Source organism: Sprattus sprattus (genome assembly GCF_963457725.1).
Source record: "Sprattus sprattus genome assembly, chromosome: 10".
NCBI classification, from domain to species: Eukaryota; Metazoa; Chordata; class Actinopteri; order Clupeiformes; family Clupeidae; genus Sprattus; species Sprattus sprattus.
Window position 1 is genome coordinate 28,311,337 of NC_137908.1, and position 72,089 is coordinate 28,383,425.

General features: G+C 43.6%; 1 protein-coding gene across 1 annotated transcript; it reads left to right on the top strand.

Moving 5' to 3' along the window:
• The first annotated feature begins 35,671 nt into the window (after positions 1 to 35,671).
• Positions 35,672 to 43,748, top strand: kbtbd8 (kelch repeat and BTB (POZ) domain containing 8). The gene is made up of 4 exons (XM_080845860.1): positions 35,672 to 35,689; positions 41,027 to 41,234; positions 41,432 to 42,549; positions 42,875 to 43,748. Exons 1-4 carry the CDS (start codon positions 35,674 to 35,676, stop codon positions 43,336 to 43,338), a joined length of 1,806 nt encoding a protein of 601 aa, XP_080701986.1. The 5' UTR covers positions 35,672 to 35,673; the 3' UTR covers positions 43,339 to 43,748.
• Positions 43,749 to 72,089: the final 28,341 nt, after the last annotated feature.

Sequence of the window (72,089 nt, forward strand, 5' to 3'; positions counted from 1 at the left end):
TAGCTTGATCAAGTAGGGGAGAACAACCAATATGATTGTAATACTTTTCTCTGTTCTGATAGGGATGAAAGCTGAGAAAGTTTGAGTTCAATGAAAAGCAAAGTATCTTACAACTTTAAAAAAGTGAATTTACTCATGTCTCATATTTCAGTTCAAAACTCAAATAAACACAATATGTATGGATATCTAATTACCACCAAATTCACATTGGATGATCATTAAAGCTAATTAATTTCAAGGAACAAGCAAGTTATGCTAGCCCACGGTGTGCTCAAACATAGGAGACTGTAACATGGTTTGATATCTAACAGCAAACTATGCCTCTGCGGTTATTTGGCTTATGTCAAAGCCATGTCTTCAGGCTATTATGATATGGATTGCTAAAATGAACTATTCTACTTCTATTCCAGTACTTGACAGTTTAAACTGCACATTCCACCAAGCGACACTTTGGCATGATATTCCTATTTTTAACTTATTTTATGTAGGTCGTAGGTCGCCTGAAGGTCGCCTGTAGGTCACCTGGCTTCCAGACGTTATTGCATGATACCTGAACCTGGACTGCCCACTCACTTGTGAAATGGGCAGGAACGATAACGTAAAAAAAATGCAGTATGTAATGGGCGGGCAATATTGCGGGGTTTCGCCGTTCGATAACAGAAACCTTGAATGGTTTTCTGTTCTTGCATCTTAAGGCTCCAGGTCATTAGCCCGGGGTGGCCTGAAGATAGCCCTCGCACTGGCCTGATAGTAGAAACACGGCTACAGACTGGCATGATGTGTTCACAAACAACTTTAAAAGCAGTAGCTTTGCTCCCACCTGACACCAACCGCCAGAACAGACACCAGAGCCTCTGAATCCTGCCTACTGTCCACACAACCTTGTTACATCATCTTCAGGGTGCTCTGGGAGTTAGACACTGTGCCCAAGGTTGGCACACAAAGCATATCCAGTTTCTGTTTTGTAACCAGAGAACCTCTTATGCTCCAGTAATTAGGTGGTGAGCAATTGAGAGAGAGAGAGAGAGAGAGAGAGAGAGAGAGAGAGAGAGAGAGAGAGAGAGAGAGAGAGAGAGAGAGAGCTCTGTCTGTCTGTCCTGGGAGGAAAACCTCAAATCAAGACATTTAAATACGCTTGTCCTCTTTAACAATTCATGGTGTCTCAATGTATTTGAATGAAAATATTGACCTGCTGGGTAAGTCCACTGCGAGGAGAAGGGTGCTTTGCCATTTTGGAAGGAGCACGTGAGTGCTCTTTGTAGCCAGTTCAGACGGGGCATGTCTTGCGTCAGGCTGTTTGTGTAGGTCTCTGCCCTGCTAAAGGGTAGAGTTGAAAAGCACTAATCTCCCAGTTCCATGCTCTACCCTTCCCCTTCTGCCTAACCTTACTGTGTTTGCTTTGGCAGTTGCAGGGGCATCCGTCATGCGACCTGCCACTGCAGGGTGCGTTCATGCCCTCGCCGCCTCACAGAGGACAAGCGTGTGTCCCCCCCTGCCACACACACACGTCCTCTCACCTAAATGGGTGACAATGCTGCTGTCCGTCCTCGTCAAAATTCAAATCTGTCACTCCTGGGTGGGTGGGCTGTGAGAGAGAGAGAGACAGGTGTTTGTTTTTAATAGTGCCATGTGGGGAGTGCATACCCCCCAAGTCCTGATCAACCTGCCAGGAGTCCCTCTGAGGAAGAGAATCACTGATGTTTGTCTTTCCAAAGGGCCCTTTGGAAATAGATGAAAGAAACAATCACTGAAGCTATTTCAGTAGCACCTTTTTGTACAGTACAATTATTAAGTTAGTAGGTAGATATTTAGTATTATTAGAACTTACATTATTACAGTAAGTGTATAATGACTGGGGTACTTATTAAGAAGTTCAAATAAATATGTGGTTATTATTTATTGACTATTTTGCATAAAAAGTACAGTAAGTATGTAGTAATTATTGGTTGTTTCATGTACTTACCCATCATTTGTAATTTTTAGATATTGGCTGGGATACATACAGTGGCTTCTTAGGTATATATTGGTCCGGTAACTATTTAGTAGTTAACAGCTAATAGTTAGAAATGCCAATTCTTCATGCAGAACTTTCATCAGTAATTTCCTTCCTCACCCTATTTTAATGAAATGGGAACAGCCAAATTGTTCTGTATAATAATGTCTTAGTTGACTATGCAATCTCCTGTAATACAGCATGTCCAGCACCTTCACATAAAGTCACTAAATCATTCACGTATTAACTTGATAGCTGAAGTGAGGACACAGTCAGTGCGGGCACATGATGGCAGCACTCCGATCCCATCCAATTCTCTCCACACTGAAAAAAAGGGAGAAGAGGGGTTGTTGAATTTGTATGTTTCTATTAAGTATATAAAACATGACAGATTTATGTTCCGTCACTAAACGTGTAAAAATCATGTTAAACTAATGTAATCTTGGGGGATGTACAGTCTTTGAGATTAAGTCATGTTTAGAAGACATGAAATAGTTATGTTTGGTTTGAATCTCCGATTCTCCGCCCATTTTTAAACTGCCAACTGCCATCTTTCCGTTTGCCTCTGGTGCTGGATTGAAGAGTTGATGTGCTCAAGGTGAGGATTTGAAGACTTGTTTAAAAGGTAGGTAAAATGGTTAAATTTCCTGAAATTGCACAGAGTTAGAGGGAATCAATTTAGATCGGTTGCTTCAGTAGCTAATATCGATAATAGGTTAAGCTCGTGGTAATAGGCAGGCCAGCTAAAGTTCACCAATGTTACCTTTGCTAACTAATGATAACGTTGGCATCATTGCCAAAGAGCATATCATGTTATGTGTCTTATGAAATAAATGCACTTCACTTCATTTGTCTAAATTATATGTGCTTGTATGTATCGTGTCAATTTACTGAAAACACGCTTGGAGAGTTGTACTCTGAAGTTAGCTCATGTTAATTAGCCTTTTTGCAAGAAGGTAGTGCTGGCTTGTTTTGCTAAGTCAAGTTCGTTGCCGTTATTCACTGTGGCTAGCCTAATGCAGGTGAATTGCCAGTTAAAATTCATGTCGGACAGATAGGTAAGGTATTGAGATGTGTGCATTCAACATGTGTTTTACACCATGAAAATCTAGCGCACATTTCGACTGTTTAAAGTTTAAGTCCAGTGAAAATTGAACCCAGGGTCTGTTCCATTGCTTGTCTGATACATACATCCTGTATCGCTTTTTCTTGTTTCAGTCCTTCATGAATATTCTATCTCAGTTTAGGATCAGGGAGAAGATGGATACCCCTCTTCCTGCATTGGCCTGCTCCAGTTTCAGCTCTGCATCATAGGCAAACAGAGGAACACAAAAGATGCTGGGCCAAATGGACCTTGAACCAGATGCGGGAGCAAGTCATGAATGTCGGCCCGGACTCAGGAGGGGGGGGGCATTTCCACTAGTTACTGATTTTTTTTTTTTAAATTATGTTTTTTTACATATATTTTTAAGAGATAATAATAAAAAAACATTATTGAACTCTGACACCCTTGCATTCTTTCTCAAAATGTAAATCTAGTTGATGCTTTGGTAAGTATCAATTGGAAATGCCTACTCACATAAATATATAATATAATGATGGAATTATAAGTAAATCAATCAAAAAAACTATAAATAAATCATGTTGGTTAATCATAAAGTAATTATATATACAAAACATAAAATAAATACGGTAGATTAACATGAAAGAATCATGTTTGTATTGCAGAGCAGAATCATGTTTGTCTGACATGAAAAAAATATTTTTGAAAAACATGATATTAACTTGTGCAACCGATGTACAAGTTTTTTTCATGTAAATCTGAAAGAGTTTTTTTTTCAGTGCATGGGGTCTCCATGGGGGGTTAACTGCTCTATCTCAAAGCACATGGCAGTGACCAATCTAGATCTTGGCCGCGTCAGTTCAAATCAAATGCGGAATGTTTACATCTGCTACCGTTGATTATACAGTAAATACGTTGTGAAATGAAACAAAAACACACCACAGTTAAAGTTGTATTAGTATTGATTGATTCACATCGATATGAATGGATTACATGACTAACAACTGGTGGAAAGTAATATGAAAATATTTGTTCACTGAATTAGCGTTCTGTCCCAAACAGTTGCGTTCCAGTTTCAAAGTTTCAGTTTCGCTTTGAGTATTTCAACGTGAATGAGAGGGAGCACAAGAACTGAGCGTCTAGCAGCGTTTATCATATCATATACATTATATATGATGCATTTATATGTCTGTGGGCACGATCTCAAGCACGTGCAAAAGTTGTTGTTGTCCAATTTGAATCAGATACGAGAGACACATGCGCGCCCAGTCCAATTACCAGCGGAATCGAATCGTGTGTCCAGGGGTTTACATCGGAGTCCAGTGGGACTCAAGTCGGACACAATGAATCTAGTTCTGGGGAGACACATGTGTCCAATATCCAATTTAAATCGGACTGAAATCGGAAATTGGACACGTGTCCACACTGTGTGACAACACTAATCTGTACGTTTACAACTTCAACAAACCTATTTTTGTAAGCACCTAAATAACTGTATACTAGTATGTTAATTAACTAATTGATTAGTTACCCTTCTAGTATTAGTAAGTTAGTATAAGTATTAATAAGTAAGTCCTCTATAATCAATCAAACGTTACAGTAAAATGAAGCATTGTCATGCATGGTAATTCAATCACTTACTCTTTTGACCTGAAATAGGAAATGCAACAAGTAATACTTGCGAGTTACCCATTTTCTGGGAAAAGTAGGCTGTTACAGAGTTCTCTCAGGGTGGTGTCTGCACATGGTGCAGCTTCAGCTCTTAAATGAATACATTAGTGACTCACAAACTTTACTTTAAGGTTACAGTCTTCTACTCTAATGTAGAGGACTTATTAGTTCACTAAGCTAGTATTATACAAAATTATTTGACGGTTTCTTGGAAACTGATTGACTCACAAACTGATAAAAGTTGTGCATGAGGAATAACCAATAATTACATACCTATTAACTACTAAATAATTACCAGACTCTTGACACGGCACATACCTAACAAGTAACTACATTTGTTTAGCTAGAAATGAAAGTTATGCATGAGTAATTCCCCCAAAATTGTATTTGACTAATGAAAGACTAGGCCTACTTTATGATTACCATTCTCTATAGCTAATCTGTGTAGTAGAACACATTCACATTAAAAAAGGCTGGATTAGTACAAGAAATTTGCATTAATGAATGTGTACTTACGCTCCAGCCATTGTGCATACCTAGTAAGTAACCATATATTTAGTATACGTAAAATGAATGGTATTCATTTACAAGTACTAACATTTACTATATATTTACCCACTAAGTATTAAATAATTACGCTACGGTAAAAAAAAGTGCTACTTTATTTTGGTCTGCAGGTGTTGGGGCTAAAAGTAGGGCACGGGTGAACGGGGCCAGAGGGGCTGGTTCTCCTGGTGGGGGCAGGTGGCATTCACTGTGTGGCTCCATTCAGTGCCAGTGGCATCCTCTCACACCTGCACCAAAGGCCCTTTGTGCCGCTGCCCGCATGTGTGGTGAGGTAAGCAGCGCTGCATTGTCCGCTGAGAGCACAAGTAGGCCAGAGAGTAAGGGAGAGAACCTGCCTTTGTCCTGCTGGGGTTTTGTGTAATGGGCTGATAACATCTCGTGCGCCCACCTCCTCCTCCTGCCCTCTTAGCGGGGTCCGGTCTCGCTAACAATAATGGCCGCCATAAACACCAAACTCTTCATGCGCAGACGGACAGGCCGGGGAAGAGGTTAGGACTCTGCCCTCTGATCAAGAGACGGCGGGGCCAAAGCACAGCGGATGTATCTGTTCAGCAAGACCCCATCACAGACCTCTACCTGGTGAGCTATGAGGGGGGCGGACAGGTGGGGGGCTTTTTTTCGGGAGGAGAGAACGCTCCAGTGTCGGACCTCCCAGGGGGGTCATCAGGTCTCCAGGCTGCCCGAACAACAGACATCATCCCCTGATCCTTTCACCATGTGAGAAGATCCCTGTCGCTGCATGTCGAATGAAAGGGACTCTTTCTTCTCTCCCCCTCCTCCCCGGTCCCGCGGCCATCTGAAAATCCAATCTGGTCGGTCTGTGGTAACTGGACACGGCCGCAACTCCGGTTCCTCTGATAGAGAATTTGGCTCATTTCTCCCCCCCCTTCTCTCACTCTCTCTCCCTCTCAGTCTATCTTTCTTTTCCTCTCACCATCGTGGCTCACCAAGTCCTCCCACCCTGCTCCAACCCCCTCCCACAGTCTTTTCTGTCCAAATCCACAGGGTGCTGATCACTTGCAGTGCAGGTGTCTGATTTTCATTAAAATTGCAAATTGAAGTGGATGCCTCATCTGATAAGCAGAGGCGGTCGGAGCCAGTGTTTTCTCTCTTTCTCTTTCTCTCTCTCTTTCTCAGCCTGGTGAGGACGAGCAGAGGTACAATGCCATGCCACTCAGATCTCACAGTGGAAAAACAGATGGACTCTCCATGTTTATACGAGAGGCATTCTGGGTAGAGTAAAGTTTGCCCAGGAAAGAAAGTAAACAAGTTCATCATGCCATCTGAGTGAATCGGTTAAATTACCTTCATGACCGAATTAGGATGGCTAAGCCATGAAACTAAATAATGTCTTGGGTGAAGTTTGTTCACATTATCTCATAGGAATATACACCATGCATGGTCCTGGCTCTAGTGTACTGCTCACATTGTATCCCCACAAAAAAAAAGGTCACCCAGTTCGTTCAACTTGCAAAATGTTATTCTCATAAAGAATTAATGACATGGAGTCAAAGGCATTCTGCAGCTTGTTGAGAGAACGGGCAGACAAACAGAGGAGGATAAAGAGAAAGGCTCACTGGAATCCTGGAGCTGGACAGAACAGCTGTGGTTCCAGTTCTCAACTCTCAGTGAAATGTCACACTGCATTTTGGCTCCAAAAAATACCTAAATTAACAAAGAGGATTCTCTCAGCATGGAAAGAGCGTTTGTGAACGGACCAGCAGTCTGCGATTCAGCTGGAGCAGCTGGGATGCATCTCTCCCAGCCGTGTCAGTGCACCACCTCTCTGTTTAGAAAAAAGTGAAAGGCCCGTTTCTGTGAGTTCTCTTCTTCTTCCCTCAACTGTCCCCTCTGGCTCTTCTTTGCACCCCCCAAGGACACACTTTCCCTTCCCTCTTGTGTCGACGCCACACGCTCCTCCAGGGAAGACGTGTTGAAAATAATCGATCTTGTGGGCCAAGTTCCATGGACGGGGCTTGCAGGAACATGGTTTGTTGGCTGCTAGTCCCCCAACGTGCACCTGGGCATGTTTGTAGTAGGACAGGACAGGCCGGAACGAAGGAACAGCTATGTCAATACCGCCAAAATGGGAAAAACAAACATTTTGAGGGTGAGGTGACGCTCTGGTCGTTTTCTTACCCCTCCACTTGCAGGTTTTCATGAGTTCCTCTGCAAGATTTCAAGATGCACTTTCATGGAAAACATTTTTGCCATGTGTCTTCATAAAAGCAGCTGCACTTTCCCTTTTTCTCTGTGTTCTCCTGAAAACCAAATTATGGAAAAAAAGAACGATGGGACTGTCAAGTGTACGAATGCAAAGCACACGCTATGACAAATGCTTTGCATGTGACATTTGTGTAAAAAGAAATAAAACAAATGTGGGAAAAGAAAGGTGATCCTTCACAAGAGGCTACTTGATTGACACCCCCTCTCATCTGTAGGCATCTGGGGAAGCAGAGGAGGGGACCTGGTTAGGCTTCCGGTTCTGGTTGGTTTAACATGCGGATCCTACGCAGCTGGACACAGCTGCGGGGTGCACCTGGCCTGCTTGCCCGTTCCTGGCCGGTTCCGTGTTCTCATGACACCATTCAGTTCCACAGCACCTGTCTGTCACTCCGTGGACTAACAGGCGTTCCACTTAGATACCCCTGCAACACTTGACTATTGATTCAAGAAAATCCTTGTCAGAATGCATAACGAACAGTTGTTAAATACCAGAGACATTTTTTAGTTACTGTACCTCCACTGTTGCAGTAAAGTTTGCTCGTGAAAATCAATACTGACACAAACAGGCTCAGACAAGCCCGCAAATGTGAATGAAGACACAGGATAGATACTGATACTGAATTAAACCACAGACAATTGCTTTCTAACTTCTTGCAATATTCTTTATGCAGTACATGTTTTGATCAGGTAATTTGTTCACGTTATTGCTCAACAGGAGAACGATGATGAAACAAGATGTGGTGAGTGGTTTCCACCTGAGTGAAAGAGTGAGAAGGAGGAGGACTGTATGTTACATCCTTATCTACACTCAATAAAAGAGAGATCAGATAAAAACAGACTTAGGAAAACTGTAGTGTCCTTTCACTGTTTCAGACTTTACATTTACAAGTGCTCCACTGTTTACTTTACAAAGTACAGCACAACTCACATATATCAAAGCCTGCATTTTCAGCCAAGGAGTAACTCCTTGGAGGGTATGCTTCATTCATTCTGAAAGGGGAAAAGGGTTAATAAGATTAGCATTATTACAAATTTCAAATGACATGGGTTTTAGTTTTTTGGAGAAAAGTGTATAAATTTGTTTTTGCTGAGACTGCATTAAAACAGAACGTGACAATACCTCCAATTATAGTAATAGCAAGCTCATGCAAGCTGGGCCACAATGTATAAAGGACCATAGTTATTTCTTTGTTCTCTTTCTTCTCACTATTTCTTTTCAAACACTCAGTGGCTTTCAATGGACCAGCTAAAGAAGCATTTGTCATACAGCCTCTTAACGAAAAAAAACCCTATTTGGGTCCAGACTGGCAGAGCTCAGGGGGTCTGGTGCACAACCCTGACCCTTTCCTTGTCACTGCGGGCTTTCCCAGTGTGAAAGAGCCATGAGTTGGGTCAAAATAGAGATGGGGTGCGTTGCGGGGACAGAGGCCCGTGTCAGCTACACACAAGGCAAGCAGGGCCCATCTGTTTGGCGTCAGGCAGTGGTTTGGAGCAGTTCTCCACAGGCACACACTCTCACACACACATACACACACACACACACACACACACACACACACAAACACACACAGGGGACACACACAACGCACAAAAGCAGCCAATTATGAGCATAAACGCTGAGGGGGTGAGAGGGCCCGCGGCGGGACAATGGACGTTTGTCCGTTTGAGATGTGAAGTGGAGGGCTTCCTTTCCTCTCCCCCCCCCACCCTAACTACCCCTACCCCAGACAAGTATGTGTTAATTGGGAGACCCACAGCAAACAGAGGGCAAGGTATTCAGTGGTGTCTTTCTTCTTCTTCCTTTTTTGTCACCACCTGGTGTAAATGTTTTTGGAGCAGTGAAAGCCGAACTATGAAATGAATTACTCACTAATTTAAAGATGGTTAAGTTAGGAAATTCACCAGCTGCAGAAGTAGCACTGCTCCACTTCCTTGTGGCTATTCAAATGACTGTAGCTGAACTATACAGTCACACACAACTCTAATACTATTAGTCAATGAACCCTTCAAATCTTATCAGTTATTATTCCGCGTTTGTTTGCGTACAGTAGGTCAGTTCCGACTGTCAGTTATGTGGAGGGTGTTTGTTGGAGGTGACTGGTTGTGTCGATTTCCTCTCTCTTTGTCTCCTTGGGCTGTGTTGTGCTAGGCTAGGCTTGTGAGTAATCTCTCGTATTGAGTCTGTGGCGTCAGCAGACCTTCGCCTTTCCCCTCTAAACTCTCTCAGGACTGATAACTGTGCGCGGTGATAATTCTGCGATGCTGATAAATCTCTTTCTCCTTTCATCTACCACACTTGAAAGACTCTTAGATGTTGTGCCAGCAAACTTTTTTTTCCTTTTCTTTCCTCTAGCACATTTGGTGTTATCCTTGCCACCTCACAGTTTACAGTTGAACTTATCGCAACTGATTGTATTTATGAGTAACATGATACATTGTCTTGTCTCTTATTCACACACACACACACACACACACACACACACACACACACATATACACACACACAGACACATAGACAAACACACACACATACAATCTTGACACTGTCTGGTACGATAATTATGATAAACGAAATGTCCCAGGTTATAGTAAACAAACCTGTTAATGCAATCTGCATTGGCCAGGTAGATTTAGTACTCGCCCGATAACAGGAGTTGCATGGAAAGTTTGAACTCGGTTTGCCAGTCATCTTCCTCCTCAAATGAGACAGAGTGAGAGGCGTGTAATGGATGGATTCCATGACTTCATGGCTCTGCCAGAGCTTTCCAATGTGTTTCTGTACACACACACACACACACACACACACACACACACACACACAATGTGTTTCTGCAATCTACCAAGTATTTACACAGACATTTGGGAATTGTATATAGGGAAATATGTGAAAACACTTCACACATTCCAAATACAACAGCGGGGAGAAATCTGGAATACAAACTTCAGCTGCATCTCTTTTTCCCCATGCAACAATGCAGAATTAGAAGGCGCCACACAAATCTGCACAGAGTGTTGCCAAATTCTGTTGTGTGACTTGCTTGGAGTCTATTGGGGCTCTCTCTCTCTCTCTCTCCCTCTCTCTGTATGCGTGTGTGCGACTGTGTGCACATGCCAATGCATGTGCTGTTGATTTGCCTAATATTTAATGGTGGTATGCTATCTGTCTGCATGTGTGCAAGTGAATATCCCTGTTATGAATCCGCCAGTGTGTGCGTGCGCGAATGTATGGATATGTGCATGTGTTTGCATGATATGCGTGGTGTCTGCATGTGTCAACATGTGCGTATGTATGTGTGTGTGTGTGTGTCCTGTCAGTGACATTGGAGCAGTGAAGCTTAAGCAGCTGGTGAACTCCTCTCACACACCAGGTGCGACCTGTAGCCCTTAGCGCTGTGTCAGCACATAGCCCAGCAACATGACACCGTTTAACACAAGGAGCACACGCTACACACACACACACGCACACACACAAACTCACACTTAAATGTTTTCTCTAATAGCTTGGTCCCTGAAGCAACAGGTCAACTCAAAGAGGCAATGTACCAGCTGACCCCTACATAAATGCACAAGGTGAACATAAAGGGTGACAGTCAACAACATCAGTGTTCAAAACAGACCGGCTTCAGTATATTAACATGTTTCTTACAATTCCTTGTTGGCCAAAACTGTGTCACTAGACCAGCTAAAGTCTTGGTGCTGCTATGAGCTTCGGCTGTAGCGAAAGGGACACACTTCTGGCAAAGGGCACTAAATCACAGTTGGCCCCCATCTGGTTCAGTGGTCTGAATGTGTGCAGTTTTGCAATCTGGACCAGATATCAGTCAGTCAGATGAGATGCTGAGGTTTCCCCTCAAGATCCTCAGCTCCAGACAAGCACCATTTAAAAATGAGCGGATACCAAGGCCAGTATATATTTATGGTTGCAAAATGGTCTCTGCGGTCGAGCCACCACCACTCATATGACATTCTCATTTACGTCAAGATGGTCTTGACATAATGACATAGTGGGCTAACCCCAAAATTGTTCAAACTAAGAAAAGAAAAACAGAGAAAAGGAAGGGAAAGAATTTAAAGATTTTTCATCATGAATGCACCACTGTAGGGCTACATTATACTGTTCCTATGCATTCACTTGGTCATATATGACTACATACATATAGGATGAAAACCTCTAGACAGTATTGTGCAGAGGGCCCAGTTTCTCGTGCTATCCCCTGATCTAGTGCACACGCCACATCCGCATGTTTGGATAGGGCATCCATTGTATCAATTATTAGTTAACAGTGAGCAGGCCTACTTTATCGAACCATGAAAATCTGCTATTTTAATTTGTTTTCTCATAATGAAAACACAGCTGTTTCGAACAAGCGTTGACAGAAGCGTTTAAACACTCGGGAGCCCACAGGGTCGCCTAGCGTAACCGAATTCTTATAATCCTACTATCCTGATTTTAACTTTACTGACACAGTAAAGCTGAGTACCGTACTGATGAATGATCGCAAATATTTGTAAATAAACTGTTCAGTGTACAAATGTTGTAGAAACACCCTTCTTTCATTCCATCACCAGCAGGAAAGGTAAAATAATAATCTGTGTTAACAAATGTAGGCTATTGCGTTTCTTGCTAAATTGGTTTTTACATTTAGCCTTCCCTGTAGGCCTACCACGAAGATTTACGACCTTCCAAAAGGTTCAGTTGACACAGTTCCCAAAGTGAAAGACAGCGGAGGTTTGAGAAACCAATTGTGAAACAGGTTAGACGTTTGTGCTCTTGAAGGTCATGGGGAACACCTGTTTGCCGTCTCATCCCCAAAGTCAAGTTGACAATGTGCCTCGGCCCGTTATTGGACTAGTCTCGTTTCGGTTCAGTTGTTCGTAAAGGCAAACAAGAAAGAACTCTGAAACCGGTCAATTTAATTAATATAAACCATGTTATACATAGTTAATGTTGACATTTCAGATAAAAAACCTGCACAATTATGAAATCGTTGAATTTCATGGACTTCTTCTGAATGAACATATTATTATCATATCCCGTTCATGTAGCTTTGAGGATTTTTTGGTTTCTTGTACGGAGTTAAAAAAGGTCAAAGGTTTGAGTTTATTTAAAAACCCTCAGGGGTTCAGTCCGTCGTAAAAGGGGAGAATCTGCCCCCATGTGGTTAAAATCAACATCATGTTTCAAACTGCAGAATAGTTCTCGCAGGCATATTGCTGTCACTTTTAAAACAAAGCTTTTTCATCTGCTTTTTCTATATACTGCATAACACATTTCAAATAGATTAGAATATATGTATTATACTATATAACCAAAATCATATAAATGTTATTGAAGATAATCATTCCGTATCTAGATTTTTCTGTCCCTATCATACAAACCTCATTCGATCGTTGAAATCATTATTTTGTGCACTGGCTCTGCAAGTTTGCGTTCGATTAACCCCCCGATTGGCCCCTTTATAGCCTCTGTTCCGCGTTTGAGCTCTCTTCTACTGAGGCGTGAAACCGTAGCAGGCTGGCCTTGGCTTGAGGTAACCTACAATAAACCCCCTCCCTCCTCATCAGCGTGCGGAAACACCTATGCACTTGAGGCACTCACAGTAGGCTCCTACTGATAATAGTTGGACTACCTCTACATACCAACATACTCTGGAGGTTTTATTAAGACCACGATCACCGATCATTTAAGGACGTTGTGACTAAACAAGGCTAGTAGTATTATGTTATGCCTTTCAATTTAATTAGCTGATAGGATAGACTTAGAATACAATAGGTTACACAGGAACAGGGAATGTTAACATCATTCCTTTAGAAAAATTGTTATAGGTATTGAAACATTTTTATTTTGAAAAAAATAAACTTCATACTACACCTTTGGCGTGTTTTTAAACCTACTTATCAGTTAACGTAATTCAGGAGTCATCATGAAGCTCCCGTTATCAGATACACATTTGCGACAGTGAGTCTGTTTTTATTTTAATTTGGCTGCAAGTTATTGAGAATATGACAGCACCACCTTGTGGACATGAATTCAGTTGAACCCTCTGAGCCATGAACTAATAATGGAGGCACATGAAGTATTTCTACAGAAGTCATGAGTCAGGGTCATGTTTAAACTGTGATCTGTCGGTCTGATATGTGACTTGTTGTGAGACCAGGTTGAAATGGAAACATTTCCTAGTACTTTCCAACTACTTAATGCTGCCAAGTGGCTCAAATTACACATTACTGAACAAAGGATGGGTTTTGTCCTCAGTCCTCTTGGTGGCACAGACCCACATACTAAGCTTCTTACACCCCCTTAAACTCTGCTCTCTCCTGATTGTGTGCAGAAAGCCGCTAACTACACAGGCTTCTCTGTTGCTCATGTTGTGCAATGTGTTCAACCAGGCATATGTATAGATTCATGGCACGTATGTGGCAAATTCATATATTTCCCATACTTATTTGATCCATATGTGAAGGGAGCTTTAATTTACAGATTTATATAAGGAAATACATGTTTGTACGTACAGTATGTGTGAAATACATGCATGTAAATGAACATGTGTGTACATTGCAATGTATTTCATCCTTGTATGTATGAAATGTGTGTCCTTGGTACTGAGAGTAGATCTTTCCAGCCATTCCCCACTCTCTGCACTCTGTCAGATTTCAGTCATCCAACACTGCTCCAGGCAGCGATGTGTCACAGCGTCACGCCACTTTTTCTCCTCCCGTCTATCCCCAGCCTTCCGCAATGAGGTCATTCTTGTGTGGAGGCCAGGTGTTGTCACCGTGGGAACGTGCTGCCATGAAGGGGGTGACAGCTGTTTGGGCAGATCTGAGTCTCTTAGCCAAGCTGGCAATACTGCACCCACCCACCCATCCCCAACCCCAGCCCCCTGTCCATATGGAGCCGGGGATTAGGTGACAATCAAACTTTATACCCCTGGAATAACACTTTATTTACAATCAGTGATGCCAAACCACAGTCCCCCACATGCCTGAGGAGTGCTTAGCTGTGCAGTCGTAGGGGTATTGCTTTACAAGTAGACTGCATTACATGAGTACCGCCACTGTGACTGGAACATGTGCTTTCCTCCTCAAATTCCTTCAGAGATTTGTACAGGTTTGTTCCACCTCTCCTGTCTGCAGTCTGTGTATGTGCAGTAGTATTGTGTGCCGTAACACTAATTGGACTTTGACAGCAGGAACGAGGGAGAGTTTTTACTATATCCTCCCCAAACTCAAGGACACAGTGGTGTGATTTTCTTCTCCAGGAGACTGCTGAGGAAGTTGCTTGCAGGGCTTTGGAGGCTCCCTTCAAAAGAGAAAGGTTTCTTGCCTGATTCCGAATCGCCGCAGAATCGATTGAGCCGTGGAGAAAGGGCTCATTTGTCTGGCACTCTGGAGGGTGTCTGATGGTCGGACGTGGATTATTGCAGACCGAGCTCTTTCCCCAGCCACCGGCAGCCCTTCTCTTCTGACAGACAACATATTAATCAACTCTGCCACCCCCCCCCCCTTCCCTCCCTCCATCCACCATCACAAAAATGGACTTCTGTATATGATCCTGGCAATGAGCCTTGAAAGTGTCATTCATTATTCTAATGGTGAGATAATTATTGCGACCAAAAATATTGATCAAGGCGAAAGACATGGTCTTAAAAATAGACCAGCCTGCCTTGCATTGTTTTAACTCACACTCATATCTGGATATGCTGTCTGAAGTAATGTCTTCTGAAACAGACAGGAAATGTCTGCTTTTCCTTTTATAACGTTGTAATATTGGAGAGGGGTTTCAGTGCGGTGCTAACGGCTCCCAAAGGTAGTTAGAAGGAAAAGTGGGGAACATTCAATATTGAAATACATGTGAAAATGTAACTAAAGAATAGAAATAAAGAAAGAAATAAAATACCGCCATATTCGGGTCAATTGCCGCTTGTAACATTTAAAGAGGCCAAGAAATGTCCTCAACACATCCTATCAAAGGGAGGAATTTAGGAAATAAAAGCTGATTTTGAAGTTAAATTCAAAGCCGCCCATTTCCTTGGCAGTCTACATCATAATAAAAAAAAGTATATCATTGACTTCTTACAATCTCTGCTCTAAGGGTTTATGACCATGGCGAACTAGTATATCAGCACACACACACACACACACACACACACACACACACACACACGTGTGCATTTGAAGTGGTGTAGCTGTGACAGGTGCCTCGCCCACACTCTTCAGATGAGGTGACAGGTGGCTGTGTCAGTGAAAGAGATAGCCATTCCCATGATGCATCAGCCAGATGGTGAGTGAGTGGCCTGTGTGATAAACTCACTATCAGCAGGGAAATGAAAGGCCTGACACCCTCGCTGACGGCCACTGGGATCGCTCCACTCTACAGCCTGTCTCTCCTCCCCACCCCCTGCTTTAGGTATTGATAGCCTGGATTAGCTCAGTGATGTAGTGTCAGACACACATACCCTCTCTTTCGCTCTCTCTCTCTCTCTCTCTCTCTAACTCTCTCTCTCTCTCTCTCTCTCCATCTTTCTGGACAAACATATAGATGTTTGCGCTCTCTCCTCTCCTCTCAACCTATATACACACACACACACACACACACACACTATTTTATTGTTACCCACAGTGAAGCTGTGTTATGCAACTTCTCATCTCACTCTCTATACACATTTTTTTTTTCAATTGGTTTCTAATATGTCATTTCACAGTGTTGTGGAGGTGCATACTGACCCTAGAGGATAGAGTTCTAGCAGCTGTGCCACTGGCCGTTCGCACCTTACTTTGCAATAACACATCATTGGCAGCTAATGATACTGTAGAAGTTTGCTGTTGTGAGGCTGCGGTGCAGATTAGTCAGGGAGTGCTGGCATGACCTTGTCCTGGGCTGGCCTGCCACCTTTGCTGCGCTGTGGCGTTTGCTGCCGCTGCATTCTGCATTTGAGTGATGAAAAGCGTTCTCAGGCTGGACGTGATCGATCAGATAAAATGAGTAAACTAAATAAAATCAACAGCAGTTACACGCTCCCGCTTAAACTTGGGGGAAAAAACAAAACAATCCAGTCACAGGAGAGCTTTTTCTCCTAGAGAGTGATGTCACTGCCATATACTTAAAGGCAGTGGTGTGGTGGTCCCTGGAGAAGTGGGTATACTCTTCATTTTGCAATTTTTTTAAGCAGCCCATTCATCACAGGATGAACGCCCTGTTTCGAGAAGTGGGTATACGCAATGTTGACTGAAAAATATGTGGGCCTGCGTATACCCTGGACTACACCACTGCTTAAAGGTACAGTGCGTATGATTTAGCAGGATCTATTAGCACAAATATGATATAGTATTCATAATAGAGTTTTACGTGTATAATCCTGGATAGCCCTTCATATCTACATAGAGAGTGGGTTGTCTTCCATGGAACATTCCATGTTTCTACAATCCCCCAGAATGGACAACGCTCACTCGATAGAGGGCCTTTCACATTTGTATGTTGAGGCGGCAGCTTGAATTTGTTGGTGCCAGTTGGAAGATGAAAAAGACAGAGGAGGAATCAGTGGTTGCTGGCTAACCATTTTGTGTTGTGAAAAGTTTGAGAACCTACTTTTTGACAAATGGAGGATCATACTTCTTATTTAGCACAAGAAAATGCAAGGGAGCATGAATCCTAATTGTCAAGTGAAAACATGAAGCAAAATTAAATTGAGACAGGCGACGGCAGAAGTTCCCTGTTTTCTGCTAGACAGGTAATCTAGCCTGCCAATCAAAATGCAATTTGTTGTTTGATAGATTTAGCTAGAACATAGCCATGGGCATAAGTAACCTTGGCAACCTGATGTCAATGTTGAAAAATATCAAATTTTTACCAGGATTATCATTTTTACATTTATAGACAACTAGAAATGTAGCTTTGTTGTTTGTTATACACTTTGGAGCTCGTGTCAGTCAACAACATAGCCAAACTTCGCAATTTACAGTCTATGGAAGCTATGGCGTATATTTAAATAAATCAAAACTGTTTCTAAATGTCTATCTAACGTACCCACATCACTTGACATATAATGGCTTCTTGGTCCGATCATACATGATGACGTCATTTTGGAAGTAGCTACTGGCACCTGATGGACATAATACGTTTTCTACACTTGGAAAGAAAGGAGTGAGGGATGGGTTTTAAGTTGGTTGCAGTCTGCAACCTCACCACTAGATGCCACTAAATTCTACACATTGTACCTCTAAATGTATCAACAAATTGTGTGTGTTAAATGGCTGTTAATATGGCATTGCTTTCCATTGGCATGAGGTTCCACAAAAACTGGAATTTTATGATTGGAAAAGTAACCTTCGGTTGACAGGCGTGATCAGGAACACTGAGGTGATCGTATAAAGTAAAAATGCATGTACTCTGTATCTCCAGCCAGAACCCGATCAAAGCCATTAAGCTGTATGCACTTTTCTCAGAAAGCTATTGCGGACTGATCTGAAGTTTGAAAAATGTCATTCTAGCATAAAACGTCAAACACACACTCTCTTTTGTGTTAGAGCATGCATCAATCAGGTCACCATATATATATACTGTATATATGTATAAGACTTATAGGGATAGGTCAGACGCATAGGTCAGTGTATCAGGTGACATGAGTGACAGCTCATCACTATTTGTCCTTCACATTGTGAAAATTAATGAAAACATCATGACTGCATTTTACTATTGCATATATATATATTGTAAAGCACATCACAAAAGAAAAGAAAACGCATTTCTTACAACCTTCTTGAACATTCCCCTGCTCGCACTCCTTTGAGGTTGATCATTGCTGTCTTTCATCCAAATGAGATTGCAGTGGAGAGTTTCACTGGTTCTATCACTGTGGAGATGCTGGTAATTAGTTAAAGAGCATGTGTTTTTGTCTGATTTCACTTCAAACAAGATGCTGATCCTACCGATGCCGTGGGATGAAAGTGACTGTTATTTCCTAAAAAGGATCCTGACCTCTCCGCATCTCTGGCAGGGGCAGAGTCATTAGCCCCGTGCAGTGCTGTCCTCGTCAGGGGCTGCCCAGATGCAAATTTCCATGTCAAAACATCAAACGCCCGTTTGATCAAAGGTCATCACTCCTTTGTGTAGGTGTTTGATATAGAAATTTCTATTTCATCTCCAACTGTCACTGCCTGTTAGGGAAAAAGAGAAAGTCATGTGTAAAAAGGGGGAAGACTTTGCTCGACTCGCTCTCTGAGCTCAGGGAGCTGTGTGAGAAATACAAAAAAAAAGTTTTTTTTGTTCCTCTATTTGAAAGTGTTCTTGTTTTTGTCTTTAAACAGAGCGGTTATGCCGGGCACGTGCACACAGAGCCCCTGCGCCGCCTGCCTCTTAATGGAAAGCCAATTTGCTTTGTGAAAATTCCTTGAGTTTTTAATTTCCCCTTTATCAAAAGCCCTCGCCACTACTGTATGTGAATGTGCATTAATGAGTGTTATACTCTGGAAACATGCACGTTCGTACACACAGCCCCACACACAGACAGGCACTCCAGACTCCCACACACAAACACAAATCAACTCATGCAATATGCAGGCAAGCACACAAGTTTGTGTGCGTGTGTGTGCCTGTGTGTCTGTATATTGAATGCATGTGTATACAGTATGCATGAGTATGCTTTTGTGTCAGTGAATGGGTGGTGGAGGTGTTGGCTGACACCTGGCCAAACTGAGTTATGGGAGGACATACACGGCAGCCTATGTCTGACACATGTTTAATTATCTACAGCATGCGTACGCTTTACCCTACCAGCATAATACTTCACTGCTGCTGCCTGTGCGCTACAAGCAAGAAGTTCCGCCATATTAGACCCAGACAAATCAAACAAGATGCATCCCTCGCTCCTCTGGGAGGTGGGTCCCTCGTTGATGTGGGTTACCATAATTATTATTATTTTTGTTTTATGGCCACCACTGCCGCATCACATGCAAATATGTTCCTGGGCAAATGGCTCCACAATGTGGGCCAGCTGAATACATTTCACACCTCATGCATGATGCCAAGGCCTGGCTGGTCTAAGAGCGTACATGCTAAGTGGCAGAGTGTGTCAGGCTGGGGGGTGGTGGTGTTTAGTGGATGAGAGGTGAGGGGAGGGAAGGGAGGAAGGTTGGATGGTGTTCCAGATATCGCATCTGTGAAGTAATCAAAAGCTGCCATCCGTATTTTATGGTTTAAATGACTCATCACAGAGACACACACACACAACTGAGTTAGGTTTCCCCAGCACTTACATGAATCTCGACAGGTCCTGTTTGTTTATGCTCTTAAATGCAGCTCATTGAGGGTTTCAACGACCTGGCAGCAATGTGGGCATTTATTATTTATGAAAATTGAGGGAGGTGGATTTTACTTTTAAAATGTAGTCATGAAATTAATAGAAAGGTGTACAGTCTGATGATGTCAGTGCTTGTCATTCCACCTCAGAGTGTTAGATGGCAATGTTGCTCTTCCAAAGAGTTCCACTCAAGTTTGTGCGGGGGACGCCGCAGCCAGCGTTGGCAAATTCACCTTGGTGTCCGGGGGATGATAGAGATTCAACTAAAAAATGTAAACTACACTCCAAACAATACATGCATGCAGCGAGCTCATAGAAGACATTGGAAACACTTTTTTCCCCCATAATTTGATTGGCCAAAATGATTAAGGATTTTGATTAAAACACTCTGGCATTTAACTGAAACTAAGAACTAAATTATCTGTTCAATTTTCAATTCTCTTTGAATGCAAGCTGTAAAAAAAAAAATGACTTGAACCGTAAACATAATTTAATGACAGTCGTGTTCGCTGGATGCCAATCATCAACAGTGGCCTAAATAGCTCCCACGAACATGCATTATGTAAGAGAAACGCAGTGTTCAAATGACTGATTGATTAAATCCGGACAGATCGCCTCTGTTGCCGGAATTAGAGGAATCATCTGCATCCCTCACTGGGACCCACAACGAGCTGCTTCCATGCATTATGCAGAGAAGAGGAGTAATGGGAGTCTTTCTAAGACAGATTTCTGTATCATACATGGGAAGACTCGGGCGGGAGCGGGTTCATTCAGGTGGTAAAATGTACTCTGTTTGGTCCCGACTCAAATGAAGACTGGGGCTTTATCTCTGAGGTGATTAGTGGAGTTTGGTTCATGCATCCCATCCATCGCTCTGTTACTCAAACTGGCTGTGATGCCCCATCCATCGCTCTGTTACTCAAACTGGCTGTGATGTTCCTCCATCCATCACTCTGTTACTCAAACTGGCTGTGATGTTCCTCCATCCATCACTCTGTTACTCACACTGGCTGTGATGCCCCATCCATCACTCTGTTACTCAAACTGGCTGTGATGTTCCTCCATCCATCACTCTGTTACTCAAACTGGCTGTGATGCCCATCCATCGCTCTGTTACTCAAACTGGCTGTGATGCCCATCCATCGCTCTGTTACTCAAACTGGCTGTGATGCCCCTCCATCGTTCTGTTATTCATGCTGGCTGCTGATGACTCTGCTGAGTGCAGGCTCACAAAGACATACTCTCCTTCTCAGTCAGAGAGAAGAAAAATATTGCAAACTACAGTCTCAACGACCCGTAGTATCACATGTGAGTGCAGGACAAATACAGACCGAGAGAGAGAGAGAGAGAGAGAGAGAGAGAGAGAGAGAAAATAAAAAGAAATATCTAAAGAAAGAGTATGCAATGCAAAGCTCTGTCATCCTGAATGCAGCACAAATCCAGTTACTTGTTTTCAGGGCAGAAGCTGCAGCCACAGTCCCTGGTGCGGAGACGGCTTCAGAGGCTGAACGCTTAATTACCTCCCAGCCACAGTCCTCTGGCATGGCCGGGAGATGTCAGGCAGACAAGGGCCACGTCTCTAGTCTTTGATTCAGAGTTACTTGAGATTGACAGGGTAGATGCTACCCTTTCCCTTTTCTCCAAAATGCTTTATGTGTGCACAGGTAGGATTTGCGCCCAGACCATTTGCACATTAATGATGTGTTCCTAATGAAGACTCTTAGGTGACTGAAGGATGAAAGTGATAAGGCGTATTGTATTGTGTGTATCGCCGCACAGCTGACAGTTGCACACTGCGTTGCACAGGCTCCTGGGTGCTTTATCCTTTGCACCTCAGGTCAGTGACTTTGACACACAAAGCTCCCTTATTAGTATTCCTGCCGGCTCCACAGCATGCAAAAAGTCTAAGCTCAGAAGTGGCATGGGCGTCTGCTCCGGTAATACCTACTCCTTGGGAGCTTTAGCTGTGATTATTTTTAATTATATTATTCAGATGGACAGTAGAGGGACTTTAGGCAGTATAAACAGCAGGATACTATGTTAGTCACTAATTAGGGATTGTATTGATGGCTTTCAAATACTTTACACAGAAAAGTAATGTTAAGCTAAATGTTGGTGGTGTTGAAAATATGTTAGTTATTTTTTACTTAGTCATTTTGATCCACCTTCGCATATTTATTACCGCCTGAATGTTCTGGTCCGGTCCAGTGAATGTTCTGGTCCACGAGATGGTGTTGAGGACAAATGGTGTCCCCAGTGCATATACGTATGTGTAGATGAGAGGAGGGGTGAACTAAACACAGATATGAATCTTAGCTTTAAAATATATTTCCTTGTAACAGGTTGCTTTAAGGCCAGTTAGTGTATACACACACTGGCCTTAAAGCAACCTGTTACAAGGAAATATATTTTAAAGCTAAGGTTAACACTCTTCTAATGTTGCTTGTAACCAACATTTATCAAAATAAATCATGACAATTTCTTTATAACCTGGAATTTAGATTGACTTCAGGTAGACAGACAAAGAAGAATACTTAAATCAACATGGAATCAAGACATAAAATATAATATATTATATTATTAATATATCTTTTCATTTAATTAGAATTACCACTAAATTCTAAAATACAGTCTCCACCTTAACCATATATCAATGGATTGATTAAGTAAGACTAAGTAAAAAACAATTAACATATTTTCAACACCACCATTTAGTTTAACATTACTTTTCTGCGTAAAGTATTTGAAGGCCATCAATACAATCCCTAATCACTTTTAACCCATTCAATACTCCTACATGTCCACTGATTCCTTTTGACAGAGACAGGTTAAGGGTAGTGAGACAGAGATGAGAGGGCCAAACCATGACATGAGTCATAATGCACACACTAAGAGCACCTGAGGTTTGCAGCCAATATTTCACAGCTTTTCTGCTGCCACTGGCAAGGCATCTTGAAGATGAGCCCTTTGATGTCGAGAGTTTGTGTATCGACACTGGTGCGTTTCAGTCATGCCCCGTCTGCCCTCTTTCTCCCTAGGTCCAAGAGCGGGGTCCGGCATCACACAGGTCACAGGCTTTTCCTCTTGACTTCAGTGTCAAGCACAGCTGGACCACCACTCGAGACCTTCAGAGACCCATCAGATCCCACACTGGAGCCACTGACTGGTTTCTGGAGACTTACTCTGACTTAAGTCAGAGCTACTTTGCACTACGCAGCAGTGACTGTGGCAGGCAATAATCAATACATTCCAAGTACACAAGGGTTGTCTATAGTTGTCTATAAATATAAAAATAAATATGTATATTATAAACAAATATAAATAAATATGCTATACTGGAGGCAAGTAGGCAACATTGTTTTTTACAGTAAAAAATATGAGAAACATTAAATAGATCTTAAATTCATGTTTTAAATTAACTTTTTTTTAAACTTGTGTCATTGTGGAATTATTGTCTTTTGGAATCTTAAGTGATTGAAAAGAAACTTTGTTATTTGCTACTTTAACAAACTACTATTTTCGTCTGAGAAGTCAGCTAAATTGGGAGCCGTGCTTTGGCATTAGCATAAAGCAGGGAAGGGCTGCTGGATCTAATCCCAGTGACTGTCAACACTGGGGAGACTGGACCAGAACATTCAGGCGGTAATAAATATGCGAAGGTGGATCAAATTATATCTGCGCCTGCATGTGCCAAAAAGAAAACAACTACAAGTCACAATCAGGAAGCACTGATTGTGTGTGATTGTGCTGGATAAAGAATAGCGTGATGTAAGAACAACCAGCACTGATTAATCTGCTTTTTTGCAATGCAGAGGAGTGATTTTTAGTGGCGCTTATCTCCAAACAACTAATCCCTCAGCCTCTCTGTACTGTCTGGAATAAATACAAATCTTCCCATGCAAGTCAACAAACATTATGTCCTCCATTAGTCATTTGTTTCCGATAAATGATACACATAATTGTGCTGTTGCAACCGACGACATTCAAGGTCGCTCCCTGGCTAAAAGTGCTTTGTCCTTGCTGAAGTGGTTGGTCGAGTTAGCCCTCGGCTGCAGCAGTCACATCCACATGCACGCGCTGCTGATCTTGGACCGGAACATTCTCATCTGACTCGGCGCTGTGTCAGCCCCTTGGGCTGGCAGTTCGGTTAATCAATCACATGATAATACCCGCCCATGCCTCCTGTCAGCACTTTAGGGGAAAACACATGCACCCCCCGTGCCATTTCTCAAACACTGTACGAGTGGACATAAACAGGTTGCTGTTTTAAGGGCCTGTGAATAGCTACAACTGAAAATTCTGTGAGGGGAAATTTTAATTTCAGACAACCTATTTAGGCATAAACTAATGTGACATAAACAGATGTGACCATGTTTAGTTGCGATGAAAAAATTGTGGAAAACTAGACTGTCAAAAGGGCTGGGAGAAATCCTGGACACATCCAAAATGTCAAAGGTATGGCATCCCCCTAGGGGGAAAGATGTGATGAAGAATTTTGCAACATATTGGGGAGGAAGAGATCATATTGACTGGTGCACACTTGCTGCATGGCAGAGATGATTCTCCGCTAAGCAGTCAGTGCATGGCTCGGGGGCTGTATGATTGCCTCTGTGTGGTACATTACGTTGACATGATGGAGAATACTTGCCCGGGGAACAGTATAATGCAAAAAGAGAGAGAAAGAGTGTAAGAGAGAGAGAGACCTCCCACACCATCTTCGTTTCTGCTGGGACCTCACTATTCTCAGTGTGCAATCGGATTTGCTGATGGATCTCCCCGTGCTGCCGCCTCAATATTGATGACAGCCAGAGCTTTCACACATGGGTGCATGGTGCACGCTGGGAGTTCTCTAATCCGATTCCGCTATTAGAGACCTGGACCTCCCAGCTGGGCGTCCACTGCACCACCCCCCCCCCCCCCCCCCCCCCCCCCCCCCCCCCGAATCAAATGAGCTAAACCATCGTGTGGGACACATGGCCTGTGAAGAAGACGAGAATGACAGAGATGGAGAAAGGGAGAGAGAGAGATGGAGAGAGAGAGGTCGTTAAAGTACTGCATGGATGTGTGCTTTTCTCTTTTTTCCCACCCCTCCGCAATTAGTAGCTGGCTAAATAAAGCCGGATTTTATAAAACTGAATCCATCAGCCGGACAAGTGGAACAAATGGCTCGACCTCACAGCAGGCCACTTTGCCTTATTTGTTTGCTTTAACAACCTGAAGGACAGCTGAGGCACGGTCACCCGGCTTAATGAAGTGTTTTAAAAGTTAGAGCGCTGAAAGAATGCAAGCGAGCGCTAGCCACTGCTGAGACTCACCACACGCTTGCTGGCTTTCTTTCTGGCCAATCAGGCAATCACGTCCGTCCATTATTGTGCATGTCTGTTTTCGCTATCTGGCTGCGCTCACTGGTTCAAATGAGTGGAAGTTGACAGAGACACCTTGGATGGACATCTGTGGCTAGTTTTATTTTGGGGATGTAATAGATTACTTCTTATCAAGAGGGAACAGATGTGCTCAGCATGTAACAGAAATGTGGCTTATTGGCGTTCTTTCATATTATCCAATTACGCTTTTGCTCACTGGGTAGTCAGTGAAGATGATGATGTCTTAAGGAAGTTGAGAGTTAGAATGCAGTTTTCTGAGTTACTCTAAATCTAATCTGCCTGTTAATGGCGAAAGACAACCAGCACAAACATAAATAAATAGGCTATTTGTATATAACAAAAACATTGAATTAACCTTCATTGTATGAGCTCTACTTTAATTTGATTAATGACCAATGAAAAAAGAAACAGCTTTATCAACAGGTACAGAGGGAGAGGCCTTTTCATCTTGGGGATTGCACTGTGAATGATGGCAGAGCCTAGAGCCTAGAGCCCAGAGCAGATGTTCCCGTATTCATATGCCTGTTCAGATAGGGGGTAGAGAGGCACTTTTTAAACATGAAGCGGGAACTCTGGGTTGGTATTTACAGCAGTCTCCCATTGTGCTTCTATTTGTCTCATCCTGGGTGGCATGGCAGCCATGGGGTGACTGGTAGGCTCTTCAGAGCATCCACAGGCGTTCTCTTCAAGGTCCCTGGAGGCATATAATAACCTATTCCCCCCGCCTCTGACAAAAACACACATTTAAACTACAATTACACCCCCTGCCACCTGTCCCACTTGTATTCCATCTCATTCCCTCGTCTTTTCCGCAATTCAGTGGCTCGTGCCCAGGGCTTTGCCGCTTATCCCCTTCTCTCAACCATGCAGGAGGTTCTGGAAGATTGTCTCTCACCCCAAGAGAAGAGCTTTTCAAGTCAAGATTGGAAAGATTCGTCGTCAAAGTACAATTTCTCCTCTCAAGACTCACTCACGTGTGTGCAAACACTGGGTATAGTTTTTGGAATGTGTTATGCACATCCGTGATTAAAGTCTGAGGGGAACCTCAAAGGGAAAAAAGAAGGTTATGTATTTTTTTTGTCTTCATAAAAACATACATAATGCATAATCCAAGTCGGGGGGGAAATACCTTTTCTTATTGTGTCACAGCCTTCTCTGGTAGCCTACTGAGAAAAACATGATTTATCTTGGTCAGAATCAAGAATCAAGATCAAGAGCATCTGATCATATATGAATACATACTATATATGAGATTTCATATGAGAACAAAGCTTCATATGAGTGACCAATGCTTTTATGGTTTAAAAGCACAGCTGCAAACCAACCAAACCAGACCCAAAGCAACCTTACCTTTTGTATCTTATTTCTTTTGTATCTTAAGTGTGGAGTCTTTCAAAACCAAGAAAAATCAGCACAATCATTATTCCCACTATTATTCCCCAAAGCAAAGCTGTGTTTTACAAAAAAAAAAAAGTTTTTTTATCTGTCTATAGATTGTAATGAACATTATGGCAAACTATGCAGCTTTTACTGAAATTTGTATTTTTGACACAAGGCAAGGTATTACTCCAGTGGTGGGATGTCAAGGTAAAATGCATCGACCCATACAGCCACATTTTCTTTTTTGGTCTGCACTGGCTCATGCATTGAGGAATATGGCATAAACTGAACCTTTAGATTTCAAAACAGCCTGGCGGATTCTGAAAGCACTTTATATTAATAAACACACTGTTGGTGGCGACATACAATGATAAAGTGCACCTATATAATAACATCAGATTCTACCTATCAAGAAAAGGAGAGCCTTTAGAGGTAAATCTAAGCAAAAGGTGTCATTAAAGAACAGAACCCCAGGGAGGCCCTTTTTCTCTTCATTTTTGAGCAGTCGGGGCCAATTTCACAGCGTACACTAAAGCTGAGCAAGGAGATATTGGGCAGGAAAATGTGAAATCGATTGTGCGGATTGCCGTTCTTTTATATTTGACTCTTTTTCTATCATTTTACAGTGCTGGATGGCTGGTACAGGTGTTTGAGTGGATTTACTCTCTGTGCAATGTTGATAATCATTAGAAGAGAGAGAGAGAGAGAGAGAGAGAGAGAGAGAGAGAGAGAGAGAAGAAGGCTTCCTGATGCTGGGCAAATAACAGATGCCCTGACCTGGAAAGTGTTGAAGGAAAGAAAAAACAGCATGGAACTAGTGGTGCTGTTGGTGATGGGGAAACATCATTTCAGGAGAGAAGCCTCCACTCCTCTGCACTGTTAGCGAGCAGAGCCCTGCCTACTCCACTTCAAGGTGCTACACAGAGAGTACTCTACGTGTAGTGCATGCAATCTCCATGTGCCAATTAGTGACCTGCCTGTCAAAGCACGGCAACCTTATTTGTTTGAATTGTCTCAATTAAACATGATTTATTCAAGTATGGAATGAAGCAATCCATCTTATGTTGCCAACAATTCATAAATTCCAATTCATTTAGGCCAGGCAAGGCAAGTATATTTATGTAGCACATTTCATACACAGGCAATTCAGTGTGCTTTACATAAATCAAAGCAAAAGGAACATCTACTGGAAAAATTTAAAAAGTGAAAAATATATAATTAAAAACGATAAAATATGATTTATTAAAAAGAGAGTACAAAGTACATAAGTAGTTATTACAAGAGAGTAATATAATTGAAAGATAAGTGATATAGTTACAAGTAAGGTGCAGTAGGAAAATTAAGTTAAGAGCTCAATTATAGGCATACATGTTTTCAGCCTGGATTTTAAAATGGCCATATTTGGGGCACATCTAAGACCTTCTTGTAGGTTGTTCCATTTGTATGCAGCATAACATGGCTCTGGGCTCTACTAACTATATATAAAATGGGCTATATTGAATATACTTAAAGGTAAATTCACCTTTGAAATGCTCCGTCGCACATATCTTTGGATACCATACAATTGCCTCTTGAATTGCTAGCCTCCACACCAATGCAGACAACTAGTAAGCTGGAACAGCGAGACTCATCAGACCAATCTAAATCTGTATCGCCATGGACACCCTGCACCCTCCCAAAACTAGTATGACAAGATACTAATGTAATGTTTTTAAAGGGGGAGAGACATTTCCAGAGCATTGGAGAAAGTTCATGTTTGACAGGCCAAGATGGGCCCTTAGAGCAGCCATGCGGAAGAGTGACTTGCACATCAAGAACTGACTGATTAACAAAAAGGTGAGAAGCAGTGGGGGTTTTGACAGCTTCTACGCACATACAATTTTTAACCAACCTTTGCAAGCTTATTGTGAGGATATGTTGGTCTAGAAATATGCTCCACTGCAAACACTGTTACATTACATTCAGTGCCTGGAAATATTGTAGAGAATTCTGCATGGTATAGCTATGCGCACCAATCAAAATGGTTTGGTCAGCTTGTTGTTTACATAAAGAACTCTAAGACCCTGTGGTGTGTTAGGAATCACACACACGAAAGTATGTCCGTTTTAGCCAACTATGACTATGTCGTCAGACATGTTGTATGCACCTGGGCAGTCTTTGATAACTTGGAATTTTTCAGATGCCATGTTCACTCTGAACAAGAGCCTTTTGTATCTGTAGAGTCCTGCTGGTGCAGCGAATGTTGTGATTTCTCTGGAGTCAGGATGGAGCCCTACTTGGTAATACGCCATGTTGAGGTCAATTTTGGAAAAGTATTTTCCTCCGGCCATTTCCTGGATGGTCTCGTCGAAGGTAGGCACTGGATGACGCTCACGGACGATGGCCACATTGGCTCTTCGCATGTCAATGCATATTCGCACATCTCCATGTTTGCGGTCATTTTCTGGCCTTTTCTCCACAGTGACTAGATTTTCCCAGTGAGCTGGTTCTGACACTCGCTCAATGATGTCTAGGTCCACTAGCTCTTGTAGTTTTTCGATGACGCGCTGTCGTCGGTTGAATGGAATCCTCCGCACAGGCTGAATGACTGGAGTGACGTCTGGATCAATTTTCAGTCTGAGCTGGTAGTTCTTGAGTTTCCCCAGCCCAGTGAAGACTTGAGGGTACTTTGTGCGTAGACTTGACCATACGTCGGCTCCAGAACAGCTCAGGATGTTTTTCGTCGTTGCCCACTCTCAACAGTCCTAGGTCTTTGCTGGTTCTGCTGCTTAAGAGTGATGCTTGTGCTTGTGGCACCACGAAGAACGAAGCAGTGGCACGCCGTGTTGTGTTTGGGACTTCAACTTCAAGTGTGAACTTGCCTAAGAGCGTGAGGGCTTGTTAGCTGGCATAAGAAAACAGTTTGGTGGAGGCAGGCTGCAGACTGACTTCGGGCCTAGCCTTCTATAATCTTTTGAAATCATGCACGGACAGCGTGTTGTGGTGAGCACCAGAGTCTATCACCATGGGTAAGGTGAAAGCGTTCAGGCGCAGGTCTAAGGTGTCCTCTGCTTTAGATATTCTGAATGGGTAGAGATCTTCAGAATCACTCTGTGAGTCATTACTTTCTCCTTCTTCTACCCTATGTTGGCCTTTTTTGTTTCGACATTTGCTTTGCTTTGGATCATCCTTGCTGCGACCTGAGGCTCTGCTACGACCCTGTGAGCTCGGCATGTCATCTGGGTTTGACTTGCATTTGTCTTTGTGGAAACAGAGATCATCAAAGTGACCCTTTTTGCCACAGTGGCTGCACTTGTGGTTCTTGGATCGGATGCATTCGCGACCTATGTGTCCTTGTGCACCACATTTGTAGCACCCTGACTGTGATGCTGACTTGGGCTTTGGTTTGGGCCTTGCTCTGCTGGAGACATGGTTTGTGTTGGATGGAGGACTGAGAATTAGCGCCTCCTTGTGGTGGTATGAGCCAATTACTTGGATAAGGCGATCCAGTGTGAGATTATCTTCTCTGTATAATTTGGCTTTTAACTCGGAATTTTTAATGTGCAGTAGTACTTTATCTCTTACATGGTTAGCAGCTTCAGCATTGAAGTTGCATGTTTTCACTAGTACTTTGAGGCGAGTGATGAAATTATTTATTGTTTCACCAGCATTGGGCTCAGTTTCCCAGAATTTTGTACTGGATTTTGGTATATTCTCCCTTAATGCAAAAGTGTTATCGAAGATTCCGATGGCTAGTTGATACACATCTCGTGCAGCTTGCTGATCATTAGCAGGTTGGTGGGCTTTCTGCTCGTCAGTGAAATTTTTCCATATCTCACGCAGTCCCTCTCCCCCTGTTAGCAATAACACAGCTCGCTTTTGTGCAGCATTTACAACTCCTGATGCTATGATGTATATTTCAAGTTCATTCTTCCACATTTTCCATCGTTGATGTAAAGTTTCAGGCTCGCCAACAGTGTCTAATGGTTTCGGTGGCGCGAGACCACCAAGGGCAACATGAGCCATCTTTGGCCAGCCAGCTGAGAGGGCTGAGAGGGCTTTTAATTCCGTCCTTCTATGCTGTCGGGCACATCCTCGTCGCCAGTTGTGGTGTGTTAGGAATCACACACACGAAAGTATGTCCGTTTTATGGAGCTTTAATAAAACACATTCACCTCGCATGGACACAACAAGGTTGCCTCTCTAACCTTCTAGTCTTATTATAATCTCGCGATAGTATACTTTTATTATAAGAACGCTACAGACCCCATTTACATGAAGCCTAGATTCACTAAATCTTCTAATTTTTCACACGAATCCAAACTTTTAATTTCGTAAGGATGCCTGGTAACAAGACATTTGCGTAAGGACGAACCCAGCCGATTGGGATGAACCGGCTGTAGTACATCCCCCACGCCTGGTGGCACTCTAACGGTGGTACAGACTGTGGTACAAACTGAAAAAATGCAGAAGAAGGCAGGAGGACACGGGTACAAAAGCCAGCAGACAAGCTACAATTAGCAACGTTTAGCCTAACCGCATAGCCTACATTTAATCTGCACAGTAATACATTATGGTGGTTAATAAAATCAGTGGTCAGAGCAGACTATAGGTTATGCGAAAATGAATTCTATTTTCTATTGATAATAAAGACTGTGGAACAGTGCAACATGACATGTCTGCGAGTTGTTTAAATACCTTTGCTTTGTTGAGAGGCTGAGCTTGAGCAGGGGACACCACAATGCAAGTAGTGTGGATCCTGGATGTTTCATTGTTTTTCTATTGCTTCCAATATCATGTTTTTATTACTAACAACAAATGTAGGCTATTGTTGAGGGCTTTGTCCTTCACGTACTGTACCTCTGAAGTAACGCTAACGCTAGCTAGTAGGCTACACAAACAGCTATCGTTGTCTGACGGGACTAGAAATAACTAAGCACAGTAGAAAAGGTAAGTCACGAAAAAGGAGCCACGTCATACATTTAAATTGTTGTTGCTGTTATGAGGGGAAGTAATGGGGTGAATAGGGGTCCAGCCTGAGATCGAGCTAAGTTCCTCTAAGTGATGAAATGCGCCTCGAGCGCACCTCATCGCCCAGGCGAGACGCTGCAGATTGCGTACTAGTTCTTACCTGTGAGGACAATGACATCATCAGGTTGTGTGAATCCGTGAACACGAACACCAGCCCCCGTACCGATTCAAATCTACTCACCTTCTACCCGTGTGCGGATAGAGAGTGTTCGTCTTAATGATAGGGCTATCTGTATTAGTTTCATTTCGGAGGCAGACAAACTCGGCTCCGTGTAAATGGCACTTAAGCTCTTGGCAGCAAAGGGCTTACTGGATCCAAATGATCCAGGAACTATTCAGACTCCACCTCCTTGTTTTTTTCTTTTTTTGTCATCAGATAAAAACAATTCCTGCAGATCTTTGTTAAGCGGGTATAGAGGTCTGTCCTAACAAGCTGCGCCCTATTGATTATTTAAAAACTGTAATTATGTCGTAAAGGACAAATATGTAATACTTTTACTCAGGGGCGGAATGGTCATCGGGAGCACCGGGATTTTTCCCGGTCGGCCGGTCGGCCAATAATCTCTCGAGAACCAGCCTGCAGACCGGCCTTCGCAGCCGTTGAGTTAAAATCACGAGAGGCCCATCGAATTTGTATGTACGTCAAATCATGGTCCCGTCAAAATCTCTAAGTTCTCCGAGAGCTACAGGTGAAGCAGTCCAACCACTATTTAAACCACTATTTGTCTCTGTACATCACACCTATGGTGTGTGCCAAACTCACTCCCATTAATCCAACCTTCTGATTTTTGTTTAGCCTCCTATATTGATGTAATTATTTTTATTCAGACGCCCCATTCCTTTCATGATCACAATATAAATTGGCCAGCGATTTAATTCGTTTTTTTGTTGAATGTAGAATGGTCGGAGCAAAGCATCATGGGAAATGCGTATCGTTCTGCCTTTATCAAGTGAACCTAGGGAGATAAATTAGCGGCTATCAGGGAGAGAGAGCAGGTGAAGCGGACCTGATGGAGGGACAAAAGAGAAAGGAGAAAGGAGGGGGCAAAAAGGCCAGACTGAAAAAGAGGCGGATGCTGGAGGAAAGTGCATCAAAATGTACAAGAATTACGGATTTATTCAACCAGCCGTCAACTAGATGCGAGTGAGTTGACAGGACACATTGTTGCGAATTAGCATAACATTTGAGCCAATACGGGACGCGTTTTGTTCCGTATTTCCATAAATGTACATATACAAATACACTGTCACTGTCACTGTCATGTCTGTTACCCACACATCAACTCTAAATCTAACAATAATGATCAAAAGCCGCCCGTTTGTTTCTGTAGTTGATAAATGGGAGGTGGAGGGGATGCAGGTTGGGCCAGTTGTGGGCACGTTGTGGGCCGGTGGTGGGCCGGTGCAGTCAGAATTGTCCCGGGGGATTTTTGTGTCCCACTCCGCCCCTGCTTTTACTGTACTAAATCATAAAATGAACATACAGTATGTCATTAGATATTAAGGAAATTATGCTCAACTGAAATACTGGTGTCTTCGACAACAAAGCTACAGCCAGTACATTTCTGTTCCTGAGTGGAACATCTGTTTGTGTTCTGGCCTGGGTGATTCCACCCACTGCCCATCGCTCCAGTGCCATTTTGGCCCACCGGGTTGCCAGGTAAGAATGTGAACACAGTGTGTGACCAACCTCACAAAGTAAACAAACGAGGTAACAACAAACTGGACCAACAGAGATAATGTTTAATTTTACCCGACTTAAAAAGTCTCTGCATCTTTCTAAAAAGCTTCATTATCAGAGACGTAGTAAATTTGGGTAAATATCAGTGATGCATTTGAAAGATGGAGACTATATAAAAGAAGAAGACAGTTGCCAAGTTGGCTCATTTTCTCCTGAATATGAAAGCATTGAGTTTCAGCTAAGGTTAACTTGCCATTACTTATTTATCACTGCTACTAGTAGGGATGGGAATTTTCAGAAGTTTAAACATTCCAGTACTCATTTATACTCTGTGGTATGTGTGCTGCTGGGTTATCAAGGCAGTGAGCATTTGAAACACATAGCTGGTGAAGTGATCCCAAGTAGAGCTGGCTAACACTGTCATGCTAACACACACCAATGTACTGCTATCAGTCATACCGGAAGAGCAATGGGCATTACTACCTCGGCAACAACCAGCTTGACAGAAATATACGACAGAAACTGGACTCTAAATGGACTCAATTGCGAACACAATTACTCTATATGCTGAATGAATACTGACATACAAACAGAGCAAAGTTACTCATGCCAATCCCTAGCTACTAGCTTTGTATCTACCTTATCAAAAAGTAATCATATACCTGTTTTAGAAGAGTTGTGACAATTAATGGTTTTCGCCAGTCTTAGACACTCTCTCCTTTCTCTGTTGTTCTTTCTCTGGCTCTTCCTCTGAACTCTGTGTCTTGGACCAGGACTATACCTGTCAAGTCTTGTTTTATCTGTAAGACTCACAGATTCTATCACCTGTTCGGCAGAGGAATCAGGCGTCCAGGTTGCTCTCACTCTGAAGGGCAAACCGTGCCAGTCCTTACAGATCTTCAGACGGTAGAGTGGCCCAGCTGGCTAGCCATCAACCAGGCACTACAGCAGGTCTTCGAAGATGACACCCGGGAGAAGCCAATGCTAAAGCTCCCCAGTGACCGAGGCAGGGAGCATGAGGAGTGGCAGAGCAATCTAAAGGGTGCTGCAGAGAACCAGCAAGCCATTACCTAGCACCAGCACTCCAGCCACTGATAAGCACATAGCAGAGGTTCAGCCGGCTTGGTCGAGCATGTGCACTTTGTGTTGACTGTGACCTGGAAGGCACCTCCTACCGGGATCTGGTGGACACGTAGTCCACCATCTCCATGGTCCGTCCCGGAATGCTGCCCAGAACACGTGAGCCAAAACCACAGGTCTGGAATACAACCGCGATCTGTGTAGCCACGGTCATAAGAGAGTGAGCAAAGATGCAAGGGAAGAACTCACTGCAGGAACCACCACCCGTTCTGGCTGCCCAACATCTAGGACATGCATCATTGGGCTGGATCTGTTTACCAGGTGGGGGGCCTGGCCAACGCCGCCCGCTCCAGAGATGCCTCCACGTCACTCTCCATCAATGTTACTCGGCCCGGTGACGCCTTTGGGACACCAATGCAGATGACCTGGAGGACAGGTGGCGGCTTTGTCAGCGCAGCACCGACCGGGATGCGGCAACTCCAGTGGTGAAAGCTTTGTGGCTCTCAACCCCAGCAGTGGCAGGCAGTGAACCTGGGCCATCATCTCAGCACTGTATCCTGACCAAGGCTCTCTATTCGCAGTGGCCCTGCCTCACCAACTATGATGGGCTCCTGTATTGATGATGGCAGACTCCCGGAGGTCATAGCAACATCCTGCAGTTACTGGTGCTCCACCCGTCACCGGTCTAATGCTGTGTAAAGTGTCTGGCTTTAGGATATTGCTGTGTCTCCTTTTCCTGATAATGTTAGCTTGCATTACGGTTATCATTTTAGTCTGTTGTAAATGCCAGTGCTAGCCTGTGTTAGTTATGCATCAGTACACCGTCAGTAACTTATTTATGTCTGACATTCTGTTCTGTGTGTCATCAATAATAAACTCGAAGCCAAAAAATTGATATTGCAATTCGTTCCGTTCGACGTTACAATATTATTTTAACCAATGTCATCAGAGGGGCTCCGTAAATGCTTTTTTATGATAATCTTAGTGTGAAGTAAGCCTGTGTTACACCTTTTAAAAGCGTGTATTTAAACTTGAAAATGCTACCTTGACTGTGAAGCTTTACAAAAGTTACGTTGCATTGATCAAGATGGTAAGCTACCTGTCAAGATAATTAATCGGCATTCATTCCGGCACCTGTAGCCTTCACAGGCCAGTTACTGTGTAGAAAAGAAATACATTTCTCCAAGTTTAGTGGAGTAAAACGCCATTGGATAATCTTTTCACTTCGACAGAAACGATTGGATGGTGCTTGTTTCCGGGGCTCAGATCCACTAGTGACGTCTGGATTTACCATCTGCAGCGAGACAGACTGGGCGAGAATGGCTGCCGGGGGAGGTTTGAGCGTCTTAATTGTTTCACTTCAAGATTTAAACTTATCAAAGGATTTTAAACATTAACAGATTATTCTGAAAGCATTATTTATGGTTTTAAATGTGTTCGTTGTGAAATCTTTTGGCACGTATGGTTATTTAACGGAACATTGACCAACTCAAAATGAATGGTTGTATGGTTATCAGGTGAAAAGTGTGGTTCTAGCTCGATAGCCAGTTAGCCAGCTAACTTGCCAAACACGACTGCCTATTGTGTAAACATTGTACCCTAACACTCAACCTCATTTTTTATATTTTTGAAATTAATAAATAATGAACCTTGTTGTACCTAGCCCCAGTGCTGTCAATCTCCGGATGTAACATGTATCAGACAGTTTGATTTGTGTAATGCAAGTCTAGAGCCAGCAAAGTATCTGTTAGCCGTTGCTGGCTAGTATTAGCTTGCTAACTTTGGGACGTCTTGTCCAGTCGGATTAGCAAATAGTAGCTCTATAGCCACCGAATTCCTCGCTGCCCAAATAACTTACTTACATCTGAGCTATCAAGTTGTAGATGTGGGGCATCTGACTGTCTTGCCTATTTGACCTCCATTAGTTTCATTACTGCATCGTAACTAACACTCCCTTCACTCAGTCGTGCTGTATAACTTTGCTAACGTTACAGCGGTGAAAGTCGTTGAGGTAAACACAGTAGCTTGTTGTTTAGCGTTTTAAGTATTGGTAGCTAACGTTAGGTAGCCAGATAGCTGGTATCAGTTGTGTCTTGCTAGCTGCTGTTGACTGGTTTGACGCTTGAAGGCTAGCCAGCAAGCTATATAGCAAGCTGTTGAAATGCTGACTCCATTATCTCATTGCCACATGTCATTTGTTTTGTCAGGTCAGGCAAGTTGGGTAAACTCGTTTGTTTAAGTTCGTGTTACTCTTATTTTGGAAAATCCTCTTGAAGTTTGTGTTTATCCGTTAAGTTTAATTCATTAACTGGACACACATTTTATGGCTAGCTCAATTAACTCACATTGTTGATTGTCAGAAGTATGTTCTGAGTTATCCACTCTTCAGTGGCTTTGGGTGCTGTGAAGTCACATCATGTGGTTAAACAGATCCAGATAGGTTTCAAAAGTTGTCTCATCATATTCCGAACCTTCTAAGTGTGCCAAAAGTGGCCAAAAGTTTTGAGAACGACACAAATTTACATTTTCACAAAGCTTGCTGCTTCAGTGTCTTTAGATATTTTTGTCAGATGTTACTATGGAAGACTGAAGTAGTTACAAACATTTAATAAATGTCAAATGCTTTTATTGGCAATTACATGAAGTTAATGCAAAAAGTAAATATGTGCAGTTTTGACCCTTCTTTTTCAAGACCTCTGCAATCCGCCCTGGCATGCTGTCAATTAACTTCTGGGCCACATCCTGACTGATGGCGGCCCATTGTTGCATAATCAATGCTTGAAGTTTGTCAGAAATAGTTTTTTTTGTTTGTCCACCCGCCTCTTGAGGATTGACCACAAGTTCTCAATGGTATTAAGGTCTGGGGAGTTTCCTGGCCGATGGACCCAAAATATCAATGATTTGTTCCCCAAGCCACTTAGTTATCTCTTTTGCCTTATGGCAAGGTGCTCCATCGTGCTGGAAAAGGCATTGTTCATCACCAAACTGTTCCTGGATGGTTGGGAGAAGTGGCTTTCGGAGGAAGTTTTGGTCCAGCAAGCGTCAGGACCGTCTCCTAAAGATGATTCAGATGCGGGATCGGGTCACCTCCAGCACAGAGCTTGCTCAGGAATGGTAGCAGGCAGGTGTGAGTGCATCTGCGCGCCCAGTGAGGCGAAGACTTTTGGAGGATGGCCTGGTGTCAAGAAGGGCAGCAAAGAAGCCATTCTCTCCAGGAAAAACATCAGGGACAGACTAATATTCTGCAAAAGGTACAGGGATTGGACTGCTGAGGACTGGGGTAAAGTCATTTTCTCTGATGAATCCCCTTTCCGATTGTTTGGGGCATCTGCAAATAAGCTTGTCCGGAGAAGACAAGGTGAGCGCTACCATCAGTCCTGTGTCAAGCCAACAGTAAAGCATCCTTAGACCATTCATGTGTGGGGTTGCCCCTCAGCCAAGGGAGTGGGCTCGCTCACAATTTTGCCTAAGAACACAGCCATGAATAAAGAATGGTACCAAAACATCCTCCGAGGGCAACTTCTCCCAACCATCCAACAGTTTGGTGATGAACAATGCCTTTTCCAGCACGATGGAGCACCTTGCCATAGGCAAAAGTGATAACTAAGTGGCTCGGGGAACAAAACATTGATATTTTGGGTCCATTGGCCAGGAAACTCCCCAGACCTTAATACCATTGAGAACTTGTGGTCAATCCTCAAGAGGCGGGTGGACAAACAAAAACAAACCAGTGTTTCCCACAGAAATTTTGGAGACTATGGGGGGGGTGCGCGGCGGGCGCATGTCCTCGGGGGGGGGGGGGGATTTCGTGATTTCGCTGGAGCTTCCAACTTTTTCGGGGGGATAAGCCCCTACATAAAACCTATTATTTTTCCTGTGACCCAGCAAAACTAGGGGGGTCTAAATCATAAGATTTTTTTTTTTAAATAACCTTTTAAATAGTGTCCTCTAGTGGGTTTTAGGAGATAAATTAACAAATTGAGATTTAAAATATGGCACAAATATAAACATATTGAAGACATCTGCTGAGATTTTGTTTGGGATTTGTGTGAAGCAAGAGCACCCTGACCCGGGAGAGAAAGCTTAGGAACAGCTACTACACTTTGCCTCCACATATTAATGTGAGGCCTCCTTCTCTGCAATGACTGATCAAAACAAAGCAGCGAAACAGACTGTGCCTGGAGAAGAGCTTGGTATCAGCAGTTGCCTCCCTTTGTTTTAGGAAGAGAAATTAACAAATGTAGATTTAAAATATGGCACAAAAATAAACATATTGAAGACTATAATGGTCTAAAGGTGCTCATTATAGTTAATGTCAGATATCCTCTGTTCAATTTTCAAACTCTCCCTCACTATATTACTTTTTTGATCGAGCAATATTCCATGACACCTGATACGATGCCAACGTGACCGTTTCAGAGTACTTAGCCGAGTCTGTTTCTCTGACTGATGTATCAACGAATGTACCTTGTGCTTGCCCAGCTCTGCTTTTAGGAACTCCTGGGCTATGTTAGCATCCAAGTTCAAGGCTTTAAAATGCGACCGTGACGTCTGCATATTAAGCAAAGGGGTTTTCCATTTCGCTCTGCAAATAATCCTCCCATTCAGGCAAGAACGCCCGGTGTTCATATTCATACATTCGTTTAGCTCTACGCTTTGCTGGATCCATGGCATTCTTTCAGTAGCTACAGCTAGTCTGGCTAGTAACTCTCTGAGACTGCGTGCACACATTAGAATGTTTCACTTTGGAACATTAACGTTACTTGAAGACATCTCTCAAGATCGAGTGATGACAAAATATACATGAATAAATACCCCCATTGAAATCGGACAGCTTTTTGTCTGTATTTCCAAATATATTGGCCGGCAACTACTAACTGCTATCTTATCTTCAAACAAAAAGTAACGTGTGCGCATCGGGGCAGAAGTCCGCCTTGCGCATACAGAGAGCAGAGGACAATTGTAAACGCGCGATCATCTAGTGACAAAAATGACATGCCGTTGTGCAAATAAGATAAATAACACAAAGCTATTTATTGTGTTTAATAAAATAACAAGCTATAGAGTATAGACCTGTTCTATAGGAAAGGTATCCTTAACTGACTTCCGTTGTGATCTGGCGCTTTATAGAAAATTAAATGGAGCAAAGTTAACTTGACCTTTCAGGGGGGGTGCCGTTGGGGGGGCGGGGCGCCCCCCTTATACAATGGTAGGGGAAACACTAACATATCTCAACAGTGTTTTGTTTTCGGCACAGTCGCAGGCAGACAGCCGAACTTCGTGCTTTCATGCAATCCCAATGAGAGCGACACGAACTTCGTCTGAGCAAAAAAAAAAAAAAAAAAAAACTTCATGTGCACGCAGAGACTATGGCGGACGAAATTAGACTATGGCGGTGCGCCATAGTCTCGTCAATGTGTGGGAAACACTGCAAACTATTTCTGACAAACTCCAAGCATTGATTATGCAACAATGGGCCGCCATCAATCAGGATGTGGCCCAGAAGTTAATTCACAGCATGCCAGGGCGGATTGCAGAGGTCTTGAAAAAGAAGGGTCAAAACTGCACATATTGACTTTTTGCATTAACTTCATGTAATTGCCAATAAAAGCCAGTGACACTTATTAAATGTTTGTAATTATACTTCAGTCTTCCATAGTAACATCTGACAAAAATATCTAAAGACACTGAAGCAGCAAACTTTGTGAAAATTCATATTTGTGTCATTCTCAAAACGTTTGGCCACGACTGTAGGTACTAGTACCAAAGAGATCACACTGATTCACATAGTTTAAAGTTGAATTAAGACGTGTGTTATTAGTGTCATCTAGCAGTCCACACAATGTGTCTAGTATGTTTGTCTCCCAGTGGCATAGATTGGTGTGATTACTGTGTGATAACCAGGGCTGTTAAGCAATACAAAATAGAAAAAATCAAATTTTTAGATTTAGATTAATTATTCTAAATGAATATCATATCATATTTTTTGTGAGAAGCGTTAAAAATTGTTCATCGACGTGAATTAACTTAATAAACATGCCTTGGCAGTGTGATGTTCACCACACATTGATGGCAAACAGCAGATGCTTCAATTCACTTTTTTTAATGAACACATTTTTTTATTTGTGATTTAATCCATTTTATAGTTTGCCTAAAACTAGCGAGTTTACTCATTTAGGTAACGGCAGATTACACCAACTACAGTAAGCACTGGTCAAATCTTGTTATTTGTCACCAGAACAACTGCGCCTTATAACTTTGAATCACCATAGTCGAATGCAATGTTTTTTCATATAGTATAGTTGAATAACAGGTGGTTGTAGGTGACGTTTTTGAGCGGGTATTTCTGAAAATCTGGAATCTCCTTCTCGAAGACGAGGTGATTTAGGCCTATACAAATCATTTCAAGATGAGGCTGAAAACCTAACATTCAACTACTAATACAATCCGAAACATTGATGATAGATCCACATCAAAAGCGCACAAAGAGAGAAGTACAACCTATCGCCGTATTGCAGACTGGCCACTGTTTTTTTTAAATCTATCAAAAATGGCTGCCACTTTTGTAGCCTACAGTGACATATAGGGTGAAGGGACATCATAGAATGTTACAAGTTAACAAGTTATTTCGACAACCCTAGTAATGACCATTGTTGTCTCTCACATCTCCAGAGGTCGGAAAGCTGTTACAAGTGCAGAATGGAACTCCAACAAGTACAAGCTTCAATGGGGTAGACGCTCTTCATGCATGTAACGTCCTCCAGCAGCTGAAAGCCCTGTATGATGAAGCACAGTTGACGGACATTGTTGTGGAGGTGGACCATGGAGAGACATTTTCCTGTCACAGAAATGTCCTGGCCTCCATTAGTCCTTATTTCAGGTAAGGATGAGATCGTGCTGAGCAACAGTGTCTTTCCCACAAGCTATCTTTATAGTTATCACTTGCTCCATTTATTAACCATCAATACCAACATTTTATAAACCTCAAGGATGGCAATATCTGAACTAATCTTACAAACAAAAATTAAGAATGAAAATAAAAAGCCTCATAATTTCCTTTATGTTTTTCTTCTGCAGATCCATGTTCACAAGTGGCCTTACAGAGAGCAGCCAGCGAGAGGTGCGCATCGTTGGCGTGGAGTCAGAGTCCATGCAGTTGGTCCTGGACTATGCCTACACGTCCCGCGTCACCCTCTCGGAGTCCAACGTGCAGGCACTTTTCACGGCTGCCAGTATCTTCCAAATCCCGGCGCTGCAGGACCAGTGCGCCCAGTTCATGATAAGCCGGCTGGACCCGCAGAACTGCATCGGCGTTTACATGTTTGCGGACGCGTACGGCCACCAGGAGCTGTGCGAGCGCTCGCAGGACTACATCCGCAAGAAGTTCCTGTGCGTGGTGGGCGAGCAGGAGTTCCTGCACCTGACCAAAGAGCAGCTGGTGGGCATCTTAAACAGCGACGACTTGAACGTGACCAAGGAGGAGCACGTGTACGAGAGCGTGGTGCGCTGGCTGGACCAGGACCGGGACGGTCGCCAGGCCCACCTGGCCGAGGTCTTCTCCAAGTGCATCCGCCTTCCGCTGCTTGACGAGGCCTTCCGCAGCCGTATCCCCCCGGCCCTGGCACTTGCCCTGCCCAAGGACCCCGTCGACAAGGGCCGCCTAAACGGTACCAACGGGTGCCCCCAGCGGCTTGGTATGACCGCTTCGGAAATGGTGATCTGCTTTGACGCAGCACACAAGCACTCAGGGAAGAAGCAGACGGTGCCTTGTCTGGACACGGTGATGGGGAAGGTGTACAAGCTGTGCAAGCCGCCCAACGACCTCCGCGAGGTGGGCATCTTGGTAACCTCGGAGAACGACATCTACATTGCCGGCGGTTACAGGCCCAGTAACAGCGAGGTTTGCATCGACCACCGGGCGGAGAGTGACTTCTGGCAGTATGAGCATGCAGGGAACCGCTGGCTGCCACGGGCGCCCCTGCTGAGGGCGCGCATCGGGTGCCGGCTGGTGCACTGCTGTGGCAAGCTGTATGCACTGGGCGGACGCGTGTACGAGGGCGATGGACGCAACGCACTCAAGTCCGTGGAGTGCTACGACGTCCGTGATAACTGCTGGACTGCCGTTAGCGCCATGCCCATTGCCATGGAGTTTCACAGTGCCGTCGAGTATAAGGACCGGATCTACGTCTTGCAAGGTGAAACTGTGAAGCCAACGCTCAATTTAAACCCTTAAATTCTTTAAAGCCTTGCCTATTCCTTTTTAAGCAACCTACTTCAAGCTATTATTAAAAGGATATATGATGAAGTAAAATCAGTAGATTCAATACGCAGCATTTGTAAGAATAGCAGTGCTTTTCTAACGCATGTGGAACAAGAGCAGTGGCCTAAAGTAGAGATTGTAGTGACTGTGCTGGTTTAAGGCTACTGTCTTTGCATGGCCTACAGGAAAATCTCTAAATGTAACTATCTGACCTTCTTGGGTTTGTTTTTTGTCTGTAACATGGACTCATTCTCTTGCAGGGGAGTACTTCTTCTTCTTTGATCCTCGGAAGGACTACTGGGGCCACTTAACCCCCATGAGCATCCCTAGGAGCCAGGGTCTGGCTGTGCTGCACAAGAACTGCATCTACTACATAGCCGGGGTTTGCAGGAACCATCAGCGGACCTTCACCCTGGAGGTGTACGACATCGAGCTGAACAGCTGGAGCAAGCGTCACGACCTGCCCTTCGACCAGGCCACCAGCCCCTACATCAAGGCCCTCCTGTTGGGTGGCAAGCTGCACCTGTTTGTGCGCGCCACACAGGTGATGGTAGAGGAGCACGTCTTCCGCACCAGCCGCAAGAACTCCCTCTACCAGTACGATGACGAGGCAGACCAATGGAAAAAGGTCTACGAGACGCCCGACCGCCTCTGGGATCTGGGCCGCCATTTTGAGTGCGTGGTGGCCAAACTCTATCCACAGTGTCTTCTCAAAGTGCTCTGATTCAGTGGGAGAGGGGAATCGCCACATAAGGCATGCCTAAGGTGCTACTTGGCCACAGGGTTCCAAGACACCCTGCTCCAAGTGTCTCCGTACAGAGACCATCAGGATTAAGTCTTAAACAAGTGTTTGAGTGTCCAAAGGTTTTTCTTTTTGTTGTTGTTGTTGTGGGCGCACACTTATAAAAGTGGCCATTGTTGATGCCTGTCCATTGAGCATGTGGCATCCACACTATTTCTTGTTTTACAGCCGTACAATGAATCATAAGTGCAATTATCATATGGTTTGCAAAACGTGTGTTTGAGCCATTTGTCATCCTTCTAGGTCTAAGATATAGGTAAGGTAGGATTGGTGTTTTGCTTTTATTCAGTTTTGTTGGCATGCAGTGTCGATGAGTGTGGCGACAGAGCGCACCCTCTGGAAATGGCTCATGCAGAGCATTGGCACCAGAAGTACTAAAAGCAAATATATGAAAGGATATATAGCGCTATGTACTCATACGGGTATGTTGAGCGGGCGTGTCCTCTGTTGGGTAGCTGACATTCTCTTAATTTTGCCATTTGTATCATTTGCCATGCCTCCTACTGCGTGGCCATTTTTTTAGGCTTGAGTTTGAAAGTTTTATGTTTTAGGTTTGAGTGTGTTTGGTTGTGATGGGAGTGAGTTATTATTTTGGTGCATTCTGTCGCATTGCCAAGATGTGCGAGTGGCCGCTCACCATGCTGTTTTATAAAACATGCTTCCCCACCCATATATATATATATATATATTTAATGTATATGTATTGGTTATGTATGTATTTGTGTTTGCAGTAGCCTATGTCCACCAGTTTGCTATAGATCACACTTTGTATGTTTTGAAATTAGTTTTGTTAATTGTTTTTGTTTGTTTTATTAATCAGTATGGTGGACATTGTGGGTCCCACTCAACATTCAAATCTCTCTTGGAAAAACAACTTACACCAGCCATAACATCTGTTGAAATAAGTTACTTAGTCTCCATATTGGAGTAGAGAAACAAATTACTAATACAGCTGAATGTGAAGCTGTGGGGGGGGACTCCAAACCATGCAACACGTTGTCAGATAAGGAGTGAAGGGAAAAAATAAGGAGGGAGGCGTATTGAGTTCTCCTCTTTTTTTTTTTTCTTCTTTTTTTTTTTAAGTGGTTGGGTCTGAGTGGACATCTCCCAGCAGCTGGCTCTCTGGACTTGACTCTGACTCTTACCAACAACACATCTGCGTTCAGACGGGGCGCCTTAAAGGCCAAAATGCATTCTTTGAAATGCGCAATTGCCGTCTGGAACGTTTGGTTCTCGTAGCAATAACAGTAGAAGCTAATTGTGTAAATGGGGCAGGGGGGGTAAGGTGAACAAAACATATTCCTCAATTCTTCGAGAAAGTGCATTAACTATTGTTGCAAGCTAAATGCTTGATGGTGCTGATTTTGGAATCGGTGTGATCTGTGTGACTGAACACCTGCAATGTTCTGGATGGCGGTTAGAAATTGTGTCCCTGGGAGTCCTTTAAGTGCAGAATCCTTCTAGGATGTCATTGTGCCTATTGATGAAAAGCTGGCCTGGAGACAGAATGCCGTCTGTGTAATATTTGCCTGTGGGAGTACCAAGCGGAGCCCCTCAAAGGTCTTACTCATTGTTGCACTGAAGCATTTTTTCCTCTTTCAAAATAGCTTGCCACTGCAAATGATCCCACATTGCTCTCGCTCCCCCAAACCCCACCTCACCCTCCCTTCACAGAGTATGGAGGAGCATCCTGATTTGTGTGTGGTTTCCGTGTCTATGTACATGCATTCATCTCTACACGTCACATGGGGAACTATGTGGAAATACAGAAAAGAAATCTTTTGGTGCTGCTTTTTTGACAATCTTGTACAGAGTTATGTGATTACAGCCATTGGGTTATGTCCCTTATTGTAGCGCAACGTTTTTTTTTTTCTTCAATAGTTTTGATCATATGCAGGTTCCCCCAGGTCCTGAGTTTGCACTACATCTTCCTCCTTTTATCCGTGAATAATGGAAGTTGTCTTTTCAATCAGTTTAGATGACAAAGCAATCCTGTGGTGAAAGCAGAACTCAAACCTCAAAGCTATGTTTCACCCTTTTTCAAAAGGAAAACAAATTATGTTTTTTTTGTTTAGTTTTAGCAAACGATTTCAAGGATTTAAAAACAGTCGATGGACGGATCACAGCTTGACTTGCGGTCATCTGCCACTTGTTGCCGTCCCTGACAGATAGAAAGCTCTGCGGGAAGCTCCAGTGACTGCTGACAATCACGTGACTGTGGGAAGGGCTGGTTGGCCTCTCGCCACCTCTCTACCCCATCCATCGCTCCCTCCCAACCCTATGTGAACCGCTAAAAAGCTCAGAGCTGCAGGAACCCGAAGAAACGGACAACTCTCAGGATTTCTATTGTTAAACACAGTACTGTATTTAAATAGTTTGTTTTATGTGTATTATACTGTACTATATGTTGCTGTACTTGCACATTTTTTTTTTTTTTTTTTTAACAAACCCTGTTTGTTTCCCTTCCCAACTTGAATAATAGATGTGATTGATTTTTTTTGTTTTGTTTTTTGTATGTCTCTGATGGGTGTATTATTTTTTATTTTTCGATATTTACTAGTAGCTTTGGGTATGTGAAAGAGTTTGCTCTGGGGTTTAAAGAAAAAGAAAGAAAGAAAGAAAATAAAAAAAGACGTTCAAAACAAAACCACACGCGCTATTATAAAGTTTTAATTTTCTGTTTTTGGATTGCATCACCACAATGTAAGTATAAACTAAAACACAACAAAGCATTACAGATATTAATTCCGTACACGAACCTCTCAACAAACACCAGTCATCTGTTGTATAAAAAGCTTCCTAACAGTGGGATAAAATACACCTTGTGCTGTCGTCTGCTTTCCACGCAAAATACTATAGAGCTTGTGCTATCTTTGTTTGGCTCACAAAGCTTTCTTGAGGATCCCCAGCATGGTGGATAACCTGTGAGGTTTTTCCTTTTTTTTTTATTTTTTATTTTCACTTTTGTTTGCTTGGTTGTATGATATGAAACTTTGGTATTAATTGATCTTTACTGTGAACTTCACATTGCACATAATTTGAGAATAAAAAAAAATAAATGAATGTTGATATTTAATCTGTTATTTATAGGTTGGATTAGGTCATTTATACAGTCCATTGTGAGGATCACTAGACTTGGGCCATGCCAAGAGCTCTATCACATATCGTTTTAGTTAACTGCACTGGAAACATCTCCATCCTTGCTTCGAACAATCCGCTCGATAGATTCAATATTTTTCCTTTATCTTTTAAGTTAACTATAAATGAAGCACAATGCTAATACACAAGGGACAAATGCAGAAATCAGCAGGCAAGGGATTATTGGGCCACTGAAGACTAGTCAGCCATCCTATGTCTGGTTTATGGGCATATTTGAAATGTGCATCTTGTTAAAGTGAACCATTCCATGGCAGCAATATTTACAAACTCATTATTTCCCCAGATAGTAGGACTTTGTGACATCCGATGATCTTAGAAAACAAAGGCCCATAAACCTTGCATTGTGCATTTTACCAGGACAGAGCTGTTACAAAACTTAAAAGGTGTCCATCACCACGCTCAAAGTTATGGGTTTGCATTGAGTAGGTCCAAGTCAGTGGCAGTCAAAGGCAAGGGGACCCCCCCAGTTCCCATGTGTAATAGCAGAGGCATGGGGCTTCATCATTTTGTCCTTGGCAACGACACTGAGACAGGAGGAATACATCAGATCCAGCTTCAGTGCATCGTGGCCTCCTCCACTGTCCCCATGGGAGCAACATGGTGACCTTGTCGGAGGAAATTTGACTTTAGCTGTGAGAAGTCATGGATGGTAGAAATAACGTTGGCACCCTAGGAAGGCATTGTCATTTTTATGAGTGGATGGGGTCAACACTGGACAAAGCATGGAGGGAGACAATGCAGGCGGACAAACCAATTGTGCCAGCTTAAAACAGGTATATGTTGGTGTGCACTAAAAAATTTCCATAATGGGGCCTGAAATTTCCTTAGACCAGGGTTGGGAAGTAACTAGTTACGTAATTAAATAACAAAATAAATGTAATTGTACTCCGTTAGTAACTGAGAAAAAAATATTCGATTCAATTAGTTACTCAAAATGTTGATTACAAAAGGGTTACATCCAAATATATTATTTTTGGTAAAATGCTTAAAAGTAGAATATAACATTCATTCTGTTGCTTTGCTGTCTAGTAAGGTTCCAATCATCCAGTCATATTTTGAGCTTTGTTTTTGATTGGTTCTCTTGTTTTAATTTGCACTACCTTCTTTCTGCGAATCAAAAGGTAATCAAACGTAATCAGTTACTTCGATGAGGTGATTAAGATAGCTTCATTGCTACATTTTCAACTGGGCGATTTTTACCCATTACTTTTCAAAACCAACCTTCCCAATCCTGCTTCTTACAACCTCCATTGTTGACAAGTGAAGAACTGGTTAGCACACACAGTGTGTCCTTGAGTCTTGTAATACTTGCTAATAGTACTGTATGATTTATAGTTCACAATGATAAAGACATTTTTTGGTGTTGCTGGAACTGTATGTAATCATTCCTTAATGGCCCTGGGGAGACTGCTGGACATTGGTGTTTTCTCAAGGAAATTAATCATCAGTTGTAAACATGCTTTTCAGAGTGGTTGGCGTGTGCCAAAATTGTAATCCTCTTACTATTTACTTCGAATTTTCAATTATCATCAGCCATGCAGCGGTTGTTTTTTTGCAGGCCTGCCGAGGCGACACATGGTGTTTTTTCGGGAGTACACACAACAGCCTGGATGTGCTTGTGATTGATGTTCCCTAGTTTTCTTTCAGTGGAGTATTGGAGCCTGTATGTGAGTGATTTACTAGTAATCCCCTTGAAGAAAGAGAAAAAAAGCTGAAGCGTTCTGATTGCTCCATATTGTGGTCCTAATGTGTTTGCATTGTTGCTTTAGTGTTTCTGTGTGGATTGTTTGAACATTTCAAATATCATGCCAGATCTGTTTGTAGACGATGTTCAACAATAGTCTTAACCTCGGGTGCAGTGAGAAGAAAATATATAATTGCTATTGATGTTTCTGTGCTGTTGGTGCTGTGCGTTGAATGACAGTAATGGACCAACAATCCATTAACGACAGAGTCTTGGGTGGTTTCGTAATGTCAATTTCTCCCAAAAATATTCTCTTTCAAATATTTACCAGAAAAAAATCTTGTCTTAGCCTTAAACTGCTTGAGTTTCGCTAGTCATTATTTATGAACATCTTTACTCGCTACGACTAATTAGTCCAGTCCAGGAAAGTGGGAATGGCCTGAGGGAGGGTGTGAGCGTGTGTGAGAGAGAGATGAACCCTGTGGAGACCCTCGTCGGGCCGTAAGGACTGATGTGTGGGATGTGGGTTGTTTACTGAGCCTCAGATGTTTGGGGATCCCCCAGAGGAGTCCAGTGTTCCCTCCTGTGCGTTCCATGCTCTCGGTAGCACTCAGTGGCATACCCAGCCCCTGAGGAATAAAAGAGTCCAGTCTCTCTCTATCTCTTTCTCACACACACACACGCACACGCACACGCACACGTACAGACACAGCACATGTGTAATTAAGTCAGTACCAACTCTGCACACAGAGGGTTGCCATGTGGTACCCTCCCCTGTTGCTCACAACCATTCCTGGAGGAAGTGCCCACCGAGCCTCATTACCCAGTGACAGCCTGGCATGGAGAATTGATATCGGAAGTTTACAGTGGGCATTAAAGTGCCATAAAACATCTATCAGTCTCCAGTGAGGAAGTGCCGTCATGGACATTCACATGATCACATCTTACACATTTCGACCGTATTCATCATTTATTAAAAGTCGTAATGAAACATCTTAGTGTTGTGGTTGTTCACCACAGAATGCTAATACACTAGAAATGACTGACAATATGAAGAGCGTGAGACCCTAGATGGGGATCGTTCATTCAGGAATCTTAAGGTATACTAATACATTCTCCTTAAATCTCCAGAAATATTAAATCAGAGGTAAAAGATCAGATGATAATTGTAAATCATGTTTAAGTTTATGAGATTACTTTCAAAATTGAGCTTCACATGGAACTTTGTTCATGAAATGGTTAATATCAAAAAGGCCTCTGCTTCCCACTCCCTGCAACTGTCTCTTCGAGAGAATACTTACAGGGGGAAAAAATTGATGCAATTTAATTGGATTTTTGGCAAAGAATGAAGTAAAGAATGAATTATCTGGACTCCTTTTTTTATTGCCATTTAAATGAAGAAATCATTTCTGGAATTATTTCAGTTTCCGTTAATGAGTTTTTAGTTGGCAATGTGAAATAAGATGGAGCCCTGAAGTGCACAAAGCAGAATCCCTTTTAATTTAATCATGCAACACACTGTTTCTGATCTACCCGAAGTTTAAAAGAATTGAGGCAAGTTTGTATCCCCTGTTTCTGGCGTTCACAAGCCAATCTTCAGCTCTGTGTTGCTCTAATTGGGAAATATTTCAAGGCCAGCAGATCACCTGCCAGTCGTCTTGCCATGATGGGTATTGCTGTCCTCCTCTGCACGCCTCCTCCACACCTCTTAATCAACTCCAGTTTGCTCCCGGGCTGCTGGGGACATTTCTTCATTTTGGGGGGGGGGGGGAATGTGATGAAGTGCTGTGGCCGGCCTTGATGAGGCCAAGAGGTGGTTATTCATCTGGTCTGAGACTGAGAGGACGTCGTAACGAATGAGAGGCGCTGCTGACGGGATGCATGAACACATGCGTAGAGAATGTTGGACATGTGCTCCCTCCTCAACCGCAGTGGTTTCAGCATGTACGTCGTCATGGTGAATGGCTTTTACTTTTTTGCCTTGTATGCTCACCTACCTTTTAGCTGTTAGGCCAAACACCCAGGATGTATTGGGTGCATATTAAAACATCATCACTGTCAGTCAGAGCATAGTGGGTGTCTCTGACATGTATACTAAATGGCCCTGTGCTGCAGTCCAGTAAAGGTTTGCCCTTATTTATGAGAGTATCTGTTACCTATTGCACCCTGACTTCAAGCTACTGATGATAAGTGTCCCATGGTTTCTGACTGATGTACTTCTGGAATGATCTGTGTTGATGCTTCTGTAAACTTTTCTGCTGACATTGTTAACACAGCATTCTAAACTGAGAACTGTACTGAGATGAATGCAGTAGACCGATGACACATAACCACTGACTAAGTAGCCTCCAGTTCTCCTCATTCTTTCCACCAAGGGTCATTAGTGATGGCTGACTCTTTCTCGCCTGGTGTGAAAAAGTTCACATCCAAATGAGCACACACACGGGGGAAAGGTTACAAAAGACCCTTTAAAATGTCACCACTTGTGAGCACACCTTTTTCACAGCTTTCACAGAACCTGAATCATAACACCACATATTTTACCAAATATGAGAGAGGTCTGAGTTAATAAAGGCAATAGAATCAAAATAAAGCAGCCCAGGAATTCTCCCTACTCTTTTTTTTATTCCATTCTGGCTCCTGAGCTTTGCCGAGTCAAAGTGCTTTCCAGGGTGTCATTATTGTTAGGCATTCCAGCAGAATTGGATTATGGTTGGTAAGGAGGCCGCTGTGGCTGTGGTTGGGCCTAGAGAAAAGCTGTAATTGGTCACGGTTATTTAGTGGCGTAAATAAGCCGGGGCACTCCTGCTTTCAGGGCACGCCCGCTGGAGGATTCGTCCTCCACACAAATTATGGAACATTTTTCGGAGCTGAGACGCCGTAGGCGTAATGAAGGTCTCTCTGCGCCTTACACGCTTTTCTCACGGAGTCCCCTCGGCCCGCGGTAAGCTCGCTGCACAGTGCTCCACTCAAAGGCTTAAAAATGGAGACTCGTGTACATGCCGACATTTACAGTATGTAAGGTGAGTTTTACTGTCACTGAGATTTGACACACAGCAACTAGAGCACAGGGGTGTTGGAAGCTCAAAAGTGCCTTGTAGTGTCATGTACAAAGGACATGATGTGAATTGTGTTGTATTCCAATGCAAACTTTTAAGTCGATTTACTTGACTCAAGTGGTACAAAACTTGTTTTCTCAAGGGCCTGCCATTCTGAAAACAAATTGCTGTGACTCCTAATGTAAGGTGATTCGAGCTTGCCTCAGCCAAAGAGATTGTTTTTGTGTCGCCTCTGTATACTTCCATGGATGGTGTAATTAGATGTATTGTGTATTGTCCTTCCCATCCTGCTAGGCTATCATCGGGAAGTCTACACCTTTTGAAGCCCCCTATTTCTCACTGTGTACTTTCATTTTGTCTTGATTTTCTGGCTGCGAGTACAGGAGCAAAACATCCATCCTCCCCGTCAAAGCTATTAACAGAGGCCCTTACCGGAGAACCACAAACAGTCTGACCCACCTGTGGCTATCAGCCAACAAAATACAAAAGACCCCTCCTGAGAGCTTGACTGTGTTTTCAGCCATTTTCTTCCCCTTTCTTGATTTCAGAAACAAAGGGAAAAAAGACATGAACCCACAACAGAGTAGCTTTTCCTCCTTAAAAAAAGGTTTCCGACAAAAATGGAAAATCTGGGATGCCAATCACAATCCTCCACTACCTGCGTGCTTAGTTTTTTTTTCTCTAGTTCCTTCTTTTTAATGAGCGGAGAATTTATAGGCCTTGCAGTTCCTTCGCTTGACCCCCACTGGTAGGCGCTCGTTTAATGGGGGTAAATACGTCTCTTCCCTGTGTGTGGAGCGTTCCTCTCCAGAGGGCAAGGCCATTACATTCCCCCCGTACAAGTCTCCTCGTTATGGGAGGCCTCAGCATGGCACCACCGCAACCTCCAGGTCAGTCTAATGAGGAGGGAGGGAGTGCAATTGCTGTAATTAGCCTTTCTTTTTTCCCCCCAGTGTGTTTAATGAATCTCGGTTCAGTTGCCACTCATTAAAGGCCTTTTACCTGTATGATAATTAAGAAATGAATATGTTTTGAGAGAAGAGAGAGAACGAGAGATAGAGAGAGAGAGAGACAGAGAGAGTGAGAGAGAAAGAGGGAGAGATGACACTACCAGATGGGTTTAATTACTGCTTCGCCAACCAAGGGTTGCTTTAATGGGGGTGATGGTCATCGGCACATGCCCAACACTGAGAATGCCATCAATCAACAGACATCCATGTGGTTGGCATGGTGACAACCAATAGGGGTTACAGCAGTCTCACCTTTCACCCCTCATGGGCAAAATGAGTCATTAAGACCCCTCTTTAATTGCTTTGCCTAAACTGACCCCTATGCTTCTCCGTGATATCATCATCGTTAATATCTACAATCATTATTAGTATACTGTGGTTAGCCGTCCATTATGTCCTCTAGATGTCAAGCTTCAAAACAGGAACACACATAACCACATGCTGTTGTAAAATGTACATCAACGTCAGGGCAACAGTATCACAATTGCATAGAGGCTGCAATTCCCTTCCACTATGTAATCAAAACTGAAAAGTAGACCTATCCTTTTGTAATGGTTGTTCTGTGACACACCTCTATCTGCATCGTTCCCTCAACATGCCATTTCTGTGCCAGTACACAGTTTTTGTCCATGTGTTTCTATGTATTTATGCTTTATGTGATGTTGTAATGCAGACAATATGCATTCCAAACATCAACAAGCCTCTGTGTACATCAGTGGAGGCAGGTTCAGGATGAGCAGAGAGTGGGGGTAAGCGTTGTGACTGTTAAAATGAGTGACACTATGAACTGGGCAAGGGTGAGCTTGGACAGAACACAAACAGAATCTAAAGATGGGTCAACAGTCGTGGGTGGTGGAGTGGACAGACAAGAAAAGGAAAACACAATCCAAGCGTGACATCAAATGTTTTTTTTTACCTCACCTTAGGGCCGATGTCAGTCTTTACCTCAGCCTCTTAACCGAAACTAATCTTGTGGGGTATTTTCTTTTCCCATACCTCCTGCCATACCCTTTTTCCAATGTCTGTTTGGTCGATGAAAAGAGCGCTGTGCTTCACAGTGGGGGGTCGAATTGTCTTTTGTGATTTCCTGGAGTCTGTCAGAGGAGAATAACCACAGTATTTTTCTACCAAGGACTAAGATTGTGATGAAACTCAAACCTGTACTAAAATAGCTTGTTACAAACATTTTCATGGGCCTTTCTGAGATACATACAAATTTGACTAATTTCTCCTTGTACTTGCATTTCAAATCATAAGTTTGAATAAGGATGAAAAGGAAATCCCTTTGAATAAAGACGAATTGATATGAATCAATTCACCAAGTCTGAAAACTAAAATGTGTTGAGAAATCTATGCTGAGCTTTTAAAGTTTACATTTTCAGTGACATTTCTTTCAGTAGTTTTGTCATTTCCCCCCAAAAAAGTCAGTGTAAGATGTGTCTTCACAGGAGTTACACTGGCTTTCCACGCTGGTTGACAGGAAGATGACAGGCAAAAATGTGTTATCTAAGTAGTTTGATCTGTGTGTGAATATCAGTACAACTCCAGGAACTGGAGAAAAGTAAATAACTGTAATTTATTTTAATTGTTACATTTTTACTAAGTAACATGTTTCTGAAATTCAGAAACATGTTACTTAGTAAAAATGTAACAATTAAAATAAATCTGAATCTGAATACCATAACAACAATACCAGCTTGTACATCCCATCTATCTATCTCCGGCAGCTGTTGAGGCTGTTGTGACACAATGGCATTAACCACATGTGCCAAATCAAGATTTACAGAGTCAGTGTTCCTGTCCTGTGACTTAAGCCGATTTTTCACACCAATTAGAAACCTCTGGAACAAGTTTTCAAATGTCATAGGTAAGGGGGTGACTACCTAATGAAGCAAGGCCTGTGTGTTCTGGGCCGCTGCTCTGTACCGAGCGCCGTCTCTTACGCACTCAGCAAACCACCAAGCCAATAAATTAGCCGGCACCCAGCTCAAGGTCCTGGGAAAAAGGCAAGGGATACCACCGCCCCCCTCGAGACGCGCGGTGAGTCTGGCCTGTGTGACTAACACACAGACTCTCTTTGTCTCCAGTCGGTGTTTTCGGCGTTCCTGTCACACTCTGCAAACCCCCCTGCAGTTCCTCTGATGACTCCTGCTTATTGTCCTTCATGCTCGCGCAGCTCAAAAAAACTGTGAAGTCTCTGGTGTGTCGACGGAGATGAGGTGCAGCGATTCGGCTTGCACGGGAAACGTGTAGAGGTTGAATATAACAGCGCCACAAAGAAATCATCCGTTGTCTCACAACTTTGTAGCGACTCAGTATGTACTTTGTATCTACACAGTGTTGCTGTGTGACGGGTCGCGCTAGACGGTGGCAGCGCTATACGGAATGCTGATCGTCACCAGGAAGAACCCTATGCATATCCACTCAGAAGGTTCTCTACTCAAAGGACAGAGAATATTATGAAAGAAAGCTAGATTGTGGAGTTGCAAATGACTTGCTTACTGCATGGCCTAACAGCAACAGCGATTTGTCATGTTTGAAACATATGTACGATGTTAACAGGCATTATGTTAACTTTCGCATTTGATTTCAAAGTCAAACACTTTCAGGTTATGAAAGCGTGATTTGTAGGTTGGGCTGACTGATATGATACTGATTTAAACAACCAGTTAAATTTGTCCCTACATAGTGAGGAGTGACATGTTAATCTCCAAGGTTCTATTATTTATTTTATAACTTCCTCCCAAAAGTGTCAAATTAAATGTCATGCAATCTTCCCAAAGGCCAGTGAAGTATTGCCTGGGTCACAGGGATTTCTATTTTGGTCATTACCTCATTCCGTGGGGTACCCGTGAGATTGGTCTGGGTATGTCAGCCATGTTAAAGGGGATAATCAAATGAATCCTCTAAATGTCAAGTTATATTCCTCCATATGGAGTCATTTTTACACTTCGACAGAAATGGCAGAAGTAGATGTTTATTTTCATAATTGGCCTTATGTTCATTTGACTTTTGAGGCAATTTACAGTTGTGATTGTGAACATTTTTAAGGTAACAAGTCCATGAATGAGATTCCAAGAAATTCAAATAATATATTAATATTGGCTGAAAAAACATTTCTGATGTTAACAGGAACACTGTGGTAAAAGATACTAGCTAGAGCAAAGCTTATTTTAATTCTCCAAAACAAAGTCCATTTAGCGTTGAAGGAGGAGCTGGTGTATGTGTGTGTGTGAGATCCTCCTCCGGAGTGGGTCACAATAATGCTGTCGAACTTCACCAATCCAGAACTGTGTCTCAGATGGGCTCTTTAAGATGGATCCCACTCCACAACAGTAATGGCACTGGGCTCTTCAGAGGTATCAACCGTAGTACCTCGGCCTCATAAAATTAAACATTCTCCTGCTTCCACAGACTGTCATCGTTCAATATAGGTCAGTTTCTTCCGGCAGATCTATAGTCTTGGTGCATGAAATGATGAGACAACTGATATAATTTGCATGTTATCATTAACACTGAAATAAAGTTTATTATCTTTTCGAGAGATTAATTACACAGCCAACAGATACGACGAAGTGTTGGATAAAAACAGATTAAAAAGTGATGACTGGGAAGTAACAATGGTTTAATGTGTGGTATATAATTGGAACTCCATATGATAAATACCCTGTTATTACAGTAATTTGGATTATTACACTATTAAATGTTATAGACTAGCTCTCCCTGCAGTTCTTAACGTCTAGAATATAACCCTTACCTAAATGTGGACATGATATAATGCCTCCTCCAAAGAGGCACCCTACTTGGGGCGAAATTTGTTTCACGCCTGGCCTTGTTAGAGCCCCAGCAGTGATGGATCCCAGGTCATTTCAGTGTGCTCAGATTCCTGCTCCCCCAACAAGCTATCCATCTCCCCTCCGCCGCCTCTCTTCCAATGCATTATCTATTCACACTAACGTTTGACATTGCTTTTTTCCTGCACAAGCCTCTGAGGAATAGAACAGAGAGAGCGGCGAGAGACAAACTAGTTTCATGCTGCTCATGCAGCACCGAGAAAGAGAAAGAGAGAGAGAGAGAGAAGAGAGAGAGAGAGAGAGAGAGAGAGAGAGAGAGGATGAAACACGGTCAGGAGAAGGAACACTGCTAGAGGATGTGTTGAAACACTATTTCATCAGTCATCACATACTCCGCGTCCCATCTCTGGACCAGGGGAGGGTAATGAAAGTAATTTAACGTGCATCTATAATTAATTTCCCCTCCACTCGCCGCTCCCGGCTATTGGCCTCTGCCACGGCGACGCCACCGGTGATGGAGTGTATTTATTATGTGCACTTGAAGGCGCTGACGTGGAGGGGCAGAGGAGGCCACTGACACAATCATTCTGCTCTCATCATTCCACTCGCAGGGCCTCGACAGGAATGTGGGCCACAGCCGGACACAGGCCTCGGCCTCCCAGCAGACACCCACACACCCGCCCGCCATTCGTTACCCACTTACGCCCTGAGGCCAGTGGACCCCCATTCTCTTTCTTTCGTTCTCTTTCTCTGTCTCTGTCCCACCCCACACTTATGCCCACCTGGAAACATCAGCCTTTTTCTCCTTCCTCTCCTGTTTGCTCACCTTCAGTATCCCCCCCCCCACCACCACCACCTCCACCCCTTCCTCTCTCCCTTCATCCTTCAGCCATGACCCTCTCTCTGACTTCTCTTGTTTGTTCTCTTATGATTGGACCTCCTCTCTCCCTCCTCTTTCTCTCTCTCTCTCTCTCTCTCTCTCTCTCTCTCTCTCTCTCTTCCTCTGAACAAATACCTTTTACAGATGGATCAAAGAAACATGTTCTACTCCATCTGAAATCCCCCAATCTTTACAAAAAGCAGACAGAACAGAGATGCTCCAGGGGCTAACGCCCGTCCTCTGCCTTCCACACTCTTCCACTGCGCTCTCTGAAATTGCAGCAGCGTAAACAGCTGTGGGCTGGGTCGGACGGCCATCGCTCTGTGCCAGACAGGTGTGCAAACACCTGATTTTAATGGGCAGCATATGGAGGCTGATGGATGAGTGTCGCTCCCCCTATGACAGGTGCTGACTCGCCTGTCACCGTGACCCTCTTCCTCCCACAACCTACCACCTCGTCCAGCAAAATGAGCCAGGCGCCAATCCAGAGGGCCTTCCACAGGCAGGCAGGCAGGCACACACACACACACAAACACACACACACACACACACACACACACACACACACACACACACACACCTCTCGGAGTCGGAGAAACAGACTGCACAAAGAAACCTCGTTCACAGCTCTCTGCCGGCCCGCGGGGATTCGCTCCATCACAGAGGCATTTACAGCTATTGCATCTTTTATACTTAACGAAATGTCAGAGCCACGAGACACGAGATGATATTGAGCTGCCATCCTTAACGCCTGCTGTGTCTAGCTTTTCTTTTTTGGGGTGGGGGGGGGGTTGGTGGCTTGCATTTTCCATAAATGAAAATGCATATGCCTCTCGCTGGGTCTCGCGGCCCTCTTGATTTTCATTTGGTCCTTTCCCCCTCCGTCCACCCCCACCCTGCCACAAATGTTCTCTCTTACACTCAAGGAACATTTGCTCTCCTTGAGCTTCATTTACTGAAAAGCTTTCTTTTTTTCTCCACGCAGGCATTTCTCCAGCTGTGGTCCCTGTTTCCCAGCGTCCTCCAATGGCACTCCAGCCCTCTCCACTCACCTGCACCATCTCACTAGTGTGGATCCAGTGTCACTGGGCTAAAAGTCGCTGGAGCTCATTTTTCAAGAGAAGATTATTCCATGTAATTGGGCCTTCTGTAGTAATGACCTTGCAACTTTTTTCTCCTACACTCTTTTAAATTGGAAATCTAGTTTGACACAGAGCCCAGAAGATGTATTACGCCTCCATAGCAACTGCCTCTCGCAATAAGGTCGCTATGGAACTGTTTAATTAGTCCAGCATGATGGTCCCCCAGGAGCGGCTTTTTATTACCTCAATATGTCATACGAGAGCATCACCAACATGGCCGCCCAAGAAGAGAGGTAGAGAGAGCAAGGGATGAAGAAGAGGGGAAAGAGTGAAGGGTGTTTGGCACTGTGGTGGTGTACTTCACCAGAACTCATTTTGGTCTGAGTGAACACCACCTGATCAATCTGCCTGATACGATCACCCAAGGCCAGTTGGACACATTACATCTTCCTCTGCCAAGATGTCCGTTTCCCCTCGCCAAAGTGTCTGGCTCCACCACGCTCCCACCCAAGGAAACATGCACTTTAAGCACCATTTGCCTGACCAGGGAAAGCCAAGCCGTTAATCAGTGGCCTTTTTTAATCAGCCTTCCAGATTTTAGGATCTCCAAGTCTCAGTGTTATTTCCTGACAGAGGTAGGCAATCCTGAGGGGGGAGAATGATGGCTGCTTGTTTATGCCCACAGTTGTCTCATTGGTCTCACACTGAATGAAGCTAATTAGCCTCCCAGTGCCTGGAGGGACCCATGGGGGGCAAAAAACTATGAACTTCAAGCCCCTTGACAACAAAGGAAGAGGATGTGTACAAAAAAAAAAAAGATTTGTTTGATTGATTTGTGAAGGAGTACGTTGTCAGGAAATTATCTTCTGCCAAGAACATTTAATTTAGCCTAGCTATCAACAAGTACACAATGCAATTCATTTCTCTGGGAGAGGATAACGATTTGCTATACTGACTTTTAAAGGTGCAAAAGAGTTAAAAGAAATTGAGACAATGAAAATGTATGTCTATAATGTCTAGAACTTTTCACTAAAGGCAGAGGACATTAGTAGGGATTTAATTAGAAACTCATGTCATATGAAAATAAAACACCTTGTTTTGATTTTCTACATCAAACAGCCCAACCTGTATTTTATTAATTTGCTTTGAAACTGGGAAGATTTAAAAGAAGCCTTTTGAAGCTTTAGACACAAGGGGAGCTAAGCAACATATGTGTTTAATACTGCCACTAGGGGTCAGCATTGCTCTACTTTAGAGGGAGGATGGAGGGAGTAGGTAATACTGCACTGATTTGTCCTTCACTGACAGACACATATTTGATTAGATATTTTGACTCTGAATTGTAACAATAACTTAACATGTAATATTTTACCTGTATATTTCAGAAGAGCTGTTTTAGGTTAAAAAATAAACTGAATAAGCACACAGAGTAATTCTCGACATCTCTGTGTGTGTAAAATTCCTAAATGTTATATAATAATACACATATACATGTAAGCTAATATGTATGTAAATGTACACAGCACATTGAGAGAGAGAGATAGAGAGAGTGTGTAGGCTATGTATGAAAGTATCTATGTTTTACATTTTAAGACCAACTAATCCGGTCCTCAAAATTTGATGTAAACACGATATGTAATTTAAATACCCCCCAAGTGTCATTGGAGATACATAAGTAAAGTAACACAACCACACTACATGCACAGAAATAGCCCAACAAGCAGATATGTTCCGTGTGAGGAAAGGGATTAATATTCAGCCGGAGGACACTTTTCCTTTTTATTGATTGGCGTGCGTGTTGTTGTCAACATTAAGATTTGATTACCGCTGACACGATGGCCGGGGTTGAAACAAAGCCCTGCAACCCACGCGTCGCAGTGTGCATATTAAATATAGCATTCCCCTCTGGCCGTGGTAATTAATATGGTATTGTGGTTATGAATTTCCTGGCATAAGCAAGGGACCCAGTCTGCATGGATTCTGTTGATTAATGATGGCGCAACGCAACAAGGGGGGAACAAACTCTTTCTCCCGGCGTGCATCTCTCATTCTCTCTCTCTCTCTTCTTGCAGTTCATCGGAGTGTGCAGGGCGCAGAGGGGTGTTGACACTCTTAGCCTTTTAGTCCCCTCGCTGCTGAGAGTAAGTGTATTAATATAATTTCACAGTTATGCTTGATAAAAGCGCAGAGCTACTTGCTACTCCCCAGTGTCGTTCAGTTGTTTTAGTGCACGTGTCTCTGTGTGTAGCTGACAGGGTGTTTTTTTCGGCTCTTTAAGGTTCCTGTGAAAGCACCTTGCGTGCCAAGGTCCTGCTCGGGGTTCACACTGGCCATCATGTCCCCAAGGATAGTTCTAATTCAGTCTGTGTCATGTATGTCGGTTGGTTCCCTTTTGCAGCTCTCATCAATCTTTCATGGTTTTGAACCTACCATTGACCCGAAAGCATTCTGTAATCTGCTTGTCACCCACGCCGCACCTGACTGTAAATGTTACAGATTGTAGAAAATGGATGGCACCGAATGCGAGGAAATCGATGGGAAAGACTAAAACGGGGCCTTTTTTTCTGCTACATGAACAATCACACAAAGGCCTTTCCTTTTTTGTGTCTCTCCTTTTTTGGTCACATTTGTATTCGGGGGCTTCATACATTTTCCAAGAGCATTCCCTCCATCACCTCGGCACAAAGATTACACAGTTAACAGAGCTGCCTAGGCAAAAATAATGGTTTTGTGACCATCTCTGCAACAATGATTTCGTCCCCATCCAGTTTTTTTTTTTAACTAAAGAGAAAATGAACGACTCTTCTGGATTGGGCCTCTTTCCTCACTTTTGTGTCATTTTCAGGCCAGCAGTCCCGGGAGAGTGAGCCAGCCTTAGGCGTGACATATATAACACATGGCTTCTGTCACCCAGGCTTATTTTAGAGTGGCCTCCTTGGCTGCAGCAAGTTTAACTTTATGTAAATCATATTAATACATTTGCACCAAAGTTGCTCTGAGGATTTCGACTCTGGCTTCCAGAGGGGTGACAAACTGACTTTAATCCTTTAGTTCAGTTCTTGTTCACTGCAGCGTGTGGGCATCCATGTTTTCATCAAACATGTTTTTCTCTTTCTGAAAGGTCTCCCACGTCTGCAGTGTACAACCTGGTGCAGAATACCTTCATTATAGAACAGTGACAGATTTAATATTTTTGTGACATAAATTACACATACTGACGTTCACAAATCACATTGAACTAAAACATTTACAGATCTTTCTGTGGATGACTTTATTTTATAGACAGCGCTAAACCTTTTCTCTCTCGGCTATTTTAAGCAGTCTCCTTCAGAGGCTGTGCTGGGAATGGTACTGCAGCAGGGCTGAGAAGAAGCTGAGCTGAGCCGAGCCAAAGCACCGTGAACCTGGGGTGGAGGGTGCTACACTGATAACATGCATACTAATCAGCCAGCTTAACTGGGCTCATTTAATTGGCCACTCTCGCCTGTGAAGGCAGGAGGGCATGAGGGGGGCATCAGATGTGCTTCTCCCGCTGGTGCTCAGGGCTTTTCTTGGGCACCGCTCGCGCCAGCCTAAAGCCACCAGCAGATGGGATATTTTAGTCATTTTCTCACTCGGTTATTAAGGGATGAATTCCATTTTCTCTCTCTCTCTCTCTCTCTCTCTCTCCTCTGTTGGCTCACCCACTGATCAAAAGGCAGCCAATATGAGTAGTTAATGCATAAATCCCCAGTCTGGGAACTGATCACTGAAATGCATTAAGAGGAGGGAAACAGTCTTATGTAGATTATAGATTTTGGCTGAAAACCTGATGCTGAGTTAAGTGTAGCATTCTGACTTTCTCAGCTAGCAAAGTCTCAAAGTTATTGCCCAACACACCTCTCCCCACAAGGTTTATTTAGCTGTGCTGCTCTACGAGAAGCCTAATTAACACCGCCACAGCCCCAATAAATGAACACACTTATGAAAGGTTCACTGACTGCGGAAACACTGCTGAACCATGTCACATGCAATCAATAGAACTGGCACAAAGAGTGTGCTTAATTTGAGCCAAAGTAAATGTCTTCTGCCGGCGAATATCTCACTCTCATTAGCAGAGAGCTGTAACCAGACATGTCTGTTTAACATCCACACTCAATATGAGAAATTAATAGATGAAGGATGTAATTTCGGTGTGGGGGATACAGTACATTATAAGAAGAGATACCATCAAAAGGATTTTCCGCTTTCCATGTCACAACCAACATATCAAGCACACAAACACACTTAGTGTGCATATAGTGGCCATTGATTCCCACCTTTTTGTAATATTGAGTAAGGATCCCTCCAGATGTCATCTTTTCAGTGCTAATCAGTTTAGAGTGCTAACCCAAGTAGGACATGCCAAAAATCTGACCTGAACTGTGTTTAGAGGTTCCTTTGTGTACTGAAATACTGTCCTACCTATGCTCTACATTGACGTAGTGGCAAGTGGACACAATTCTTTTGGTCTGTCTGAAGTGAATTTGAACCATGGAGGACATGCTATGTGGGTAATTTTTTGTTCTTTTTTTATCTAAATACAACAGCAGGTCATATACCAAAACAAAACACTTTTTGTTTGAGTGAGCGTTCGAACCATATGTGTCTTCGGTGATGATTTCTCCGAGATATAGTTCACCCTGGGAATGAAGGAAACAAAGTTGTTATTTGTTCCCCTTAACTCCAGGCATTTGCCTCTAATAGCCTTCCGCTCGCCTCATTTCCTCGGAGTGCAGCCCACACCTGGGCCCCTGTCAGGCAGAAGGCACCGACCAGAGATGGAATTCTTTGTCTTCACTTTAAGCACACGTCGGCCGCGCCAGGCATTGATCGCGCTGTGAGATCATGTAAATGTGATCGATACCTCGCACTGATGAGGATGGTCAGGGGGGGGGCATGGGAGAAGGGACAAGCCGTGTCATCTCTACCCCTCTCCCTCAGTCGGTTCACGGGAAGCGGATGTGAGGGACGGCAAGACGGACGGACGGGTGGTCAGTTGACAGCGGAGGCTATTTTTAGCACCTTCATTAGTTCCTCTTGCGCCCCCACACACCAGGAGGTGGGTCTGCCTGCCAGAGGCTCTCTCAGGTCCCAGCGCAGTTAGTTCTTGAATCGCATTCCAAACCTCATAGCGCCTTGACCAGAGATGAGAGAGCTCAAAATGAAAGACACACACAAGCTACATGGTCAGCTTGTCTTGTCTGGTTTTTACAAATTGAATCACATGCATGATTCAAACAATGCTTATTTGACTGTTAAGTACACAGCTGTGTGATAGGTCTGTGCTGTGGTTGTGAACATCAGAAGGCTATGTGTGCTATGTGTGCTCTGGGGAGATAGACTCTGTGGACTGCACATGGACACTGGATAGTCTTAATCCCTCTGGATCCAGCACGGCTCTGTTTGATGCTCCATTCTTTTCCAGTCAGGTCCTCATTAAATCCCGGGCTTCAGGTTGGGTTCCCTCTCAGAGACACACACCGAGTCCCCTGCTAGTGTCGAAGGCTCGGTGGAGAAGAACAGAACTGTGGGAGGGAGTTAGAGTGGTGCAAATGGAGTCTGCCATAAGCAGGCAAAGTCAGAATAACTGCAGTCCAAGTAAAAAGAGATTAGCCAACCACTTCTTGCCAAAATATTTTGCATTGAATCTGTGTTCTATGATGTAATAAGTAACAAAAGGTTACATTCAACAACATCCAGACAGAGGTGACTGACAGGATCATTAAAAAAAAAAAAAGTCTGAATGCAAGCTTCTCAAGTATTCATTATAATGCTCTGTAGGCTCTTGTTTTGTGTTCAGACACACAAACACACATACATACAGACACACACACACACACAGTCTCTCTCTCACAAATAAACACATTCACACTTGTGCTGCGCTAATGTTGATGGTGAAGAAACACTCGGGATGAAACAAACATGAGTAATCTCCATGATAATTTTTGCCATCATAATTTTCTTTAATCAGTCTGTTCAATTATTTTCACCCTGGAGATCATCTTGTCCCAGGCCAGAGCAAGACACACAACGGGCCTGCACATACCTGTGTTCTGAAATTGAGAAGCAAGATGAACTGTATATCAAACCCATGATAACATGGTGGTAAACTCCATTAGCATAAAATAATGAGAGCATTAACTTTTATGATCTCAATTAAACTAAATGGGTATGAATTTAGAGCAATAACAAAGGCTGACACGCATATTTGTTTTGATAATTACTTTTTCCTTTGTTTTTTCTTTAAACATATATGGGCTGCAAAAAGCAAAAAACAAACAAAGAAACAAATAAAAACAGAATTTACATCTAGGTTCCCTATTTTGGGCACATTTGGGCCCGTGCGCCCCCTGCTTAGGCCTGTGGCCAGTGGTGGAGAGGAGAGGGGACAGAGGGGAAGCACAAACCCAGCCACCATACCAAATTACTGGGGACGGCAGGCGAGAAGAGTGCCTAGAGCGTGCCCTTCACGTGATCTTGGGGAGGAACACCTTTAATGGACGACTCCATCTCGCCCCCACCCCTCCACCCCTTTCTCTCCCACCCTGTTTCTGTGGCCTGTCGGAGAGTGGTGAGATGCCCTTCGCCCCACCAGCCACTGCCCCTCCCCCTCACCCCTCCCCCGCTGTGGTGGTGTTGTATGTGTGTGTGTGTGTGTGTGTGTGTGCAGGGTTAGTATCTCGTGTAGTGAGCAAATGGAGTGCTGTCGGGTTGGGCTGGTGGGGGAATGACACAGGTGGTGGGGAGGGCAGATGGACAGCATGCTGTCAGAATGCCCCCACCTCACACACACGCCCTCACCCATATTCATCTCTATCTCTCTCTTTCTTTCTCTTTCTCTCTCTCTCTCTCTCTCTCTCTGATGAGTGCCTGTGGGGTTGAGAAGCCTTCCGCGTGAGTGACTCAAGGGCTTGTAAGTTTGTTTAAGATCCATAATTCATGAAGGGCGACATGGCCCCCCACCCCGCCACGTCTGCTCCCTCACGGCCTGTTGGACAGGAGCGGGGCGGACAGCCCAGCCCACCGTGGCCCCTGATGGATGACATTATCACTGACCTGCTGGACGGACGGGAGAGGCACGGGGAGGATGGGGATGGTAGTAGTGAGGTGGTGGTGGGGGGGACGGGGGGCATCCCCTCTGTCCCCCCCACCTGCCCTCTGCTGGGGAAACTGGCCCTGCCCATGTCTGTCAGCCCTCATTGCCTCAATGCTGCTTGACGCTGCCCGCCGGATGGCAAACATCCCACCTCCAGGCTTGACCCCATGTGGCTGGTGCGACGCACAGGGACCCCTGCTCTTCTGGCTGCACTGCTGGGTTAGCCTTTTTAATCGGATCACTCACAGGCTCTTTGCAATGGCTCGGGTTCTTTTTTTTCTGATGAACTACCGCAAGCAAGTGCGTATGCGTGTGAGAGACAGAGAGCGCAAGGAAGATCTTCTCTGTGTGAGGCAAACAGAGAGAAATAACCATAACACTAGATTAATCATTGAGTACCACACTGAGTAGTTATATGCTTCTGTGTGTGTGTGTGAGAGAGTGAATGAGTTGGAGAGAGATAGAAACGGGGACCTACAGTTTGTCATAACCATGCAGGTCTTCAGATCCTTTCCCCATCATTGGAAACATGCTGACTCATTCACTATTACAGGGAAACCAGCGAAAAGCAACTCTTTTGAGCAAAGAGTATGCATCAGTGGCTTTTTCTGTTTCCCAGGCACCTGTCACAGTCACACTGACTCTCTGGTGACTACCCATTCAAGCGAGATGAACAGGGATGCTATTCTGCAGACTGGCAAGACGCAGTTTCCACAGAATTAAGTCACAATGTAGAATCTTGGAAATTCGTGGGATTCTTGTGCTCAGCTGTATTTTGAGAGAGAAAGTGGAGATGAAAGAATGAGACCATTAAGACAGTCTGGTTTTTGTGCGTAAAGGTTTTCTTGTACTGAAATATTTACACTGGTTGCAAATTCTTCGTTTTGGTATATAGCTTGTCAGTCGTTTGCCAATGCTGTCACTCTCATACGCACACACACACACACACACACACACACACACACACACACACAGCCACACATACTCAAGGTCCAGATATATCTTGATAGACATTAAGACAAAGTAGACCAAAACCAGGCTGACATTGTGAGCAAACATGAAGAAGTAAATATGTCCGTTCTGGGCTCGTCTGTGTGGGCTTCCTGGTGGAGGGGGTCCAGCCGGTCCGGGAGAGCTGAGGCGCCATGATTAATTCAGCAGCAGACGCGTCCACTTATTCATCGCCCCCAAATTCCCCAGCAGCCCCGGTCAGGCATTTGTTACGCCGCCCAACCTGCTCGCAACGCATCGCCTCGCCAGGAAGGCACAGGAAGCACCCGCGTCCGATTTCAGAAATGAGATGCTGCCGGTACCAGCCAAACATGAACACATTACCGTGGAACCATGCCCAGGATCGTGCCCATTGGAGGCCAATCAAACATTCTATTACATTATTCTTCAATTTGTGCCCCTCCACTGCCCCCGCCCTACCCCCTCACACCCAGCTTGTGCTGAAGCCCAGGGGTTGCGTAAACAAGACTGGCCTTAGAAATATTTCCTCTCCGCCCCCTGTCTTGGTGGTTGGACATATTGGACATTAAAGCAGGTACAGGATGGGTGCGTGGCCCTAGGCCAAGCGTGGCACCTGAGGGGTGGAGGTGGCAACAGGGGATGTTGACCTGTGACCAACCCAGGAGAGAGAGAGAGAGAGAGAGAGAGAGAGTGATCCTCGCTCATAAATGTTGGTCATTGATTGGTGGAATACTTGACAACTGTATGTTTATTTATGTGTTTGCATTATTTGTTTTGAATTCACGATGCTTGCAGTCAATCCATTGATCCTCATGCTACAATGTGTAGTCTACACATGTCTGAACATGTTTTCATAGGAAGAAAAATGACGTTATACAGGCAAGGGAGCGAATGGCTAAGTTTCTAAAACAAGACAGACATGCTGAGGCATCAAAAGAGTAAGGTGGGACATTGTTGTTGCACGTTAGTCAACATGTTGTCCTTCATGTAGCTTACTACTGTACAGGCTAACATTAGCTGTTCGTGGCTAGTTAGCCACTACAGTAGACTATTTGTAACTTCAAGTGGCTACCAGCTGGCTCAATAAAAAAAAACAGCTAGCTATTTAAACTAAGATGAAACTTTAGTTGTAAAAAGTACGATGAAAGCTGGCGCAGAATCTGGACTTCAAGGACCTTTGCTACCAAGAAGGTGCGGCAGAACTTGTAACTTTTGAAACTAGATTACAACTGGAGATGACGGCTTTTGCGCATGGTCGAGATCCCGTCCATAGACATACATGCATCATATATGTCTATGAAATGATAATCGCTGCTAGACGCTCACTGTTCTTGTGCTCCCACATCTCATTCACTTTGAAATACTGAAACGAAATGTAAATGATCAAGACCATGCACCATTTTCTTTGCGATGAAACGCGATAACATTAGAAAATTGAAAAATAGATTGACATTAGAAAAACTTTGAATGCGACTGTTTTGGACAGAACGCGCCAATTCACTGAACAAATATTTTCATATTACTTTTCCACCACTTGTTAGTCATGTCATCCATTCATATCGATATGAAGCAATCAATACTAATACAACTTTAACTGTGATGTGTTTTTGTTTAATTTCACAACTTATTTACTGTATAATCAACGGTAGCAGATGCCCGCTTGTAAACATTCCACATTTGATTTGAACAGACGCGGCCAAGATCTGGATTTGTCACTGCCATGTACCGTGAGATAAAGCAGTTAGCCCCCCATGGATAGAGAAGCCGGGCTTTAGCCGAAATCGGGTTTATGCCATCATGTAAACGTGTCAGTGGATAGTGTTTTACTTAACACTAACTTTACATTTTCAAATTGTCAACTCATTTTGACATTTGCTAATTTAAAGTTGTGAAGAGATTATTATCTCATGAGTTAATAGGCTAGGCTTCTAATGTGATATGGTTTTATACATGTCTGTATTCTGAATGTTTTTGAATGAGAGTCAAGTTGAGGTAACAATAAAAGCATTGCATTGAATATCCGAAGCCTAATGTCAAGCATGGGGGGGGGGGGGGGGGAGTCGAGAGAGAGGAGAAGACACACTAAGAAACAGAATACCCAATTCCACATAGAAATGTATACACCCGCCCAGACACACACATTCATGCATGAAAAAGGCATGACAATACAGAGTGAGGCAGACATATCCGTCTGGCCAGGTGGATAGTATAAAGGTAACTGTCAGGTAAATAATGGTAATATAATTTCCTTTGCTGACAACTAACACTAGTTGACACAAGCATCACTAAACACCACTGCATTTACCCCCCTTAGACATGAGACTCATGTAATATTGACTGATGAAGTGTGTGTGTGTGTCGGAATGCTGTCATGTTTGAGAAGTGAGCGATGCTCTTTAGTGTGACAGGACCAAAACACTCCCCCAGCTAATCACCATCACTCTGACAAGACCAAATTATATATGAATAACAGCTGTGACCAACCACAAAAAATCACAGACTTACAAAAGGATAAGTGTTGTCACACACCGACCCCACGCCACACACACACACACAAACAGTGACACGCACACACAAACACAGACACATGCATTCAGACACAGACACAGAGACACACACACACACACAGAGACACACACACACACACACAGAGACACACACACACACACACACACACACAGACACAGAGACACACACACACACACAGAGACACACACACACACACACACACACACACACACATTGACACAGACACAGATGAAATACTGGGCGTAAGGGAAAAAAAGACAGACAAAGCCATTTTCTCTCTGCATCTTCCTCAGCTGCGTCCCCGTCTCCTTGTGTCTCAGACAGGTGTCCGAGCAGGCAGGCATCCATCAGTCTGGCACGGCACGGGCCAATCTCAGCCCTGATCCACGCTCACGACCGGCCAGGAATTAAAGCTGCTCTCCCCCGGGCCTGACTGGTAATTGCCTGGTGCCACTCTGAGTCTTCCAGGCAGGCTGCCACGGTGGGTTGGGACTGTGTGTTGATGTGTGTGTGTGTGTTCATAGGGAGGCGGAGCTAAACAAAATAAAATACAAGCAGTCCTGGTACAGTGAGCAGAGAGATGGGGCTGGGATAGGAGGTAGGGGGGCAATGGGATTTGGATGGGGTGTATAAGATCAAACCTGATGACTCCACCAGAAAAGCAGAGCCTATAATTTCTTCATTAGAGAACCCCCCCCCCCCCCCCCCCCAACCCCATCCCCACTCTCTCCACACAGTATGACTGGCAATTACCTCTACAGCCTCAGTCCGATGATAAGGACTCACACTGGTATATTGACAGGCATATGCTGCCTCAGCAGAGGGAGGATGGTGGGGAGAGAGCCAACCTCCCTGGGCCCAGCTTGGTGCTGGGATATGGAGGCCTCACGTAGAAACTGGCATGGAAGGCTCTGGAACGGGCGCTAATTGGGGAGAAAATGTACAAACGCCCCTCACGCCTCGTTCCAAGTCACCGCTGTGGTGCCTTCTGCTTATCTCTCAAACCTCCTGCCCACTTTAGTGAAGCGCTGTGGATGTTTCAAAAGCAGTTGTTTGGTGTTCACACAGAAGAAACGTTATGTCTGGTATGGATCATCACCGACGGATGACATGCTGCTTGTGTCTGAATCCTGAATGCTGACTTCAAGTAGGTTACTGAGTAATTTACAGATTCATAGTTCATGGGTTATTAATTGTTATTGTAATTAATAGCTATTGATGATGATCGCTGATTACTATCTGTTGCTGATGTTAGAAGACAGATGAGGTAGAAAATACTAAATAGTGAAGGACTGAAAGAATGAGGTAGGAAAGAAAAGCCTGAATGGACCTCTACATATATAAATCTCACTGTGAACATCTACATGTCTCTGACATGATAATTGAATCACACTAAGCTCAGCCTCACGCCTCTACTCCTTAACCTGGAGGTACATTACAATACCGGTGTATGTGGGCCAAGTCCAAATGCACACCAGTTTTGGTGGTGGTGGTGTTGGTGGGGTGCAGTGGTTGGGCAATGGGAAGCTGTTGGGCCAGGAATGATGAATGCCCTGCCTGCCTGTCCAGGCTGGAGTCTGCGGCACATGAGTCCACAGGGAGCAGAGATCCACTCTCTCCGCTTCAGGGATTAAGCTGCCCTTGCCCCCCTCCTGAGAGCGCTGCCACCCCCTGCCTTCCCTAAAACCCCACAGCTAAAAAAAAACCCAACCTAAGCCCACCGCAGAGAGGACATTAAGCCGCGGTAATATTTATGATGTGGAATTGGCCTGTTATTTATTCAAAGCACACAGGGCTGGTAATTCATTATGACATTCCTCTCTCTTGCTCTCTCTCTCGCTCTGTCACACACACACACCCCTGTACGCTTCTCTCTTTCCCCATCCCTTTTTTTCACCATTCCTCTCCCTCTCTTTCTAGCAGTCGCCCCGCTCCAGGTAAGGTGAGCATAGAGGAGATGAGTTGGAATAGAAAGTGATTCCTGTAATGAGCTCGGCATACAGCCTTCATGACTCCGCCGCCCAAACCACAGAGTGGCATTAATCAACAGTATCAGCTCTCGCTAAACCGACTCAGTATCACTCCGCAGCACCGTTTCAAATTAGCGTGCTTCCAAATGAACACCGACCACGGAGTAACACAAACCTGCATTCAGTATCAATCTCCCTAAAAGAAACCTGAAACAAAATTGCCTCCAAGTTATTCCCAATTAAGGACTCAGAAGTACTATAGTCCCTTCTGAAATGTGTTCCTGACAGTCCCTGTCCCTGCAGTCATTCAAAATATGACTGACAGCAAGAACAACAATAACAGGTGTAGTAAACCTCCACGAAACAGAACAAATGTAATACTAACTTTCTGTGCTTCCCCTTCACAAAACTGTCTTGAGAAGAATGCGCAGTGGGTTTACGACAACCCTGTCAAAATAAGAGCCTTCAGCACTCCTTACACCTCTGAGTTGGAGATGAACAACTGGCATGGATGACAGGGAATCGATAGTCATGTTGACTCAGACTCCCAGAAGACTGAGAGCTGCATGAAAACCACATAATACACTGAAGACAAAAACGCGCTCACAAGTCCTCAGACCGTTTCAGTCTATGCAGAAGTCCATATGATTTAAATAATGTTCTTAAATAGTGTTGTAGATGGGAACTTCATCTCTTAATTTTAGATTTTTTTTGGTTGACTTCAGTTTAACATTTTTAGGAAGTATAAAATTGCTCTGCTTTGCCAAGCATTTCAAAGAGACTATATGAGCTCAATGTTTCTGCATAATTTACTTCAGCTGAATGTGCAAAATGTTCCCAGGGTGTCTGTTCCTGGCCCAGATATGATTTGACTGCACTTTACTGCAGCAATTACTCTGTTCCTTCACATTCAAAGCCATTTTATTCAAAACACTCATTTCACTTGTTGAATGTGTGCACAGTCAAACAAATATCGTTCTTCTTTGTTGTCTTATGTTTCCGCAAACATGGCTAACAAACATGACATCTACAAAGAGAAAATGGCTGATTCTGGAGAGCTCCAGGCAGAAGGGGGAGAGCGGGCCCCATTACGCTGACAGGAGGAGCACACGGCCCTCCATCAAGCTCAGCTCCAAGTCTCTTCTCCAATCTCTCCTTCCTGCCTGCCATCCAGACCTGTTTCTAAGATGTGCTTTGACAACCTGTCGTCGGAAGGGTTTGTTGACAGAATGCTAATTAGCATGGAGTCATTTGAATAATTCATGCATCTTAATTAGCAAGTTTTTCTCCACCAGGGCTTCTCCCATGACAGAAGATCTCTCCCTCTCTTCTCCCCTCTCCAGTCAACTCCAAAGATCCATTTATATTTGATGGGATGAGTTATCCTATTGAGCATTTCAGCAGGAGAGAGAAAGAG

Coding starts and splice junctions, on each gene's coding strand:
- kbtbd8 (XM_080845860.1), top strand. Junction 41,235..41,431: donor TCCATTAGTCCTTATTTCAG/GTAAGGATGAGA, acceptor TTTCTTCTGCAG/ATCCATGTTCACAAGTGGCC. Junction 42,550..42,874: donor CCGGATCTACGTCTTGCAAG/GTGAAACTGTGA, acceptor ATTCTCTTGCAG/GGGAGTACTTCTTCTTCTTT.